The following is a 60,948-nucleotide window of genomic DNA, read 5'->3' as shown; positions in this document are numbered from 1 at the left end:
CACGGAGACAGCACTCTCATACCCTCTCCCTGCTACTCTGAAAATGTGCACCCGCGTAGATCATACATATAACTGGCATTCACAAAACTTCTTCATGGGTGTTCAGGTTTCCGCATCCCCTTTTGGGAGGAACCATAGAGAAGAAAGTTGTAAGAAGGAAGGGCAACCCCCTGGCGTAACGTTACATTGGAACTGGCCCAGAACCGCAATCCGTTCTCCCACCACCTTTCTCTCAGCACAATGCATTCCAGGAGGTTGTTGTAACTATACAGGGCTTTCCAGAAAAAAAGCTCAGGTGGAAATCGGCCACACAATGGCCATACATAACACGAGTGGGCTCCAGCATGGGCTGCCCCCCCTTCACCCGCTGTCTGAAGATGTGTGGGGTGCGGTAGAGGGAGACTTCCGCCGCCGGGTCGGAGTCCATGACGAGCATTCTGAGCTGTTGGAGGCACCGCAAGCCCGCGTCAGGGCCCGCTGCTGTTGACGTATGGCTTGGCTGACAAGGCTGGGCAGGGCGTGTAACGTTAGGCCGAGCATGTCAATCTTGCTCTCCAAGGCGCTAATGCGCTTCTCCAGATCTTCATTGCGGTCCTGCAGTTCGGACACCATATCATACATGACGTTCTGAGTCTGCCAAAGGACAAGAGAAGAGAATTTGAGGTGAACCACGAAAGTGGCAGAAACAAAGCTGCTCCTCCATATTCTGGTGGTGACTGAGGGCCCAGTCCTATCCAACTTCCCAGCACTGGTGCAGATGCAGTGCAGCCCCAAGGTAAGGCAACAAATGTTCCCATATTTTAAGGAGGCCTCTGTGACTACTGCCCCACCACAAGATGCAGTGCATGCCCCATTGGCACACTTGCACCGGCACTGGAAAATTGGATAGGATTGGGCTGTTAGTTGTCTTCTTTTCTGATTGTTGGGTGGAATGCTACACTCCCTAGAAAGAGAGGAAGGAGCCTGTATCTCCCCAGGGATTATTCTGGAGGAGGAAATTAACCCCTAGCTGGCAATGTATGACTCCTTGGTTTTATTTATTTTTGTGTGTGCATTTAGGGCCCAATTACTATCCAACTTCCCTACAACAGTGCAGCCCAGAGGTAAGGGAATAAATGTTCCTATTCCCCTACCATGAAGAGGTCTTTGCCCCACCACCACAGGATGCAGCACGTGGCCCATTGGTATGGCTGCACCAGCACTGGAAAGTTGGATACGATTGGGCCCTTACTCCAAAGGGGAAAAGGGATTTCAGGGCGAAGGAAAAGAGCAGGGGAAAAACAGAGTATAATGTTGTATGTAGAAATTAATATCCCTCCAGACTTGGTTACTCTCTCCTTTGCTCACTTCTGGTCAGAGTGACTTGTAAAGCCTCTCTGGAGCCAATCCTAACGAGGCCATGTGACATCATAAAGGATGGCTTTATGACTTGCAAATAGTGCAGTGCCTGCCAGAAGCCATTTTAGGGACACTGCTGCAAACGGCAGTGGTAGCCGTAGCATGGTGCCCACAGGGGCAATCTATGCTGATCCAGGTAAGCTGTCATGAGAACCAGGAGAAGGGAGAGCAGAATAGAGTGGAGAGGGGAAGGAACAGGGGAGTTTCTAGGTATAGCAGGGGTGGGCAGGGGGTGAAATGGACTAGGAAGGGGGTGGACACTGATGGCACCAGCACGCGCCAGGATCCTATCCCTTCCCCCATTCCCTGTCTTGTACTCTCCTCAGCAAAATGGCTGGTGCAAATCTGAGGAGACCTATTGGGACAGCAGAGGCTTACCCCAAGGTAAGGGAATGAAAGTTCGTTTACCTTGAGGAGGCCTCTAGGACTGCCCTGCCTCCTCCCAGGAGTAGCACCAAAGGAGGGGTATTCTAGCTAGAGTGTTCACCAGACTACGCCTTCCCCTGAATCCTTTTTCCTGGACAGTCCGGGTTGGTGATGGTTACGGCAGCAATAGTAGAGGCAGTGGAGGTGGGGTAAGACAGCCACATAAGCAGTGGAAGGACTGAGGGTGCGGCTCATGGCCATCTGCTGCCACATTGGCTTACTGGTCCTGACTGGATACCTTTGTTCTGCAGGGGAGGGCCAAGGCTTACTCGGATCAAGATGACCACCTGACCCATCTCACCTTTGCTAAATCCACCAGTGTGTTGGCCTGGTCATTGAGTTTCCTCTGCTCCATTTTCACACTTCTCAACCTGGAAAGCAAAAAAAGAGGAAAGTGGCAGCGTGTCGGTGGGATGTAGGTAAAGCAGAGAGAAGAGAACGAGAGACTTCACCAGTACGACAGACAGACATGCACACAATTCCAGATCCCGCCTTGCTGGATCCATACACACACACATGCAGCTGGCCAATGAGTGGAGCCATTGGCATGGGTGAGGAGAGAGCTCTCTTGGTCTAAGTGGCCTCCAGTATGTGTGTAGGTGGGGTTAGGTGACAAGAAAAGACCTTTCTGTTTCCACCAAACTTCACCAACAAATCACTTGGTTTACTCCTGTTGGTTTTGCAGCTCCAGGATATGTTATGGCTGCCTTGGTTTTGTATTGCTTAATCTATTTTCAAATATTGGTTTTAGTCTTTAAGTTACAAAGGGTTCTCTTCTTCGGTGGATTCCAAACTCGCAGGAGGATCCACAGAGGACCTCCCAGATGCAACCTTCCTAGTTGCATCTGGGAAGACTTCTCAGGCCCAGAGATGCCACACTACGGCCTCTACAGACTTCAGAACCCCTCTGGACACACCCAGAAGGCGCTTCTGGTTGTGTCTGGAGGTCTGACTGCAGATTTCATTATCAGCAGTTTTCGGCATCCACAGGAGTTCAGGGAACGGAACACCCACGAATGCCAAGAACCAACCTGTATTTCCTATGCTGCTTTAGCTTGGAAGCTTATATAATATTTAAAAAAATGTTGGTAATGTAACTCATAGCAATGTTAAGATGAATTAGATAAATTAAATTGAGGAGGAGCCAGTCTATCAATGGTTATTAGCCATGATAGCTAACATGGAGCCTCCATGTTCAGAGTCAGCGTACCCCTGAAGACCATTTGCTGGGGACAAACAACAGGAAAAAGCAATGGCCTTTATATCTTGCTTGCAAGTGCCTGACCACTGTTGCAACCAGGATACTGGTCTAGATGGACCTTGGATCCAGCAGGACTTTTCTTATTTTCTTTTTTAAAGTGGTGTGGACAAATGGTGGTAGATAAGTCTACCAGGAGGAATTAGCCATGATAGTTAAATGAAACCACCAGGTACAGAGGCAGTTTATCCCTAGATGCTGGGAACAAACAAGAAAGAGCTATTGCTTTCCTGCACTGCCTATGGGCTCCCCAGAAGCATAAAGTTGGGCATTGTTGGAAAAATGACTCTACGTTGGTTAGACCTACTCATTTTTTTTATAAATGAGAATGGGAAGGGAGGGAAATTGCATCATGTTTGATAATGATTCTGCTGGGCACACAATTAACTTGAGAAGAGGAGGAAGATTTTCTAGAAGGCTGGAGAGTATATGGGTGCGTGTGTGTGTGTGTGTATGCCTTGTGATGCAGAAGAATGGCAGACCCACTTATGGATGTCTTCTCTTAAGCCACGTTGCTAGGCCTCTAATCAGAGCAACGCTGTGACACAGGCAAAAAGCGGCATGGAAAGTTGTGCCGAGATACACCTGAAACACAGAGTTTGCATTTGCAGGTCGACATGCTACAAATCCAAAACGTTGAGCCCCCCCACCCCGCGCTAATGTTCAAATTTCAAACACTGTGAAATTTGGTGGCAAAAGATGACTCATGGGTGTCCCTTGCCAGCATCCGTGGCAAGCAAACCAAAAATGTGGGTGACTGACTGTGGGTGTGGGGGTGTGCGAACATGTTTGGATGGAGTCTGTTTTCACTTTCCAGAGTGTGGAAACCAAATGGACAAACCATGCAGAGAGAGTGCTGGCATTTGAGAAAAAGGCAGCTGCAAGAGAGAAATTAACTTACTTCTGGGCTCTGCAAGAATGATGAGGGGAGGGGGCAAAAAAACAGAGACAAAACAATAGCAGAGGTTTAAATAACACAAGAGAGGGGGACATGCAGCCAACCTGGCCTTCTCTGCTCCCCTCATCCATCAGTTTCCACCCCCTTGGGCAAGGTTGTAGCCCCAGACTCTAGTTAAAACCCATTTCTCCCCAGGGGTGAAAAAAGGTAACAGATCACAATGGCCGGACACTTTGCCTTTGTTCAGCTTAGCTGTAATGAGCCTGTGCTTCTCCTAAATGTCCAAGATAAATGACCTGTGAATGTTTTAGGGCAGCAAGAACAGAGAAAATGCAACCATAGGAAAAACCATTATCTTGATTTGCTGGGCTACTCCCCATGTTGCTTGAACACACCATTATTGTTGACAGCTGATTAGAAGTGCTTGTCTTTCTTTGAAAGGTTTCAATCCAACTGAAGTACAAAAGGTAGACCCAGACCTAAACAAAATGCCCAATTTTCAACTATAATTTTAGTGGGGGGGGGGGGGGCCAGTGGGGAAGTGTAGAACCATGCATGGCAAAAAAACCCAAAAACACCCTGAACCAGTCACTTCTGCCTTTTTTTTTCATTTGAAAGCATGACGCTAACAGTCTGAAAAAAATCAAGTGAAAAGTAGACACTTGGAACTGTTCACAAGCTGAAAATCAAGTTTTAATAAATGATCCCAAGTATCTGGAATTAATTGTCAGAATAATTCAAATTTTGAGTATGTGCATCTTTGGGGAGAAATATTTTGGGGAGAAAATAAAGAGTATAGCCCTGATCCTGGAACATTGTCGGAATAGAAGAACGCATGATATGAATCTAGCACCAAATTGTGGCGCACATGGGGTTCTCTATGGTTGGTAACCTTCAGTCTCGAAAGACTATGGTATAAGCCTACAGCACCCAGTGTTCCCAGGTGGTCTCCCATCCAAGTACTAACCAGGCCTGACCCTGCTTAGCTTCCGAGATCAGATGAGATTGGGCATGTGCAGGGTAACAGTTGCTGTCTCTATGGGGTAGAGATAATAATGGGGTTACCCATATGCATCAACCCAGTGTTGGATGTGGTTGGTTTGCAACCACATGAAGATCTAGAGCTATGACGGTGGTGGGTGGCCTAACATCATAATCAACAATGCTGTTCCCATGAGCACCTAGAATTGCGAGGGTCAGCTTTGTGCCACAAATACACACACACAAAAATGTACAAGGGTAATAACAAGATGATTATTTAATTACATGAGGGGAAATAATGCAAATGGTCTTCTGTGATCCTGAAAGATAGTGTTTCAAAACATGACAACACCAACCCACCTTTTACAAAGCCATTTTTGTAAGTCGCGGGGAATATGTTTGTGTCGCTGACGGGTTCACCAGCCTCATCTAATGATGTGTTTTGTGTTATACAATGTAAAGTGTCCACCAGCTTGTTCTTGCCCACTCCAACAGGTGAGAAAATAAGGCACAAAAATGGCCATTTCCAGTCATCTTGCCCCAGGACACCCCATGGAAGGACATGAAGTCAGAAATAGTATTGCTGGTCAGCCTTGCTCTCACTAGCTAGAAGAGGGCAGCCTGGCAACAGCAAACAAGTAAAAGACTGAGTAAAAGACTACCTTGTAATAAGATTTCTGGCCCAATCCTATCCTGTGCCACGAGCTCCTTTCCCCCCACTAGCTCTTTTCCTGCTGTCTGCCGAAATGAAGATATTTGGGGAAGCTTTACTAATAGTTAACCCAGCCCACAGGCATACACATTTTATCCCTGTTGCATATATGCAACGTTGGGCTGAAATGGCTTAAATAGTTACCGGTTTAACCAACACCCAATTCTTTCACTGATGCTGCGCTCTGGGCTAACTCCATTTGGAGTCACACCCACAGCAGTGAGCTGGCAAATGGAGCTTGCAAACAGGAAAGCTAAGGAGAGCTAATGGCACCCAGGGTAGGGTGACACAGTGACATTATCCTCCTGCATCATTGCATCATCCCCATGCCTGCACCTGACATCCTCCCCTGCATCTGGAATGGCTCCATTTCAGAGCCAATGCGAAGCAAGGGACGGTGGGTGAGCCCAGCATCAGAGCCCAGCATCGTTGTTCTAAGCCAGTGGTGGGCAAACTTTCAGCTTTAGGGATCCTGGACCTTTAACAATTGTATAGAAGAGGGAATTTCAGCAGGTGTGCTGTTGACAAGCTGCACCTGCTGAAATTCTCTCTCCTACACAATTGTTAAAGGTCCAGGATCCCTAAAGCTGAAAGTTTGTCTACTCCAGTTCTAAGCAATGAGCACTGCGCATGCCCCCCAGAAAGCCTGTGAAACACCCAGAGTGACATGGAAGTGCACTGCCCTAGCCCCCCCCACACACACACACACTACTGGCCTCTGGGAAGCCCCCTGTGGCCTGCCGTCTGGATCCCCCCAGCCATCCATTTCGTATACGTATTATTTACTATTACTTCTACTACTACTACTAATCATAAATCCCCTTTCAGTAAAAAAAAAAAAGTTTACAAAGTGGTTTACGGATAAAATTCAATAACTAAATGGTGCCCTTTCCCAAAAGGACTCACATTTTAAAAGGATATTGAAGAGACAAGACTCTGCGCTGGGCTGAAGAGGGACAATTACTGCCTCCCTGCTATAGACAGGAGGAAAACCACTTGAAAAAGGGCTTCTGCCCATTTTGCATTGATGGAAAAATATTAGCCTTCCATTCTGAAGCAACTAGTATATGGGCTGCTAGTAATAAGTGATTAAGCACATGTTACACTCCTCAGATATTTTTGACAGATCACCGAGTATCCAAGGCTGTTTGTTTTTTTTTTAAACCCGATGGATAAAAATGTAAGTAAAGTATTCTGAGGAGTGTTTAAAGAATGCTGGCAAGCTTCACCCCTATGCTCATGTGTTCCCACCAACACACTCCTGAATTTCTGTTCCCAGCCCCCACACGCGTCGTGTGGATTTGCAGTGACAAACACTACATCCAGGGATGTTCTCAGTCATAGGGAGAATTTCTCCCTGAGAACAGCATTTATCTCTGCAAATACTGTACTGGGGTGGGGAGGGGCTGGAGGTCAGTGCTTCAAGAGTTGATGGAAGCACATCAGCACAGGTGTAGGGAATCCCCACACAATTTTCTTCGGCTTGCTTTTAGAAGGCAGAAAGTGAACCAGTGGAGATCGCGTCTACAGCAACTCCCCATACCAGCCACACATCAGAAAGACTGAGAACAAACAAATACTTTTTGCCCAGCCCCCCACAAATAACTTTCCAGAGCCAAAAGGTGATTAACGTCACTCTAATCCTTTATTGTGCGGTACCCTGCATCCTCTTGTTCCTGTACTCTGGTTTACCTAAAATCCTGTTTGGATTTAAAGTAACTGTGCAAGCCGGGTGACATCATGGAGGAGAGTGGTGCCCACTCTGAACCTGTGCTGTCACCGCTCCCCTGGGCACGCGTGACCTCCAAAAACGGCCCTATTTGGAGCCATACAAAGCCAAAGGTGGGAGGGCAGATTTTGCAGTGTTTGCCATGTGCCTCGGGTGAACACTGTCACCCTCCTCAGCAGAGATGGTAGAAAACTACTATTCCATCACGGGGGGGGGGGCATTTACCCCTCCCAGCCCTGCCTCAGCTACGCCACTGAATGGAGATTGGGAATGGCTTTCTGGAGCCAACACTAAGTCTGGAGTACCTCTTGCTCTGGACCACCTACATATGGTCCCCACCTCACAAGCTGCCATAGGACCAAGACACAGTGCTTTTAAGTATTTATATCTATGCCTGAAAGGTGAGTCCACATACAACTATCTTCTCCTCTCCAACCCCCCCCCCCCGACAGTAAGTGATGGGTTTTGCAGTGATTGAGTGGTGGACACCTAGGACAAACTTTATCATTTCTGAAGTGGCCTATGAATAGAGACCAGAACAATGGAGCAGGGAAAGGGTGGGGTGGAGAAGCAGGCACGTGGGGTTGAAGCAGGTAAACGTGTTGGACTTACTGATGAATGGCTTGGAGGAACTTACGCTGGTGTTTCCGCACTTTGGCATGGTCGATCTTCTTCACCAGCTTGGTGTGCTTGTAGATGAGCCAAGTTTCCCTGAGTACATTGGCAGCAGCATTTTTCACCTAGGAAATTGGGTGGGTGGGGTGGAGGAAGGATGAATGGGGGGGAAAAAGGTATCAATTGGGCAGGCAATGATTAGAGTGGGACTCAGACTCTGACCAATCCTACCTTGCCCCATTACTACCTTGACGGGACATGTGCTGCATGCCATGAGGGAGTTTCAGGCCCAAAGGGTTTCAGGTCCCCTCAGCATAAAAGAACATTTGTTCCCTTTCCCCAGGATAAACCCCTTCTGGCCCACCAGGTCTACTTGGACCTGCACTAGTGACCTGACATGGGTCAGAGGATCAAGGTCGGGATGAGGTTTAGGATATGCTACCAGGAAAGCATTCCCAAATATGCACAATAGGACACAATTCAGGTCCTGATGTAAAAGATGGTTGCCGTCAGTGCAATTGCTGAGAAGTGATCAAGTTGCTATGAGCACCACCAAGGTAAGTGCCTGCCAAATCCTTGTGGGGCTTATCTCAGTCACAGGAGTGGCTGTGCCCACCATGTTTTTTTCAAACCTGTAATAGATGGCGTAGTGGCTCAGGAGTTGGACTTAGACCTGGAAGATCCAGGTTCAAATCCCTGCTCAGCCATTAAACTACCTGGGTGACTTTGAGCCAATTCTTCTTATTATTATTTTATTAATTTATACCCCGCCTTTTTGCCCAACGGGCAATCACTCTCAACCTCACCTACCTCACAGGGTTGTTGTGAGGACATAAGGAGGGGAGGACCTACATACACTACCCTGTGCTCCATAGAGGAAGGGCAATATTAAAATGTAATAAAGTTCCCATTGAATCTAGTGAGGCAACAGCGGGGGCTTTGCCTCATAGCTAAGCAAAGATGATGGGTCAGCATAGCTACCCTTTCCCAGCACACTACTGAGCCCCCCACAGTGTCTCTGCTACACTCTGTCTCTGCTGAGGTCAGGAAGGGGCAATGGCTGAGGTCAGAGGGAGCAGCCTCTCTTACCCGCTTTGTTAATTGCGTATCCATCATGAAGTTGTGGACATGTTTTTCAGCTTTGGTGAGTTCCAGCTTTCTGGCGACAACTGCAACCACCAGGGCCGTGCACCCCGCACCCTGCAACACAAAGCAAAGTGAGTGTAAAGGTGAATTCCAGTTTTACTCAGTATGGGGATGAAACAGATGAGAAACCTGTAGTTGCTGGATTTCTCCTGTCATTCAGGGTTTAAAGGCACAAGAGTCTCTGTCAGGAAAAAAAGGTGACAACCCAAAGACTGTATTGAAGAACAGTGGTGTGCATGTGTCTGTGTGTGTTTTGAAGGGACTATTTCAGCTACAGAACTCTGCAATGTCTTAGGCTCGGTGTACCATATACAATGAGATGGTAAGGCCCTTTAGTGATGGAATCAATCACACCACTTCAGGCAGCAGCTCAGAGATCGTGTTTTAAAAGAAATCACTAATTGGTATACATTGTTTAATCAATGTAATGGATTGATTAAATGTTAATCAATCAATTTAATTAAATGTAATTGATTAATTGATTCTAATCAATCTATTAATCAATTAAAATATTTATATTCAAATATTTAATGAAAATATTTATCTCTTGGTCCCAAGCCATTTATGATTTTAAAGGCTCATACCAGAGACAAAGGCTCACCCTGAACCTGGAAACTAAAAGGGAATCAACACAGATGGCACAAGACCAGTATCTGCATTCAATGTCTCCTACTGGCCAACCAAATCCCATTCTTCTCTGTTTTTCTCAGCCTGGGATCAGGGAGGATCAGGTCATGACCCACCGCACATTGGGTTGCGACCCACAGTTTGGGAAATGCTGAGATAATTCCTATGATCACCATAGTGTAATTATTATGAACTGTCTCAAGTGTGATACTGCAGGTTGTGTTATCATGTGCGTTTTAACATCTGTGTGTGTGTAAAAATAACAATTACTATTTTTAAAAGTCTAAGAATGTATTGTTTAAGAAGTTCGGTTTCTTGAGCATTCAGTGGGATGATTTTTTTTTTCATCTTCTTGCTATGCTATTATTGCTGTTAATACTTTTATGCACAATCTTGAGTGTGTTTACTCAAAAGCAAGCTCAGCGGATCTCAGTAGGATTTACTTCTCAGTTAAACATGCTTGGGATTGTTTGGATTAGATTGGAAATAGTTTGAATATGATGGTCAAACAGTTCCGTCTCCTCTTTCATCCCATAAGCTTTGACCCAATCTTGTACAACCTTTATATAAACTCAGCTGTTTGACCATCAAATTCAAAGTGTTTCAAGATTGATCCGAATATACACAATGTTTATTTGGATATGTCACACACGCATGCTGCCTCGAGTCACAGCCGTGGGCTGAAGGTTCTTTTGGATTCCGAGGAAGGAATATACCCAGTCCAAAGTTGGCATGCAAGGAAGTTAATTCATTTAAAGTCTAATAGCATAAAACTTACTAGTGGTGTAGCTGGGGGAGGGCAAAACAGTAAGTACTGCCGGCACCACAATGTGCCATGTTATTGGCCCCTCTCACTCGCTGTCTTAGCCATTCCAGGCAGCAATGGCAACGCACAGGCGCTTGCCAAACAGTGTCTCCTGTGCATTGCCGTTACTGCCCAGTAGTGAGTGGGAGGGGATGCTTGTGCCTGTAGTACTTACTGTTTTGACTCCCCTCCAGCTATGCTACCAAAACTTACAGAAGCATTTCCAGGCGGTTCAACAGACCAGCAAAGTCTGCTGGCATTCACAGCAAGCCCAGAGCGAGATTGAACACATATTTATATAGGCTAAATATTTAGTGCTAGAGTGAATCAGTGTAAACAGGCAAAGTGACAGCAAAGTGATATATGTTTTTTATGTTTATAAACCAAGCGCAGCTACTCCCCAATTCCCATCGCTTGGGGGAGGCTCTATCAAGCAGGTACAGCCAATTGATAAGCAAGGTTGATACAAGTGAAGGGTAAACAGCTCCTTGAGTTTTTGGGGTAGACGCTGAGGACTGCATCTTCATCATCCCACCCTGATAACACTCTGCAGGCTTGCCAGCTGCAGCAGCTGAAGGCATTGTTCTGAGCCCATCTTCTCACGAGAATGGTTCAGTGAGAAAGCAGACAGTTCCTGGAAGATGGGCAACACAGAGGTGATGGCTGATGGGCAGAGAAGATGGCCGATAGGCCTCACACACGCATAGACACAATGTAGCACAATGCTTCAGGCACCCAAAGAAGATTCTGTACATTCAATTGATTCATCTAATAAATTCCTCCAATGAACCAATTCCACAGAACCTTATGCAGAAATAAACGTGTTTATCTTTAAGATGCAAGAAGACTCTTTTGTTTTGCAGCAACAGCGTAACATGGCCTTCAGAGCTGCCCCAATGAGTCTCATTGGATCAGCACCACCCATTTTGCTGGCGCAGTACAGAGGAGAGTAAGGGATAGGGAGTGGGGAGAGAATCCTGGCGCATGCCCCTCCCAGCCCCATTCTGTCTTCTGCCCACCCTGTCTCTGCTCAGACACTTGCCCTCCCCACCCAGATCCTCCCCCCTGCACTTGTTTACCTGCGGTCCTCCACATAGCCAGGTGCAACTGCAGTAGCAATACTGAAACCTTTTGGAGTGGCAATTCCAGAATGTGGCCTATGCTCACAATCACAAGGCCGTTTATGACAGCAGAGCTGCTGTCATGCAGCCCAGTTAGGATTTCCCTGTCACTGCTTCTCCATGCCAGGCAAAAAGCTGCTCTGTGCAAGATTTCTTTCCATCGTGCAGCTCTTAGTCAGCTGCATGTTAGTCTTACTAACTCTTAGTCAGGACGACTAAGTGGATCCTTCGTGTCCAGTGGCAGTCCAACTCAGAACACCAGAGACGCTGGGAGGAATGCAAGCAGAAGAGGAGGGCTGTTACTCTCTTATTTTCTTTGGGTGCTTCCATACGGCATCTGGTTTGGCCAGTGTTGGAAACTGGATGCTGGACTAGACGCTCTGATTCAGCAGGGCTCTTTTGCATTCTTAACACTTTGATTTGTATAATGGAGCCATTCAGATTATACAGTCAGTTCCCGGTATCCATGGGAGTTAGGTGCCTAGAAACCCCAGTGAATACCAAATCTGTGGATAGGGCATCATTTATTCTATGGGGTTAGCGGGAGGGGTAGCTAATCTGGTTGGGAATGCCACCAGCAAATACAGTCCTGTTAGAATGCCATGGATAGCATGAGAATGGCTGCTGAGAATAGCTTCAGGATGGCTGCAGAGAGCTCCTAAATGGCCCCAATAGTGTCCGGATGGCTGCAGAGCGGTCCTACTACCCACCACACACCAGGAAGACCTTTAGAATGGCAGGAATAGGGCTGAAAAATGGCCTCCACAAATAGCTTCAGAAGACTGCAGAGAGCTTTAGAATGCCTGTGGATGCAGCAAACAGCATGTTATGAGAATGCATGTCCTTTGGCATGAGTAGTCAGTATCATCCAAGTCAGTCCTGGGATTATTTCCATGCTGCAAAGAGCTACAACATGAAACTCTTAAGAAAGCAGAATTAAGGCAGCAAAATTGCCTACTAAACATAAAACTTTTGAATAAACCCTAGAGTCCAAGAGCCCTACTGTGTCCCATTACAAATGGTGCTGCTTGGCATCTTACCATAATCCCGGTGAGTAAGCAGACCCCCTTCCCACAATAGGTGTGTGGGACCATGTCACCATAGCCGATAGAGAGAAATGTGATGGAGATCAGCCACATGGCACCCAGGAAGTTGCTAGTGACATCCTGCTTGTCATGGTACCTGTGTGAAAGATTCCAAGAAAAATCTCCGTCAAAATCAATTTTATTTCCCCAGCTTATCCCTTTTCTCCTAACTTCTCCCATCACAAAAGCAAAGCATCAGAGCTTCTGAGCATCCCAACTTCTTTCAGTTCAGCTTGCCACTCAGGATAGAGACCTCTTGTGATCAAAGAGTTGAAATTCTGGAAAACCGGACTCTGTTTCAGTTCATCCAATTTTTTTTTTTAACTCTCGGGTTCAGACACAAACATCAAATAGTAGCGCAGTGAATTGTATGCTGTGTCTGAACATTTTGAACTGGTTCTGAACTGGTTTCGCCCCATTTCAAGATAGCTAATATTTTGCCTGCAATGAAATTCTATAAAATCAATGAATAACTACTTGACTTGAGAAAAAAAAAATACTCATACTTAAACAATATGTTTGAATTTTTGGAAAGATTTTTAAAAATCAGGATAACAGAAAGGCGGGGTGGGAGGCAAGCTTTATTCCTTCAGTTGCAAGCTGAGTGTCTAATTACAGATCCAGCTACTGCTTTTTGTGTTTTTGGGTTTGGTTCCAGTTCAGGTTCCATGAAACAATCAAGAGATTTTACGTTCAGATTTACTTCTAGTTCACTGAAAAATCTATCTCAATGGGGGTGGGGCTTTGGGTTCAATTTGTCTCCTGACTTGTGACTGATCGGACTGTGAATTGACACCATGTATTTAAACAGCCATCCTAATGTGGGTGCTTCCACAAGACTTGCAAATACTGTAATTCCTTTTAGCAAAGCATTGCGAAATCTGTTGTAAAATTATATGGAAGACGATCCTCCCATTTTAAAAAATCAAACGTGCATTCCTGTCCAAATAGCTTTTAAAGTCAATTTGCAGATGTAAGAAATGCAAATGCTTGATTTACAGTGCAATCCTATGCATGTCTACTCAGAAGTAAGCTTCACTGAGTTCAAAGGGAGTTCAAAGGGACGTATTCCCAAGAAAACCCAGATAAGATTGCAGCCTTCACCATACATGCATTCACCTGAATTCCATCCTAGTGGCAACCAGGCACATTCTAAGTGCATTTGTGCACTTACTATAAAAAGAAGAAGCACATTTCCACATTCTCAATGCTGCAGTTGTAGGCTGCTCTTTATAAATGCAGGCGACATCTACGGTAACTGCCATCTCTAAGCTACTGTGAAGCTAGAAGTCAAAAGGGGTTTGCACAATTTCCTTTGGAATTTAAAACAATTCATTGTGCCTCCGTTCTAAACATTCTAAAGCTCAATCCTGTGCATGTTTACTTGAACTACGCTTACTGGGTTCAGCAAGGCTTACTGCCAAGTGCATAGGATTGCAGCCAACACAACATAATCTTATACAAGTCTACTTAGAAGTAAGCCCCACTGACTCCAATGGGACATTCCCCAGAAGGAGAGTGTGCTCCCTGAAGCATCTGATGGGCCACTGTGAGATACAGCAAGCTGGACTAGATGGGTCATTGGCCTGGTCCAGCAGGGCTCTTCGTATGTTTATTTGCAGTGCACTCTTATACATGTCTTATACTCTTATATACTCTTATACTCCCCTGGGGGCTGGGGATAAGAATAGGCTCTCAGTTTGGCTGTACTTGTCGTGAGAGGCGACTAAACAGCCACCGGGTAGATGGGACTCATCAGCCTGGGAAGGCAGCTCATCTGAGAGAAGGAAAACTCTGATCCCAAACCTCCACTGCCTTGTGGCTACACCCAGTTATGGAAAAGGCTTCAGGAGTCAACCTCGAGGCAAAATCCGGAGCCGGAGTCCCTGAGGCAGTTCGTGGCTGAACACAGTCACGTTCTGGCAACTCCTGCGACGCCGCTGGAACCAACCGTATTGGCCTCTGCCTTTCCATTGGACCATTTCAGCCACGTGGAGAGGGGGGATTTGCTGCATGGGTAACAGCCTATCCTCCATACCTACTTTACCCAGGCTTCGCGCACTGGAGAGGACACTCTGTTCCAGAGCCACCATTCAGAGCGTGACACCATAGTCTTCCGAGACTGAAGGATGCCAACAACCTTATACATGTCTACTTGGAAATAAGGCCCACTATGCCCAATTAGCCCTACTCCTAGTGTGTGCACCAGCAACATGTGGTGTGGGGGTTGGAAGGTGAGGCAGCGGACACCCCCCCCCCAGGGTTCTTTGTAAAGCACTGCCTCCGCTGCCAAAGCTGTGAGTGCACAAGCACAACCACAAGCTCTGAGTGGCTGGAGTGTGTGGGTTGTAAGTGTCTGTACGATCATAGCTGTGGGGGTGGTGGCACTTTTCAAAGAACTGTGAGCAGTGAGCGTTGCTGCCTCACCTTCCACCACTAGACCAATACTCTCTGGTGTGCACAGGATTGCAGCCTGGGCTTTGACCCCATTCTTCAAAGGGTTGATGCAGAATGATCAAGATTTGAAATTCTAACCACACATGGTGTTGTGAAGCTGAAAGTTCTGTCGGAAACCTCTCTGACAATTAAAAATACACTGGATTTTTTAAAAGGAAAGAAATAACTCTGACAGAGGGAAAATTCTTAAAAGTTAATGGGGGGGCTGCTGGAGGGGGAGATGGAGCTGTTTCTGGCTTTTATTCCTTCTCTTATTTAGCTTGTTTCTATTTCCCCTTCCCCCAACCCCTTTTTATCTGCATCCTTGTGCTGGCCACAAGGTGCAGAGTGGGTAGCGTTTGCTGCTCAAGACAGTCCTTGATGCAGTGGTTTTTAATCTTTTTGACAACTGACACCATGCTGCTGGTGGGGGGGCTCACATCCCCTAATGGCCCTACTAATAAATGACCCTCCCCCAAACTCCTATGGCACATCTGCAGACTATACGCGGCACACCAGTGTGCCACAGCACAGTGGTGGAAAATGACTGCCTTGGACTTGCTGATCAGCTTAGGGAGAAGCCACATTTTTCAGGTGGGAGGAATTTGCTGTAGCTGCACCCTGGGCCAGCTCTTTCAAGAGTTGCCCTCATAGCTTGTGAACAGGGTGAACTAATAGGCTACAAGGGAGTTTCATGTGGGAGGGTCCAGAGATTGCACGTGCATGTGCGCAGAGCTCTAAGAAGCATGGACAACATGAAGAATGAGTAAACCAAGGTAGTAAGCATAGCAAAATAAGTGCTATGCTTGTTTCAAATGCAAGCTAGTCTCCCTACTGGAGACTAGAAAACAAGATCTTGGCAGTGGACAGTTCGTTACAAAGATGCTATTGTCAGGAATGTTTTGGTTTCTTGGACCATGGCCTTGCTGTGAAGGACTTCTGGCAAGAAATGGGATGCACTTCACCAGGACTGGGAAGAACATGTTTGGCAAAATCTTTGCAAGTCTCATCAGGAGGACTAAATACAAAAGAGACGGGAGAACAAAACATGAACCTAATATAAAGACTAGCACTAGAGACAAGAGGGCGAGAGACAAAGGAAGAAACAGGCTTGGTGAGGGGCTGATCAGGGGTGTGCAAGAAACCATATCGTGAAACCGAATAGGAGAAGATACTTGTGGTCTCTGATATCTATATACTGTATGGGAAGTAGACAGGGCAAACTTGAATCCTAATACAGGAAGGTAAATACAACGAAAGGGAAGGAAACTTGGTGGACCCATGTGTAGAATGTGGGACTGGAAGGTTAAAAGGGGATGCTGTAGTTGCTGCATTGAACAGCAGGTTAGACTGGAAAACCTCTAAGGCAGGGGTGCTCACACTTTTTGGCTCGAGAGCTACTTTGAAACCCAGCAAGGCCCGGAGATCTACCAGAGTTTTTTTACAATGTTTGCACCATCATAACATAAAACATTTACGTGTACAATGTATGTTGGTGTACCTTGCATAACCGAATGAGCCAATATTGCACAACACAACATAATTAATTATAAACATTTTTTGTAATTACTTGAGTTTACTTTGATGACTTGCACTGAAGTGAATCAGCCGAGGATGCATAGTCCGGACAGTAGCTGCTGACAGCCAGCCTCAAGCACACTTCCAAATGTTCATCAGTCATGGTGGAACGGTACTTGGACTTAAAGATCTTCATGTAGGAAAAGGCTGACTCACATAAATAAGTGGAGCCCTTCCTGCCTCCAGTGCTCTTATATCCCTGAGGGCCCTATTGCCTTCAAGTGGCTGCAACTGTGCAGCATACTTGGCTGGATGCCCAGGCCTTACCCTTAAAGGGGCCACTGCTGACACCACATCTACCTCCTCACCAGATCTTCCTCGATTCCAATACAAGTGGGGGGGGGGGAGCAGATCTCTATACAGACCAGTGCAAAAACAGGGGAAAGGTGTGGGGGAGGGAAGATCTCTATATAGACATCACAGCAAGTCTAGTGCAAAACCCCTTGCACACAGAAATCACAGCAAGTCTAGTGCAAAACCCCTTGCACACAGAACCAACAGATGGAAGTGGGGGGGGCAGATCTCCATACATACCAGTGCAAAAACAGGGAAAAGGTGTGGGGGAGGGAATACCTCTATATAGACATCACAGCAAGACCAGTGCAAAACCCCTTGCACACAGAACCAACAGATGGAAGTTGGGGGGGGGGCAGATCTCCATACATACCAGTGCAAAAACAGGGGAAAGGTGTGGGGCAGGGAAGATCTCTATATAGACATCACAGCAAGACCAGTGCAAAACCCCTTGCACACAGAACCAACAGATGGAAGTTGGGGGGGGCAGATCTCCATACATACCAGTGCAAAAACAGGGGAAAGGTAAGTCAGCCCCAGTAGAATCAACGAGGCTCACTCCCAGGGATGCGTGGACGGGAGAGAAGCCTGCCAGTGGCTCCTCTCCAGGTCTACTCATGAGTCAGCCCCAGAAGAGTCAAGGGAGCTCACTCCCAGGGATGCGTGGATGGGAGAGAAGCCTGCGATCGACTCATTTTGCCTCGAGATCGACCAGTAGATCGCGATCAACGTATTGAGCACCCCTGCTCTAAGGTCTCCTCCATCTCTAGTATTCTATTATTCTATGAAATATCAATGTTATGTGCTCATTTAATTCTACTTTTTTGATCCTGTAAAATTTGCAAGCATTTTTTTTAATCTGTGGAGATACTGTAAATAGTATCCTAGTCTTCCCCTCCCCCTCCACAGTGCCATCTCTCTCTCTCTCTCTCTCTCTCTCTCTCTCTCTCTCACACACACACACACACACACACACACACACACACACACACACAAAAGCTACCTTCTCCAGGAGCAGACTTCATTTTACCAGATAGCAATAGCAGAGATGTCTTGCTTAGAGGTAGGGTTAGAATTACATCTTTCCCCCATTCTGTATTACTATTCATAAAACACTAAGAAAAGCATTTTTTATATTTGTATACATGATTACATTCAGATTTGCTTTTTGTAGTGTTTTACTGATGCGTGCATGCAGTCCTTGCCCTCTTGTAAAACACCCTACAGAAAGAAGGTTGAGGCAACCAAAATATACCATCCCATCAAGATTGCTTGTTAGGGTTTTTATCCTGCAGTAATGTAGGGAATGAGCAGACAAAAATTAACTGAACAGACTCAGAGTTGTCAGCAAACTGTGCAGCACACAGTTTTATGTCTGTACAACATTTTGAAATGTGAAAAAACCAGCACTGGAGGATCCCAAATACATCATTTCTTTGGGATACAGCGTCAAGCAGTCTGCAACTTCAAAATCCTGGGGGGAAATCAGTGGGGAGAATTTTGACACCCATTCTAAGGAGAGGTAATAGAAAGATACAAAACTGAGTGTTGTCCTAACACAAACCTAGATCTTCTTGCTAAGCTTTGAGCAAAATTGACCAGTAGTGCCAAGTATGAAACTGGCATCCACCATACATCCACCATCCATCAAGGGTTTTTCTGCTGAATCAGAGCCCAGTCCTGAGTTCGGCGCTCCGGCTTCCCGCCAGCGCGCACTGTCACAAACGTGCTGTAAGGTATGTCTGCGAGGCTTACCACCGGGCCAGTGCCCGTGGTAGCCCAGTGCTGGGCTAGCGCCAGGTGGGCACCCGTCCTCCGCTGCTCAGCGGTTGCACAGACCATGGAGCCATGGCATGGTAAGCAGCAGTGAGGAGGAGGGCGGGGAGGAGGCGTTCCAGGGCAGGGGAGGCAGGCAGAGGGTAGAGAGAGGGCAGGGAGGAGGCAGGGAAACGGGAGGTGGGGAGAGGGCGGGCAGGAGGCATGCCGGGGGAAGGGAGGGAGGTGGGTCCAGTGGAGCTCCGCTCCACCAGATCCAAGGCGCTCGTGTGAGGCTTGGCGCCCTACCTGAACACCTTTACCTTACCGCCGACCTTTTGATCAGTGGTAACGTGAGTAGCCCCATTGCAGGGCTGCTTCCTTTACCCAGGAGAAGGGGACAAAAGTCCCCTTCTCCTGAAGTACCACCTGCAGTAGCCCGGGGCGCACAGGATCCGCTGGCAGCCATTTCCAGCGCCGCTGAAGCTGCACGCCCCGGGCAGCTCAGGATTGGGCTGTCAAGCAGCTCTTCCAAGGCTTCTAGAGATGTGACATGTTGGAACAGTGACATCATGTGAGCAGAGCCATCCTGTCGGCAGGCGTCGGCATATGTGATAATCCCCACCAGTAGAAGAAACTATAACCTATTTTGTTAGTTTAAAGCAGCAATTTTCAACCTTTTTCATCTCACAGCACATGGACAAGGTGCTAAAATTGTCAGGTGCACCATCGGTTTTTGACAACTGGCAAGGCACACTGCACTGCTGGTGGGGGGCTCACATCCCCCAATGGCCCTATTAAAAATGACACCCCCCAAAACTCCCATGGCACACCTGTGGACCATTCGTGGCACACCAATGCACCATTCGTGGCACACCAATGTACCATGGCACACTGGTTGAAAATCGCTGGTTTAAATCGCACCCTCCTACTTGGATAAGACTGCTGTTTAGTTTCTTTGTCCTGTCTTCTTGTTCTGCCTGTGTAACAATGGCTGCAGTTCTTTTGCTGTTGCAGTGATGTTCTTAACAAAACTCAGCTTTGCTGTGTACGGGACTGACTGGTTTCTTCAGCCTTGCCAACAGATTATGGGCCCGAGCCCAGACACAATTCAGACCGGACAAGAAAGAGCTCAAGACAAGCTGTGACCAAATAGAAGAGACCCAAGTAGAAGAGTGTTAGGCACACCTAACAATCCACAGAAGAAAGGTAGCTAACAGTTCAGAGGCCAAGTATGCCATAAACAATGAAAATTGTCAGCTGTGGAAGTTTAAAGTAGAAATGCTTCTTTCCAAAGATGATCCCTGGGATGGGTTGAAACAGCTGATAACCCTGTGGAATGGGACAAATACAGACAGGCAAAAGAAGCTATACCTTTGCTACTGAAAGATCAACTGCTCATTCATGTGAGAAAGCAAGAAAGTGCAAAAGGTGCAAGGAATGCTCTCCAGAAAGTGCATGAAGGCTCGGGCCTTAACAGCAAACTGTTCTTGCTACACAAGCTATAAATCTATATAGGATGAGACCTGGCAAAGGGCAGGAGATGCAGAAACACATAAATGCCACATTAAAAACTGTGGAACAGTTGTGTGGGCTTGGAGAAGAAATGAAAGACCATCATGTAGGGGCACTATTCCTGTGCAGTCTCCCAGACTCCTACAGCACTCTCATCAATGCTCTTGTGACCAGGCTGGGGTCAGAGGTGACAGTGGAGTACGTTAAAAGCAAACTGATGGATCAGGAGCAGAAAGAAAATTTGTATGAAATGGGTTTGACACCCCTGGTCAGTGCTAACCTACCTGGGACTTAGGGACAGACCAGATAGAGCAAAGCAACAGAGATCAGGCAGAGATCAATGCATGTGAACACTGTCCAAGAGGCTGTCCTACAACGCCAAAAGAGAAAATCTACCTGTACCTTCATCCTGCACTAAGCAAGGTCACCTTAAAATTGTTTATCTGAAGAAATGGTTGCAGATGTGCTCACTGAGCCAATACCAAGAAAGGAACATGGCATCTTTTTGAAGCAAAATAAGTTGGGCTGCAATCTTAAGCATACTTTACTGGAAGTAAGTCCCACTGAACAGAATGGGGCTTACTTCTGAGTAGGCGTGCCTAGGATTACACTGTTAGTGGAGTAGCACACATGCTGTCATGAAGGGGTGTTGGAAGAGTGACTGCATGTGAACAGAGCTACTATACCAGTTCCTTTTTGTTGTTCTATTCTGCATGCATAACAATGGCTGTAGTTCTTTCATTGTGGCACTAAAGTTTTTAACAAAACTCAGTTTTGCTGTGCATGGTGTTGATTCCCTCAGCAATGCTAACATGGCAGAGGCAGCCTTTATGGTAGGAGCATTTAAAAGGATGTGAAGTATTTTGGAGTGGCTTAATGACTAACAGTGCTAATTATTATTATTTAGTAGCTAGAGCTCTAACAAATGAGATGGTTGGGGAAGGAAGAAAGCAGAGTAAGGGCGCAACCCTAAAGGGCCCCCGCCGGCCCAGCGCTCAGTGTCACAAACATGCCGTAAGGCATGCCTGTGACACTGCTGGGCGAGTGCCAGTGCGGAGCCAGCATGAGCCCACACTGAACTAGTGCTGGGCAGAGGAAGGTGAACATTGCCTGGAGCTCCGGGTGATGGAGTGGTAAGTTGAGGCAGGGAGGAGGCGTTCCAGGAGAGGAGGAGGGCAAGAGGAAGGTGGGGCGGGGGAGGGAGTGGGGTGGGAGGGGGCAGAGATGATAGCAGGGTCTGCCACTATATCCTAATCCCCCTCCTGGCTTGGGAGACCCAGTATGGGTCTCCTTGAATCTGTGCCCGCTCAATAGCAGGTGCAGATCTGAGCCATCAGGTCCACCTGGGTGTTACATTGGGTAAGGATGCGTAAGCACCCTTACCTTGAGTTGGCCTGGCACTGCTTCCCAGCCTCATGGGATGCAGCAGTTTTGGCACCAGTGCAGTCCTGGACTCTGGGAAGCACAAGACTGGGCTGCCCATCATTGCACAATACACTCTTTGGAATTGGGAAGGCAAAGGGTGGGAATTTCTTCCCCTCCTTGCTAAAGAGTCAGGTAAACTACCTCTGCATTCCTGCTGCTGAAGGCCAATGGCAGAGGAAGTCAGTTACCTACAGGAAGCCCACAAGTAGGGCAGGAAGGCATCTGGCTGGCCTTTGTGTATAATAGGATGTTGGATAACTTGTGAACCTGAACCACTCTTGAGCCACCCCAAGTCATCTTTTTTTCTCAACTGAAAGAAACAAAACACAACCCTTTGGCCTTTTCTCAGAGGGAACCTGCTCCAACCTCTTCATTATATTGATGGCCCCTTTCTTTACCCTTTCCCAGTTCTATCAGTGGTGGCTGAGACACCCACTGTCAAGATCGGAGAGAAATCTTCGCCTTGTAATTACTATGCCTCCAGGTTCAAGTTTGAGCTAAGACAATTATTTTCCATTACACTGAAGGATTAATTAAGTTCACAGAGCTAGAAGGATTGAGCTGAATTCAGTGTCATGGTGTTCCTCTTCTGCGTATTTAAGCTTTACAGAGAATTGTCACAGACCCTGCTTTTTCCATTTCATGGCCTTTTGGCCTTTCTGCTTTTGCTCCCCCCGTTTTCTCTATATCCATGGTGTTACTGTGAGGTTGGATGGACAGTTTCATTGATATACCTGCCAACCTAGGGTAACGCATCATACATTTGATAAAGTGGACTGTAGTCCACAAAAGCTTATGCCACAATAAAAGTTTTACAGCCCAATATTGGGCTGCCTCCTTGGAAGAACTAGTGTTGCCATAAGGCAGCCATAAAGCCCGCTCCGGCAGCACATACTGGCTTAAAGAATGGATATTGTTGCAAAACAAAAAATTGTTGAAGTTAGAAGGATATGATTTAAGATTTGGTTGGCATGGATATCTTTGGTATGATAAGTTGAAAGTGAATATGGAATTCAAGAATCATTATGTTAGACATGCACTGTGGAAGATATGGAATCGTTATAAGAAAAGGTTTACAACAAAATTCCACTCTTAGCTTCACCACAAGAAGCACATTTTGGTTTGGGAACTGTACCAGGAGATAAATGGTTATTGTATAAGAACTTATTGAAATGTAATCAAGGTCAATGTATTTTGAAGTCTAGAGAGGAATTGATTGTAGAGGGTTTTGACTGCCAATGGTTTATGTATTTACAATTATTAGAAAGATTTAAAATTGATAAAAAATTATATGGTTTTGAAGAGGGAGAGACAATATTGGAGAAACAATTAAGATCAGATGAGCAGGTAATATCTAAAATATATAAATTGCTTTTGAAGTTTGAAACAGAAGATGAACAGGTTAAGGAATGCATGATCCAGTGGGCAAAAAATGTGGGCTATGAACTTTCAATGGACAAATGGGAGAAATTATGGATAAAACAGACAAAATTTACTTTGAATGTTAACATTAAGGAAAATATATATAAGATGATTTATCGTTGGTATGTGACACCAAATAAATTAGGCAAAATGTATGAAACTATGTCCAATAGTTGTTGGAAATGTAAGAAACAAGAGGGAACATTTTACCACATGTGGTGGACGTGTTCAAAAGTTAAAAAATATTGGTCACAAATTCACGCACAGATACAGTTGATCTTAAAAACAAATATACAATTGAAGCCAGAAGTATTTTTATTGGGTATGACAGATGAGTATGTGGAAAGAAAAAATGAAGTTTTATTTTTGTATATGATAAGCGCTGCCAGAATACTTTATGCTCAAAATTGGAAGACTATGAATATACCTTCGGTGGAGGAATGGTGGATAAGACTTATGGATTATGTGGAGATGGATAAATTAACAATTTTGCTAAGGGAGAATTCAACAGAAAACTTTTTGAAGAATTGGAGTCCAGTTATTGATTTTTTGAATCAGAGAGAGGATGGGGATTTGAGGTATTTTGGATTTGAAGATTGATTTTGAAGTATTAGTGGTATAGATTAATATTTGTTAATGTTTGGACTGTATGTATTTGGATTATAAGTATGGGAATGTTTTGGCTTCGCTCGTGCTGCTTTATTAGAATTTTGTTTATGTATGTATTTGTTTTTCTATTTTATGTTTATTATAGTTAAATAAATAAATAAACAACCAAAAAAAAAAGTTTTACAGCCCAATATTGGGCTGCCTCCCTGGAAGAACTAGTGTTGCCATAAGGCAGCCATAAAGCCCGCTCCGGCAGCACATACTGCTGGAGCTCCAGCGGAAAAGCCCGAGTCCTCCCATGCATGTCATCGCCATGCTGGCCGCCCGCTGGAGCACGTTAACCAACGCAGGAGGCAGGAGGGATGGGGGAGGGCAGAACTGAGTTGGGAAGGGGGAGGAATGGGGGGGGGAGACTGAAGGGCGGGTGGACCCGGCACGCCAGATCCTGTCCTCCTTTTCTGCAGCCTGCCTGCCTCCTTTCTCTCCTTGGACTTGTACCAGCTAAACCAGGGGTGTCCAAAGTTTTTGGCAGGAGGACCACATCGTCTCTCTGACACTGTGTCGGGGGCTGGGGGAAAAAAAGAATTAATTTACATTTAAAATTTGAATACATTTACATAAGTTTACATAAATGAATATATTAAAGATGAACTTATATGAATGAATGAAGAAGACCTTATGCCACAATAAAAGTCCTATATAAGGCCTTGCACAAAGCAAGGCTGGCCTTTCCTTTGCTGCCGCTACTGCATCACAGACATGAAACAGCAAGAAGTGGAGGGAGCTCTCATCCCACAGCTCATGTAAGAGGTCAAGCAGTCACCCTCACGCTGCGAGCAGTTGCGTTGGGCCAGTGCGGGCTCCAACAAATCTCTGGAGGGCCAGAGGCTCATTGGAGACTGGGGGCTTCTTGAGGGCCGCATTGAGAGGCCTCAAGGGCCACATGTGGCCCCAGGGCCGGGGTTTGGGCACCCCTGAGCTAAACAGCTGGTGCAATTCCAAGGAGATTCATCGCAGGGCAGGAGGCTTACAGAGGACAAAGGGTATTTAAATCTCCCCCCCCCCTTGAAGACTTCCACTCCCCGCCCATGCTGGATATAGCATGTGTCTTTTCAATGCAGCTACACCAGCAGGGGTGGGGAGGATAAGATTGGGCTATTAGTCATTAACCTGCCACAAGATTCTTTGTTGTTGGCTGTCATTTGTCGCTAATGGTGATTGCTTTCAAGCCCTGCTTGTGGGTCACTCATTGAGGCATCTAGTTGGTCACTGCTGGAAACAAAACGATTGACCCAATTTGGTTTGATCTAACAGAGCCTCTCTTGGTGTCCTGAAGTACTTCACTTTCTCCAATGTGTCTCCCCCCCCCCCCAATCGCTGATTTAGCCCTCTCAGATCAAAAGCACCCAGGCACCAATACACTGCGAGGTGAAATCCGCCCCACAGCCTGTAAATATAATACTACCAATAAATAAAACTTACATTTTGAACATTGGAATTTTTCCTTAGAATTAAATTTCCTCATTAGCCCCAGAAAGTTTAAAGACCTTCAGCCTGCCCCCAAATGGAACATGAGTGTGAGGATTGGCTTTAGTTTGGTGACAGAGCACCTGCTTTCTAAGCAGAGGATCCCAGGTTAATCCTTGGTCTCTCCAGTTAAAAGGATCTGGAAAATCCCCCTCCCCCATGATGGCAAAGCTGATTTCTTTCTCTCTCTCTCTCTCTGCCTGAAATCTCAGAGATCCTGCCAGTCAGTGTAGACCGTCTAGGGCCAAATGAACCAAACTCAGTATAATAAGGCAACTTTATGCAGTGGCATTGCTAGGAGGGCGCGGGAGGTGCAGACCACACCGGGTGACACTCATGGGTGTGTGTGTGTGTGTGTGTGAAGCGCACTAGTGACCAAAATTGCTAAACTCGTGGTTTGTAGGACTAATACTATCATGTTGTATACCATTCAATGCATAATTTGCAAAATTTGTAATGAAAAAAACCAGAGTGAAATATCTCCATTCTATCAAAAGTTATGGCCAAAAAACCAGAAAACAAAAATGCAACTGTCTTATATAACAAAACTTATAATAAGAGTTAACGTTTCCTTAACTCAGAATGGATCAATGACACTGATTGTTCGAAGAACCATTGAAATGCTTTTATGACACAGCATGGAACCAATAAGGTGTTAGTAGGTGACACCCTGGGTGGGGGGTGACACCACCAGTGACCAAAATCACAATTTGTAGGACTAATACCATGCTATATACCATTTGATGTGTAATTTACAACAGAATGCAAAGAAAAATTCCACATTGAAATATCTGTATTCTATCAAAAGATAGAGCCAAAAAACCAGCAGGGTGGGGCAATAGTACATCACCACACCCACCACCAGGGTCATTGCCCCGCCCACGACATGGGAGGAGGTCCATCATGGGGGTGACGCACTGGCCTCCCACAGCGAGTGACACAAACCCTAGTCATGCCACTGCTTTATGTTAGGAAGAAGGGTCACTGAGTGTACATCGGGCATGCTAAAAACACTAGATTTAATCTCTGGCAGCAGCATCTCCAGGTAGGCTTGGGAATTTCTAGTATCTCTATAGGGCAGTCTTCCCAAGCTGTGGGTTGCAACCCACCAGTGGGTCGCAATCCAATGTGCAGTGGGTCACAACCTGATGCTCAATTATTCACTGGCAAAGCCTTTCTGGGAGCCTAGGGAAGCTACTTCTAGGTTGCGCTGGGCCAGCAGCCCACTCCATTGTCCTTCATGAGTCCAGAAGCCTCTCAGAAGCAACTGGAAGATGCAGGTGCAAACTGGAAGTAAATCAGAAGTTGTCATGCTCAAAAGATTGGGAACCACTACTCCAGGCGATCAGGGAGGGCTGCCAGGTCAGTGCAGACAATACTGAGCTAGATGGATCAAGGAACCGACTTAGGAAAAGGCCGCTTCTTCCATTCTTCAGTATTTTTTAACAATAATAATAATAATAATAAGCCTCTTGACTTGGGCTGCAATGCTATGCAGAGTGTGACCCACTAGACTCAATGAGACTTACTTCTGAGTAGACATGCATAGGATTGCACTGTTGAGCATCTCCAACATCCCAGTAAGAGCTCAGTTATGACTTAGGAATAACTTCCCCCCTGTTCAGAGATGTATGTTATGTATCACCTTGGGGGACGACAACGACACTCTTATCCATCTCTGTTTCCAGTGCACAGGAACAGATAAACAGTGATGCACTAATTAACATCTGTTTTTATGTCTTAAGTGGGATTTTTGGTATATTGAATTCCAATGTTACCTTTGCAAAGGACAAGTTGGAATACAGCAGCATTCCCTTCCTCCTTGGATTTTCCTGAATTTTTTATCCAGGAGAAAGTGATCCTTAGATATCAAACCGATCGCTGGTGTTTTTGTGGCTTTCCAGCTCATGACTATTTTTTTCTCGTTTTCAAAATTAAAAATTCTGGCACCTGGACAGCAAAGCCCACAGGACAGAGGGTTGAAGCCAGTGTATGGAGTTAGAGAGATCGGATTTCTATTATTTCCTTTTCTGTAGGTCCACAGTAGGGCAATCTAGTGTCAATATGGTGAAGTGGTAAGAGCAGCAGATTGACACTAGAAAGACAGGGTGGGTCCACATCTCTGGTCATGAAGTGCGCTAAGTAAGCTTGCGCTAGTTGCACATGCTTCCAACATAACCTACTTCACAGGGTTGCTGTGAAGACAAAATAGAAGTGGAGGAAACTTGTTTGCTGCCCTGAGCAACTTAGAAGGATGATGGGATAAAATGCAATAAACTGTTTTAAATAAGAAGGAAATAGAAAAGAGGGCACATATAGATCAATGTGAAGAAGCAGAGTGTATTGGGCATAGGGCACCAGTTCGAAGGTGTGAGTTTACTTTTGTTTTTGGTAAATTTAGTTTTATGTTTTAATTATTTTACATTGTATCTTTGTACTCACTTTTTAGTTCTTTTCTCAAAGTGCCTTGGATATCATTTGACAGAAAGAGAGGGGATGAATCTTCGGAATGCATTACATAGTAATCACAGGGAACCATAGATGGAAATAATTCTGGGGTGTTTCACAAATGTCTCACTTTTGACCTTGCCTCTGTAATATGAAGACCTGAAAACCTCCAAAGGCCTGAATCAGGCACCAGTTTCGACATGGTATGCCATACACAAAATGTCTGACCTGCCACCTAATTAAAGGTAATCAATCAATATGAACGATTGCTGATACAGGGAAGAACATCTTTTAGATGACACATGCACATGTCATAGCAGACCCCATCTTAGAAGAGGCATTCCGTTCTGTGTGTGCAGAATGCCTCTTCTATGGCAGGAGGGAATGCCTCTATTTGACGGAAAAGGAGGAATACAGAAGATGGTATCTATCTATATATATCTATATATTGTATATATCTATGTATACATATTGTATATAGATAGTATACAAAAGACATTCTCTCTGATAAGAGGAATGCCTCCTAGGGTGGTACCAGGCACTCACTATTGTTCCATGATAATACATGTATGTGTTCCAGCAGGCACCATCTTAAAAGGGATGGGGTGTGAGCAAGAAAGACACAGGTCAAGGGCATCTGCCAAAATGGCCTCTGATACAGAAAAGCTGGTGCCACAATATAACTATCAATCTTTAGGTGTTGCAAGACTCTTTGTTAATTCAGATTCTCAGCAAAACCCTCCAGTGAAAACCTTTGCAGCCAGGAAAGAAAGTGGTAGATTGTGGCACGGAGAAAAGGGGATATTATCTCCTCTTCAAAGAGCCAACACAGAAAAGGGCCAATTTTGGAAGATGCATCAGAATTCTGTGCAGAGGGTGCTTTTGACGAAGGAAGCATGCAACGAGGACCAAAAGAAGAGGAAGGAATGAGAAACTTAATGAAAAACAGAGTGCGGAAAAAAGACCCAAAGACAAAAAGGTATGGAGAGACCCAAACAATTTAAACTCCAAGCAATGTGAAAAGTGGAATTTAGGATCGCTGCTTCCTTCAAACCAGGAGCTTCTCCTTGCCCAGGCTGGGTCAAAAAACCCATAACCCTCTTCCCCCCTCCATCTGTTTTCCCCTCCACCATATCTTCAGTCTAAAACAGAGTCCTCCTTTCCCAAACAGGGGTGTGTGTGAACCTTTGAAAGTATGGCTTGGAACCTTTCAGGACAACACATAGGGGAAAGAGATGCCACCATGAAACACAAGGGAGGGTGTGGGAGAATGGCATTACAGGTGGAGCCCATTTATCCGCAGCAAGTCATGGAAAGGAAAGTTAGCTCCTTTCCATGACTTGCTGCGATTAACAAAAAACGAGTTGTGCTAAATTCCATATAGTTACGCAAATACACTGCAGCCTGACACTTCCGGATGGAAGGAAACTAAGGCAGCTGTTGTCAGTCCCCTCCCCTCCGCTTCGTACTCAGCCCTCCCCATTGCCAGCTGTCCCGTTGAGCTTTTAAGAGTCCAGCCCTATGCTTTTCTACTCAGAAGTAAGCCCCATTGTAGTCAATGGGGTTTACTCCCAGGAAAGTGTGGAGAGGATTGTAGGCAATATCTCATGCTTTGCTTGGTGGGAAGGCTTGCTTGTGTCGGTGATAGCCTGCACCATGGGAGGGGGGTTTTGTTTGTGTCAATGATTGCCTGCACCATCTCAATGAGAGGGGGGGAATTTGACAAACACTCCCTGGGTTTTTTAAAGCAATCCCCTCTGTTGCTACCACACCTGCCCTGTCTGTGTGAGAGAGAGAGAGACAGAGAAAGAGAGCGCTCCACCTTCCTGCACGTGTTCTGGCTACAGAGATTTTGGGGGGGCCCCTTCCCCTCTTCAGCTGGCTCAGGGGCTCCAGGAGTGTTACTGTTCCTTTGCAAGGAGAGCCTCTTCCAGGGCTCTAGGGCTATTTCCCTGCCTGGGCGAGGCAGCTGCCTGGAAAAGGATCTAGACAACAGCGCAGGGCAAAGGAGGCAAAGGTGTGTGTGACTTTCAGTTCCCCCACCCCATTCTCATTGAGACAAATTGCAGATAAAAAAATCAGTGGATAAATAGGCTGCACCTGTATTTTTGTCCTGGAACAGGAATGCTACAAAATCTGTACCTATCTAGGTTAAATACATACATAAAAAAGATCATGAAGGATTCATTTATTGGCAATGTGCACCCACATGTCGTCCTCTACAAGACTTAAGTGAAATGAATCATGGCTTTACATATTGTAGGAGCTCCAGCTGAAACTCTGAATCTTTGCTCAGAATAATATGGAACAAATTCAGGGAGAAGAAATGATGGACAAATCCACTCCCCCTGCAGTGCAATAGCATAAGCTGTGGGTCTTGATGAGTAGCTTCCTTCTCACCTAGCTCTCAGCCTGAATGGTACAATATGAGATATCACTGTGTGAACAATATTTGTTGAAAAACAGTATATAGATACAGGTGTGTATCACTTCGCAATGTTCCAACCAGTGACGGACTGCATATACAACAGTCCGTTGTTGGTTCATTGTACAGTAGTTGAAAACTCCTTACCTTTGGGGGTTGTCATTAGGAGGCACCAGAGCCCTCTTCTGGGTCATGCCAGGCCTCCACGGTCCTTGGAATGGTAGGCAGAAGCCTCCAAAAGACAATACTTTCACTTTGCTTCTAAAAACCAGAAGTAGCTTTGGACAATTCTGCAGGCTATTCTGAGACCCATGGAGGCCAAGTGTGAGCTGGGAGAGGCCTCTGGGGTCTTCTAATGACAACACCAACACTACCAGTACAACACCACCAACACAAAGGTAAGGATTTTGCATAATGACAAAATCACTTCATGACGGGGTTCGGAGAACATATTCCCATTGTTATGTGATACATACCTGTATTCTTAATAAAAATAAGACCTGCAAATTGAAATACAATGCATTTGGGGAAAGAAAACAGCCACCCCACTTGTCATTGGTGGACCAGGTGCAATCCCCAAGACCAGAGGTTCTCAAACCGGGGCATCACAGTGCCCCAGTCTTAGAAACCCTGCCTCTGGCCCCTTAAGGGGCAGGGAAAGGAAGGGGCAGCAATGTGATCCCCAGGATCACGCAGCTGCTAGGGACAAAGGGAGGTTCCCTACTTACCTACAGCCAGCTCCAGCTTCCTGGAGGGTCCCAGGAGCCTGCAGACCCCTCTGCAGGGCTCCCCAAGCCTCTAAATGTCTGGGGAAAGTTAAAAAGAAAAAAAAAACACTTTCGGTTTTGCAATGAAAACAGGAAGTGGGTGGTTTTTGTTTTTTTTTACTTTTTACAGAATGAATATGGTACTATACAGAAGCTCTTTATCTGGCCGCGTGATAATTGGGGTCTCTTAGTGCCATCCTTTCAGCAATGCTGCTTCTGCTGAGGGAGGGAAAGATGAAGAAGGTCTCAGAAGGCAAGGAATGCCTTGCAGGAAGGGACAGACCAAAAGGGGTGAGAAAGGGAAAAGAGAGGTACTGCCGAGGTTTTAGGAAAGCGCAGTTATCATGTAGGCGGCCCTTTCAGCAGCACCATTTCTGCCAAGACATCACTTAGCAGAGCACCTGAGCTGCAATTGCAAAGCCATCCCTCAGCAGAAGCAGCGCTGCTGAAAGGGCACCCCATGTGACAACTGGGATCTCCCATATCTTGAACATTTCTTGAAAATATGATCAAGATTTGCATATTTTCTCTTCTGTCATTTGCAGCCAATGAGCTTCTGTGTGAGAACCAAGTGCTTATTTCTGGCCATCATCTGCTTAATGATGTCATTTTCTGCTTAATGATGTCACTTCCGTCCCCCCAGCAGGTGCCACGAATGAATGCTATTTGGTCCACTGGATGAAATGAATCTGACACCCCTGGTTTGAACATTTATTTTGTCTCCACCAGCAGACGTGGCCGTGGCCAAACAGGAGAAAATAAGATTGGGACAGGATGAAGTCTAACTGCTGCATCTTCTGCAGTTTGGACACATGTTTGAAAGTCTTATAAATCATCCAGTCGTTCTCTCGCAAAGGGAATGAATGGCAGCTGGCCAAAATCAGCTCCCTCCCACAATCCACAATTCAAAATTTAACTGACCATTGCATGCGTAATCGTGGAGTTAATTCCTGAACATGGGGGATTCCCTGCCCTCCTTGGAGTTTCAGCTCAGCCCCCATTCACTCATTTTGCAGAGAGAAGAAAGAAGTTGCCTAGCAACTGTGCAACATGGTCTGTCCCCCCGTACCTTCAGATGCACAACTGCAGCCAAGATGAATTTCGAGAATATGACCAATCCTACCTAAATCGCCATGTGGCGCCGGCACAGCTTCCAGTAAATCCTGATGGGGATTTTCAGCTGCTTGATGTCTCCTCAGGGCAAGGGGACATTTACTCCTTGCCACAGAGTAAGCCCGCTAAGTGCCAGAAGTGCTATGGGGCAATGTGGATCTGTGCCCGCTCAATAGCTGGTGCAAGTCCACGTTACCGCATGAAGGTGGGACAGGCCCAGGAAGGGGCTGGGGATCTGGCATGTGCCACCGCTGCTGATCCCACCCCCCTCCAATGAACCTGATCCACTGTCCTCAACCCTGTCACTACCCCATTCTGTCCACTTCTTCCCCAGTTCTGCCCACCTTTGCCCCATTCAATCTCTCTCCCTCCCTCCAACCCCCTGCACCGGCTCTCCTCCTCCTTATCTTCTTCCTGCTCCTCCTCACCTCTCGGACCCCATGGCTAAGAGAGGCAGCCACATCTCCAAGGCCACCACTGGCTCCTATAAGGCCTTCTCCAGCCTGGAGCTGGGTTGCATAGGAAACAGCAAACCCAGAAGCAGCCCAGCCCCACCTCCTGCCGCCTAGATGCACATCCTCCCAGGCGTCAGCTGAGCTGGGCAGGGCCACAAGTGCTGCTGCATCCTGGTCACTGGGCCTGATGTGGCCTGGAGAAGCCCCACTGGCACCATTATCCTCACCCCATGGTGAGGACTTGCTGCTGGGTGCTAAGTCCGACCCCAGACAGGTGTATTCACAACAGCTGCAACTGGTGTCAATATAATCTTATTGACTATGCAATGCTAATTTAACAACTGTTGTGAGAGGACAACTCATGGTTCCAATCTAACTGGAGGTTCCTTTCAAACAGCAGGTGTTAAATTAACATAGTGGAATGACCAGCTTGTAAAGTATTATCAATTATTGTAATTTTGAATGGGTCACTCTGCTTTTATGTATTATTTTTCTACATTTCTATCCCATCCTTCTGGCAAGGATGGTCTACCTCAGTGTTTCTCAACCAGTGGTACTTGAGGCAGTGTCCAGTGGTACCCGTGGAACTCCCAGACCCCTGCCGCCTGGCAGTGAGACCAGCAATGTAACATGACAAGTAGCAGTAGAAGCACCAGTATACAGCTCAAATTGGCAGGCAGTGCTCCAGTGTGCGCTTTGTGCATGCTCAAGACATGGTTGGCAACCTTCAGTCTCGAAAGACTATGGTATAAGCCTACAGCACCCGGTATTCCTGAGCAGTCTCCCATCCAAGTGCTAACCAGGCCTGACCCTGCTTAGCTTCCGAGATCAGACGAGATTGCATTGCATCTGGCCTCCTAATCATTGCCAGTTACTTCCAGTGGTATTTCCATGTGAAGGGGTATGGCGGAGGACAAACTTTGAGAAATGCTGGTCTACATGACACCTCATTCTCCTTTTTCCCCTCACAACAACCCTACGAGGTAGGTTAAACTGAGAAATAGTGACTGACCCACGGTTACCAGGTATGCTTCAAGACTGAACAAAGTCTTGAAATTGGGGCGGTCTGGTCAAAGACCAGCTCTCTAATCATTCTTATCTAATCTGGGATGCAAACCAAAAACCAAAAAAAGGACACAAATGTCCGGAGATGCCAATGACCAGTTCACAGTTGTCCAGTATGTAATGGGCCTGTCACTAGATTGCGTGTACTCTTTTGTGGGAAAAAAAAATGGTACAGGTTTAGTAGATCTTTTGCAGTTTGTGGTCTTTGGGCCTCACTGTAGACAATTTTCACCCCTATACCCTTTCTGTATATCTACAAGCTGAGAATGTTACTACGCATGACACAGGAGATCTGCAATTGGAGGCTTCCTTCCTTTGAAGTGGTCATCAGGTGCGCCCTCTGATTCTGAACATGGTGGCAGTAGTGAAGAGGGGGATGTCACCCTTTCCTGCCTGCCATTCCATTTTCTCTATCCTAATTCCCTTCCCCCAAAGGTGTGATTTGTGCTTCTTCAGTATTGTGCCTGTCTTTTCTGGGGAAGCGTTTCAGTCAGAAAAAAAAATGGCGCATAGTTACACACACACAACCAGTACCACTGCCTCAATCCAATTTTGGTTCCCTCATGGCTTTGTTTTGTTTTTGTTGTTAAGGGAGATCTGCTCACAGGTCTCTTGTGTCACATTTGTTCTGAGAGTTACATTTGATATGTTTGGCCAGTGTCCATGTTTCAAATTTCAGCCACAATCAATTGGTTAGCCCAGGACTCTTAGTGGTTTCTGCCCCAACAGACGAACATGGCGGCCATGTCTGCATGGCACAGAGAGATGGATAGACAGATTGCGCATGTGCATATGCACAGAAAGAGATTTTGGAGCTCCCTGATAACCTGGGAAGAAGGTTTTCCCAAGATAGTTTTCTTTGGTCTGATCGCTCTACTTTTGGATGACGGCAGCAAGAACTACATTTTCCCAGTTTGTTGTTCGTTCACCCAGTCAAAAGTGTGGAGCACTAAATTGGTGTTACAAGAAACTTCATTTATGGAGGACAAGCCTACCAGTGGCTACTAGTCATGATGGCTACATGCTACCTCCAGGTGGCTACCTCCAGTTGCTGAAGAGCAATGGCAGAAGAGGGTCTTTCCGGTCTTTCTGTGGGTCAGAACCCAGTAGGTGGGTTGCGACCCACTCTCAGGTGGGACCCTATTCATTTCAATATTTTATTTTTAATATATTAGACTTGATGCTACCATCGTTTGTGACTGCATTTGGAAAAATGTTACAGATCTGTACTTTTAATAGGCTACTATGTATGTGCTTTTAACTATGACAGTAAATGTAACTTACTCCTGGGTAAGTGTGGGTAGGACTGCAGCCTAGGTTTGTAACTCTTCCTGCTTGATGATGTCACTTCTGGTAATGACATCACTACTGATGGGTCCTGACAGATTATCATCCTATAAACTGGGTCCCAGTGCTAAAAGTGTGAGAACCACTGAACTAGGGGAATTTGAAAGTTTATTTTCCGCACATGTATACCACCCTCTAAGGAGCTCAGGGTGGGATACATAGTTCCTCCTCTCCTTTTTTCACAACAACCCAATGAGGTAGGTGAGGCTGAGAGTGACTGGTCCAAGGTCACCCAGGAAACTTCATGGCTGAGCGGGGATTTGAACCTGACTGCTAGATCTAAGTTTACCTCCTGAACCGATCTGAGCATACACAGATTGCCAGAGCTATCTTTTCTTCAGTTCATTTATATCTTTCCCACCACCATCATAACAGATGTACACGCACACATCAGGGATGTGTGACCTGGACTGGACTACTCCTCCCCTGTACCAAGGCCCCAATCAATAACCTGCTTCAACTGCTAGTTAACATTTTTTAAAACAAATATGTGCTTGCAAAGTACATGCTTAAAGTAATGTCAAGTTTATCGCTAATTCTTCAAAAACTGGACAGAAAGTGGAGTGAGAATTTCAGGAGCATCAATTCCATTGCTGGGATCAATTATATGATATGGGAATGCAACACAAAATGGATAGATGGATGGTTGGATAGGTTCCTTCCAAACAAACAGGTTTGGGGATTACTTTCAAGGTTCACATGCCCCTGGGATCTCTCCCTGCCCCTGCGGCCCCACAGCCCACCCACCCTGCCAGCTGCAGCTAATCTTAAATTCTAAGCAAGGATCGGCCTCCGTGCACAGTTTGCATCTACTCCGACGTCTACTAATGGAAAACTCACAGTTTGTCTCTATGAGCAGCACAGCGGTTAGAGAGAAGGGAAAACAACAGCATGTTATTGAGCAGTACAAGCCCAGAAGAAACAAGGGCCAAGAGAAAGCGAATCGACGATGCACACACACACACAGCGACACAAGGACACCCACAGAAATCTGCCGGCACAGTTGGGGGACACCACTAGAGCTGGCACAGCCGTGGGAGAAACCCAGATCCTTCAAAATACGAGTAATCTCTGCTACTGATTTAGCAATACATTGATGACTTTTTTTAGTTTCTTTGAATGTATATAATTTGACCAAATCCATAGTCCTTCAGCATTTCCTAGCACTGGATTTGTTTCTCTAGAGACCATCCCTAGCTGTGTGCCTTCGCTGTATCTCCCAGTACGTGTTCACATTTATGGTGCCAGTCTTATTAAGCCAGTCTAAAAGTTCAAATTGTGGCCGTCAATAATCCAGAAAGACACTTTTTCACACAAACCAAAAGAAACGTATGGAATTCACTGCCACAAGATGTAGTGACACCCACTGACTTTAAAAGGGAGTAGACAAATTCATGGAGAAGAATTGGTTCATCAATATCTACTAGTCATGAGGGCTAAGAAGGGAACTTCCATGCGTGGAGGCAATCTACCTCTGACTATCAGATGCTGAAGTCAAGCAACAGGAGTTCTGTAGGCTCCCCACTGGGGCAACTGGTTGGCCACTGTGCAAAACAGGGTGCTGAATTTGATGAACCTTTGATCTAATCTTGCAAAACTCTGTCCTACTGAAGGAGCCGATTCACAACTCCGAGATGCAGCTGGACATGGCTTTGCTACTTGATTCTCAGGAGACAGCTGTGGCTAAATATGCCTTTTGCTTGCCTTCCTTGAATGCCGGCTGTGCCTTCTGTGGGGAAGACAGAAACTTCCAGCTGTTGCAATGGCACGTAAAGAAGATCTCTACAGTGATGGTTACTAGGCAGAGAGATCATAGAACATTTGTTCCTAAATAACTGCAGGTTACCAGTAAGTCTCCTTGGCTGCAATCCTATACACACTTTCCTGGAAGCAAACCCCATTGAACATAATGAGACTGACTTCTGAGTAGACAAGAATAGACTTGCACTGTTCAGACACAATGAAAAGGACTGTTGTGCGCAGTTTAGTTTTAAAGCCTCAAATGTTATGGGTGTATATGAAAGGAATACCTCTTCCTATATGCTACCCGTTGCAATCTAAAATCTTTGGATGAGGCCCAGCCCTTGCAGTACCTTCCTTGGTGGGGGAGAGGGGATAATTAAAGAGACTCACACTAAGACATTCTCCTGCATGTTTTCCTTGTATTCAATGTTTGGCAGTACAGCCTCTTCTCAAGGACTTTGAATACAACCATTGGTTCTATTCTTTTCGGTCATCTCTCTCATCCTCTTAGGGTCAGGATTTTACAGGGAATGTCTTTGCCCCCACCAGTCCGGATTTGGTCTCAGGATCCCCTGCACTCAGCTATATAGTCCTGAACCTGCCTTAGCTGCCTTGAAGGCCTGGGGGTAGATAGGAATTCCAGGGGCTACCAGATGGGCTATTGCTTTATAACCTCACCCCCAAAGGCCAGCCATGATTTGGGGGAAGCCTTTCCTTGTTTCTTGAGATGGAAGGAGCCATATGGCTCCGTTTTGCTACCCCCGCCAGGAATGGCTCTGAAAGGAGGGGCTGCTTGCCTGCCCTGCTGAGCCTCCCTGCTGGATTGAGTGCTCCGCACCCCTCCAGCTATGCCACTGAGTAAAAATATATTTATTTTAAAGCCTGCTGCCTAATGAATTGGGGGCATTAGTTTAATGTTAAAAGATAATCTCACTGATAAATAGATTAAAATATTTTAGCCCTAACACAGACAGTTACGAAGTGAAAGAAGGAGCATTCATACTATTGCCAGCTATTGTTAGTGATTGGGGGCCCAATCCTATCCAATTTTCCTGGGCTGGTGCAGTGGTGCCAATGGGGCATGCGTTGCATCCTTTGGTGGGGTGGCAGTCACAGAGGCTTCCTCAAGGTCAGGGAATATTTGTTCCCTGACCTTGGGGCTGCATTGTAGCTGCAGCGGTGCTGAAAAGTTGGATAGGATCAGGCCCTGGGTCATTTTAAAAGGTAGAGAGTCAAGTTCACCCCACACAGTAACTGTCCTGTGTGGGGTGCAGTGAGGAGAAACTGGAAACAGCATCAAGACAAGATATAAGGGTGGCTCCTTTCCTTGGCTCAGCCTGGTTTGAATTTCCTTTTCTTTCTTCCAAAGAAAGGACAGCAGGAAAGAGCACTGACACAGAATTCCTCTTATTCCTCATAGATTTAACTTTCCGTTTTTCCCTCCCTCCAAGGTTTAATTCTTATAGACGTAATCAATCTGTACATAAGTTGTGCCACCTCAGATTGTGGGTGACGGCTTCCCTATTGGAATATTGTTCCATACAAAATAATGCCTGCACATTGAAAACTAGCATGTTAGGCAAAAAGCAGAACCATTCTCCCAAATGCCTTGCTTTCTAGATGCAGGGAATTTTTTTTTTATTTTTATTTTTTTGGTATGGAAGAGCATCCACACTGAAAACATGCATGTTGGAGAGAATTCTAGGCTAGCCTATACCTTGACCTACTACATTTTTATATGTAGGAATTTTTTTTTAATGGAACAGCAATGTGAACTCCTACCAGCAGTATGATGTGGTACAGCCCATATAGCAGATGTGACCAAACTGCAGCTTGTGAGCCACATGCGGCTCTTTGACATATAATGTGTGGCTCTCAGAAATATGTTGGCTTAGCTCCTTTTTGCATCATGGTTAATATAAAAGAAAAAAAATTTTCAAGCTTTATAATTATTTGCTGCTTATACTGTGTGTCCCCGAAAATAAGACAAAGTCTTGTCTTTTTTTTTCTTTCTTTCTTTTTTTTTTTTTTTTTGCTCAAAAAAATACACTAGGTCTTATTTTCAGGGTCAGTCTTATTTTTTTCAGAAGTCAGTCCCTTTATAGTTAATGGGACATTCCCTGGAAGGTATGGAGAGGGTGTCCCCTCAGCGCCCAGGAGGATGCCTGCCTGCCTGTCTACTCAGAAGTCAGTCCCTTTATAGTTAATGGGACTTACTCCCTGGAAAGTGTGGAGAGCCTCAGAGCCCGGTAGGCAGGGTTGCCTCACTTGCTGTTTCCTATCTCAGCTCCTCCTCAGCATCCTCTGCCCAAGGCAGCACAGCAGGCGCTTTCTAGGTGGCGGGCTCGGGAGTGCAGCGTTCCCGGTCACATTGTCACCCGCCCCCACCTGAGGACCCCTTCCGCCCCCCGCCCCCCGTCCTGGCCCTGATCACAACTAGGTCTTATATTTCAGCAATTCTCAAAAAACACACTAGGCCTTATTTTCGGGGTAGGTCTTATTTTTGGGGAAACAGGGTAAATGGATTGTCCACTGGATTAAAATATAAATTTAGTGTTCATGGTGAATAAATATATCTAAGAATTTAAATGCTTCTTGAAAATTGTGGCTCTTAAACATCTGAAGTTTATGGTATGTGGATCTTACATTAAGTAAGTTTGGCCACCCCTGCCAACTCAGTGAAAAAGAGAGAGGTGTTAGTGATTGGAGGGGAAGAATAGGTTTTTTTTTCAGCGAATAGGTTTCCTTTCCAGGCTACAGTTGATCCAACACAAGCAGGAAAGGGTGAAAAAAAAGTTAGCAAAGCCTAGCCTTAATTTATCTGAAGGAACATGGTTTCTTTACGGCTGCACCTGGGTGCTAAGGACCCCAAAGACCACGCACATTCCCCACTGCCCTTCCTTCTTGGAATGAGAAGAAGCCTACCTCTCGCAGACACGTACTGTCCAGGCAGCAATAATCCAGGAGGAAATGCTGAAGACCAGCAAGACAGTCCCAGGGCAGATGGTCATGAGGGTCTTCATGACAAACCGGGTGTTGAAGTTGATCTTGTTCAGGGCACCAATGCTGCGGGAAGATGCGTCAGTGAAGAGCTTGCTGTGTAGGAGCATCACCCGCCCGATCAGGTAGAGCCGGAGAAACATGGGGATGGAGAGAATGATGTCCACATCCGTGCTGGCCTCTGAGGTGGCATAGGTGAATGCCAAGCGGGTCGTCCATGTAAAGAAGTACTGTCCTGGGATGGGGTGAATGGCACAGATGATCAGCTCCAGAGTAATGAAGAAGATTCGTTCATAAGTCATTGCAATTCTCCAGTCATCAGCGCCGTTGTCCACCATGAACAGCTATGCAGAGAAGACAGAAGCAGGTTATAAGATAGGGAAGTCAGATCTATCACAACTTCTTTCAGTCAATCGAACTGCAGGGGCTGTTTAACTGTGGAAACAGATAACCTGAAATCAGGACCTGTGTCGGTCCAGTAAAAGTATCCCCCCATATCCATGAATCCAGTATCTGTGAATCCAGCCCTCTGAGGTTCTCTGCTCCACGCCCCTGCACTCATTAACATTGCTTAGGTGCTTACCGCTGGCTCCAAGCTAAAATGTTGCTTCCTTTTACAGGATGCTATAAGCATGCAAGCTTATAGCGCAACATTCAGACAGGCTGCAGGCAGCCTGAATGCTTGAAGAGACTAGATTGAACATTAACAGAAAGCAGTTTAATTCCTGTTTCCTGTTAATGTTCAAGCTAGTCTCTTCAAGCATTCAGGCTTCCTGCAGCAGCATGCATGTCGTGCTATAAGCTTGTGTGCTTATAGCATCCTGTAAAAGGAAGCAACATTTTTGCAGAGGTAAGTATCTAAATAATGTTAATGAGTGCTGGGGGTCACGGAGATAGGGTTCCCTCTTATCTGTATCCTTGAAAGTGCCCTGGAATGGATCCCCCGCAGAAATGGAGGAATGCCTGTGGCGTTATCTTGCTCTTTCAGCAAAAATTGTTTTCTTGCACATTTTTCTCTTTCCCTCAGCTGAATTACAGATAGTCATCCCCTTAGGGCAAGAACATATCACCTTTTTCTTTATACAATGTCATGCATATAGAATGACTCAGATTTTGTCTTTTCTGGGCTTTCCATCAAAGCAAATCATTTCCTATCATGCTTTTAGAAGTTCAATTTCTACACTATTCAAGGCCCCCTGGAGGACAATCTTTATAGCGCATGTCTACTCAGAAGGAAGTTCCATTGTGTTCAATAAGGCTTCCTCCCAGGAAAGTGTGTATAGAGAACAGCTGAAAACAGCCAGCATGGGGCAGTACTGTAGTTAAAAATTTGGTCTGAAATGTAGGCTTAAGTCTCTACACAGCCACGAAGTTGACTGACAGTGCAATCCTATGCATGTCTACTCAGAAGTAAGCCCCACTTATTTCAATGCGACTTATGTGTGCAGGACTGCAGGCTATAGGACTCTGAAGCAACAACTTTGCTCTCCTTCTTTTTGGTCCCAACTTATTACACAGGATTGCTGTGAGGGTCAAATTGCTTGTGACCTACATCTCCTTGGACTCTTTGGAAGACAGGTGGGATAAAATGTGATAAAGAAAATTAGCTGGTGGTTAATTTGGGGAGAAAGGACAGATGATTCCCATCAATTAATAATCTGTTAATGGATTATCAGGACCGTTAGAGAGAATTTGCAAGCTAAGACGAATGGAAATACAGTATAGGAATGTCAAAATCAGTAAACTGAAAATATGCAAAATTAGATTTGTATATTTGCAAGATCTGTTTGGTAAACAACATTTTAATTTTCATGGGAGCATAATTTTATGGCGGCTCCAGCAATGGGCTCCCAAATCCTCCCTAGCACATTTATGTCTATTTCTCAAGGACACCTCAAGGTTATAATCTTTAAGAACTTGACTATTCAGAACCATTCATACATTATCTTTTACAAGAAACCTTTATTGGCATATTTAAAATCCAAGCACTATAAAACAAAAGATTGGATGGAGGGATGCATGAATCAGACAGTTCACCTCCAACATACATTATATCAAGTTGCACCTGTTTCCCATTGAAAATAGCCATTACCATGCATTCCCCAATAAATACAGCCGACAACAGGTATGGGATTAAATGGGCCACTTTATTAAATTACAACAAGAGCAACAAGGCAATATAGGTAAACAACACCCATCCTAAGTGCGGGGTTCTAAGTGGGGGAAATGGCCCTAGCCGTCTAGGTCCCCCACTCTCATAGGGCGTGCACCCGACTCCAGGCGTAGCTCAATAGTTATTAAGCCCACCTTTCAATAGTTATTAAGCCCACCAGTCTGAGGAAGGCGAAAACAAACACCATCATGTGCCAATCAGATGTTGCTCAAAAAATTCCAGAGAGCGACCAGCTAATCCCAGACAAGCTACAGGGTGGGCGGGCGGGGGACGCTTCCAGGAACGGAACTGAGCCAGGTCTAGCGCCTGCGCGCCAGATCAGGCTCAGTTGTCCCGCCCCCTAAGGCCAGCCAGCCAATCAGCTGGCAGCAAAGCCCTGCTGCCAGCTGATAGGGGGGTCAAGCCTGGCAGTCATTGCTAGCGTGCCATACAGGCAATCATACGCTAGCTGCTTTTTCTTCCATTGTGACATCTCCAGGTATTGCAGTAGATTTCTCTGTGTTCAACTGCAGTCCATAACAATGTTTTAATGAGCAAACTCTCTTTGCCATTTAGCCCCTCACCAAGCTGGGAGCAGATGCCAACGAAGCTCGACAAACGGTCCCCACAGCTTGGTGATAGATACCTTAGATGGGACCCACCTACAAAAAAGTTTCACTTTACCATCCACTCAAGTCTCTGTGGCTATAATGGTGATTGGGCAGCAGTGCTCCCCACAGCCCCAGCTCAATTAGCAGGTTGTTTAATCCTTGATGTGCATAGCCTAATCTCCACTGTCACAAAACACCAAAAATAGAGTCATGACTCACTGGTGGGCCACAGACCTACAGTTCCTGCATTCAACTCCATGGAATCATGACTGCAGGCTCCAACAGACCATACTCATGGCAGTCCCATCTGCTCCCCTATCTACTTCACCCATCTTTGGTTTAAAAAAAAAAAATCACTCTCAGACCACCATACTTCTCTGGTGCTTTCCTCTCAGACCACCATACTTCTCTGGTGCTTTCCTCTAATAGCCCAGTCCTATTTCCCAACAGGCCATAGCATGCAGCCATACCAACAGAGCATGTGCAGCCTGTTATGGGGGAGTAAGCCAGCAAGAGATGAGTAAAAAATTTCTATACCTATCTCCTGGGAGGCTGCTTGGTCACCTATATGCTATTTTGCTGGCATAAGTCCGAGGAGAGGAAGGGTGTGTGTTGGGCTGCAAAAAAAGAGGGGGCTGTGCTGTACTGCCAGGATCCACCCCCTCAAGTCCCCAAACCACTCCTGCCCCTGCCTTCCCAGGCCTGAACCTTCACCAGATTACCCACAGCCTGTCCCTGCCATCACTTTACCTGCTTTGGCACAAGCCAGGTCAGTCAGTGGTGGGTGCATGGAGAGGCCAGCTCTTTGCTCCAGCAGCTCTGAAGGGCTCAGCAGCAATGTGCCATTTATGTCAGTGGAATGGGAGTAGGTTGGAGGAGTCAAAATATGAAAAAAAATCCCCCCCCCCACAAAAAAGCAGGGTGGCTGCCGGCTGGGGGGGGAGGGGAGAGGCAAGTTGTTATCTCACCTGGATCTCTCTTGCGTGGTACATAATGATGAGCCCCAGAAGGATCATGGTGGACAGGCTGATAAGGCATTTCAAGGCAAAGGAATATGAAGACTCCTAGACAGGGAGGATAAGAATAAGCGTCAAACTGGAGAGGGGGGGGAACACCTTGTCCACCCAATTGCAGGCTTCAGTCATGCAGAAATCAAGGATGCAGCTTCTGTAAGGAAAACTTAGGGATACGGTTGTCAGGTGAAGGAGCAGGGAGTTCCCCCTTGCTCTCTTCTCTCCCCCCCCCCCTCCATGTTTCCCTTAAGGTAGTGACGTCACTAGGCAGGTGCAAAGGGTGCAGGCTGTACCGAATGACGTGCATGGGCCCAAATTTTCAAGCTTTTGGTTTTTACCAAAAACCAATACCATCCTGTTATATATCATTCGATGTGGAATAGTATGCAGAATGCAATGCAACAAACCGCATTGAAATATCTCTATTCTATCAAAAGTTATAGCCAAAAGACCAACGGGCAGAGCAATGATACATCACCACACCCACCACCTTGGGCACTGCCCTGCCCACTGCATGGGAGGAAGTCCATTCTGGGGGTGATGCACTGGCCTCTCACACCAGGTGACACAAACCCCAGTGGCTCAACTGCCTTAAGGAAATCCTCGTCCTCCAATCCATGCCACTGCTGCCAATACTGCCCCCAGCCCAGCTCCAATCTGCCCTCGTCCTTGCGCCCAACATCGCCCTGTCCCGGTGGCGTAGCTGGAGTGGGGGTGGAGCACTCAGCCTGGCAGGGAGGTGGGTGAGTGGCCCCTCCCTTTGGAGCCATTCCCGGCAGGGGGGGAATTGAGCAGTACGTTTTGCCCCCCCTGCTGAGAATGGCTCCGAAGGGAGGGGCCGTTCGTCCACCTCCCTGCGAGGCTGTGTGTTCCACCGCCCCTCCAGCTACGCCACCGCCCTATTCCTCCCCTTCTTTGCCTCATTCCACTCCTTCCCTGCCTAACTCCAATCCCCTGTGCTGACTGACTGGCTACCAGCAGTCTTCCCCAGTCCACTGGCTCATGGACCCGGCTGCTTGTGGTCGCAGCCAGGCCACACCAAATGGCTTCTCACATATTCTGACAGCCTTAAAAGGCCTTGCACGGACAAAACAGTGCCATAACAGGACTGAGCCATTAATCAGTTAGACTAAAATGTTAACAGCCCAATCCTAAAAAGGTGGTCCGAAACTAGTGTTCTGGCAGCAGAACACAATCTATATAATTGCAAACACCATTACAGAAGTGTGTGTATAGCATGTTTCCAAGGCGCTGCCACAAACAGTGCACAACACCAGCAAGGAGAGACCCCACTAAACTTACCTTGGTGAGTTCACAGGATGGGCAGAACAGGGCAGAACAGGGGGAAGGCTGGAGGCATTTTGGAGGGGTGGCACCCAGTGTGGGGAACTTGCACCAGATGAATTTTCCCAGAGACTGCGGGCACACCCCCTTTTTCTCCTCAGACTTGTGCCAGCTAAAAAGCTGGTGCAGGTTCAAGGAGACCCATTGGCAATCCCTTACCTCTCCCTTCCGATTGGCCCCCTCATACCAAAGCATAGAGCACAGCTACAGGAGTGGGGGGGGGGGGAGATAAGATTCAGCTTTTAACCAATTAATCAATCAGTCATCCAAAACCATGAGGTTAATTGACTATGATGTATTCAATCTGACGATCGGCCTAATTCATTGCTATGATCAGGCACTCAGGTATCCAAATGATGGCAAGGATGATGTGCTTACTTTTGTGTAGACGCCCCAAGAAAGCTCGGTCTCCGTCACCATGACCACAATCCCAAACATCCCAAAGATCAAGGCGTAGTCACTGAGCCGCTTCCGCTTCTCAAAGAGGGCCCGTCGATGGCCCAGTCGGTAGCCCACGTTCTGGTTCTTCTTCTGGCGGTGGGAAAGCCCCTCTGCCTCCACTTCTTCATCTAGGTGGGTGTCCAAAGTCTTGCTGTGCTCAGACTTGGAGACCACCACTTCCAGACCAGAGTCGTTGAAGGTCTGCAAGGGCTGAGTCTCCGCGTCCAGCTCATGCAGGTTCCGGTGGGAGGTGCTCAGACTGCTGAGTGGACGGATGACGCCTCCGTTGTATTTGCAGCTGTTCATGGCTATCTCAGCGAAAGGGCTGCTCTCGCCAACCGCGTTCTTGGATCCAGCATGGCTCAAAAGGTGGGAGTCACCATTTACCTGAGAGGAGAGAGCAAAAGAAGAGACCTACGGGGTCAGAAGAAGGCCACTCATGAGGGAGGGTGAAGCAGCCGGTGCAGGTGCTGGGTTTGGGGAGCAACACCAGCATGTGGTGGGTGGGTGTCACGTCACCCCCCATGTAGTGTACTCACCCAGAGCAATACGCGGCACCCAGAAGTGGTTCAGCAGTGATGCGATGACATCATTGCATTATCACGCACACCGCTGAATTGCTCCCAGGGCAGCCATTTACAGATGTTCAGAGTCTGGGGGGGCTGAAGAACACATCAGCCACCAAATGCAGCATGGGCCTCCGCTTGGTAGGGACGAATGGTACACCCATCACCCCTCAAGGAGCATCACCCCCAGAGTATGTCACCCAGGGTGGACCGCCCCCCCCCCCACTTGCTAGCTACTGAGAAGGTGGCAGATGAATGGGGCCCTGGAAGAGAAACCCTTCACTTGGGGGCGAGGCAGGAGAGTCTGGGGAGACCGATTTGAGGAAAGGAATTCTCCAATAGAGACCCTGATAGCTCTTACTCCAGAAACTCTACACAGGAGGAAACACCAGAATTGGATTCAACACACCCTCTGTGGTCAGAGAAAACGGCTCTACCCTCTTCCTCCAAATTTCAAAGACTCTCCTGGAAAGAACGCAAGGGAACCCCATTGCCCTCAGTGCCACCCAAGTCAGTGACTACAGAAGTAGTCATCTTACACCTCCCAGTGGGGGGCCCTGCAACTTCTAAGACCAGCCCTAGTAACTGGCCTAGACTTGGAGCCATCTGTGGGTCTGACGTCCTGAAAAATTTGCAACTCCTACCTCCCATATACACCGTATTAGAAACCTGGCTCCCGGGACTAAACTTGTGCCATGGTCTGGACTCCTTGTGCTACCAGCATGCCTATGAACATGTCTTGAACAGTGCAGGACTGTCCTATGCCTGTCCATCATCTCCCCATCCAGCTGTTCACCTGGCCTCAACCTGGGCTGCCCCCACCTGCCAGATTGCTCTCCAGGGTCCAGAGAACAGTCAGGAAGGGAAAAGGATGGCAGTGGCAGCAGCCAAAACTCCAGTCAACCATTATAATAGCCATGGAACATGGCAGTCAAGTCCAAGACACCGGAGTACCATGTCTAAGGGACATGAGCACCTGATGAAATGTACATTGGCCCCTGTTGAAATATTTGTCAACGGCTAACTATGTAGAGGGAGATTAGCTCAGTTTCATTGCTCACAGAGCTCTTGTTATGGTTATGGTATTTATAAAACTCTTTTCAGCCCCCCCCCCAAATAAGGTCACAAATGGTTACATGCAAAATAAATAAATGGTTCCCTGTCTTAAAAAGCTTCACAATCTTAAAAAAAAAAATGTGTACAAGAAACAGCTGCTGGAAAAGATGCTATGCTGGGGTGAAGAGGGACAATATGCAATACAGTAGAGTTACCCAAGAAGTTCATGCCCTGCCTCTCCACTTTCTAGACCTCAGATAGCTGTGGAACATGGAACACAATCTCATCCAATGACCACAGTGCGCGGTTGGATTCATGAGGGAAGATGGGCTGATTTCATGGGGCAAGGGGGTGAAATTTGTTTCTGAAATAGTAGCAAACAAATCTAGACAGTAGATTTGTTCCCCCTGCCCGGAATGGCTCTAGAGGAGAGGGAGAGGGGCCGCTTGCACACTACGGTGAGGCTCCTTGCAAAACTTAGTGCTATGCATGCCCTCTAGCTAAGCTACTGCACTGGATAAAATTTTTTTTAAAAGCATTTTTTCCCCTACAAGTTCTAGACCGACACATAATGTTGGCTGTGCTGCCTCCTATTCACTTCTTCAGCTGCCCTTCCAAATATCTAGTTTATTTGTTTCATTTATTTTTCACTTTTTTATACCAAGAGAAACCAAACACACAAAACAGCGAAACACCAGACAGGAGCAACATTCACAGTGCAAAATCCCACCGATCAAGAGAAAAGCACCCACCCATTTCAATGGATTGGAGAGTCTGCCTGAAATCAATTTCCCTCCCACCACTGCAGCCATGCCAATGGAGTGCATGCTGCATCTGGGGTGGGGGGCAGTTCAGAGGTCTCCTCAAGGTAAGGGATCTTCACGCTGTCACAGAGCTTTTGTGCCAGGGAGATAAGTCACAGAACCATCACTCTCAACCTGTAGAGCTCACAAGCACCCAGCTCAAATCCCACTGGTTGGTTGGTTGGCAACCTTCAGTCTCGAAAGACTATGGTATATGCCTAAAGCACCCAGTATTCCCAGGCAGTCTCCCATCCAAGTGCTAACCCCACTATTGTGAGGACATCACAGACCCACTCCAGCTCTAAGACAGACAACCATTTACTCACCCATGGGCGCTCTTCTTTCCCCTGAGTTGGGAAATTGCATAAACATGACAGACTTCTGGGAGGGGCCCAGCTGCCAATCAAGCCTCTCACCAGTTCTGCCAGGCTGCAATTGTACCTGCTGCGCACCACCCTGTGGCTCCCCCCCTCCCAAATGGATGCCTTTGTTCTGCCGCCATGAGGTTCCTTACAGCCATGCTGAAATGAGTGGCTAATTATACCTTTGGGGGCTCAAAGCTTTGGCACCAATATTTTCCTCACCCCAACAGTCACCGTGTTGTTCCCACCCAAGAACCCTGGTGCTGTCAAAGTAAATTATAGGGCAAGGTGACTCAACCATTTCCAAGGAGAAGAAAGTGAGACATTACAAAGCCCCCAAAACTCAGCAGGGAATTAGAAGCTATAAACTTCTATAAAGCTATTAGAAGCGGGGGACAGAGAGAGAGGGGGGGAGGTCTGCATGTGGGAGAGAACTTGTGAGACATGACTTTGGGCTTCCTCTTAAAGCCCACTCAATGAAGTCATTGGTCCTTCAAGCCCAGAAATATCTGCACTGACCAGCCAGTAGCGTAGCTAGAGGGGGATGGTTTGGTACGTTTTGCAAGTACCGCAAGCTCCATGTAAGCAGCCCCTCCTGCTTGCCATCAGAGCCACCCTGGGCAGTGACAGCAATATGTTGCCACTGCTGTCCAAAGGCAAGTGGGAGTAGCCACTTACATGGCATATTGTGGCGCCTGCAATTCTTACCGCGCTGCCCCCCCATAGTTATGCTACTGTGACCTGCCGCAGCTCTGCAAAGTCTGGCAGAGAGGCCCTTCCTAACTTTGCTACCACTGAGAGCCTCTTAATTGAAAAATAATATATCCTGAGACCTTCAGCAAGCAAAGCAAGAGCTGCTTGCTGACCATGCTGTGGAATTAACCTGTGGAACTCCTTGACACAGGATATGGTGATGGCACCTGGCCTAGATGCCTTTAAAAGGGGATCGGACAGATTTCTAAAAGAAAAGTCCATCACAGGTCACATGCCGTCTGACCTGTGATGTGCAACATGTATGTGCAACTTTATGGTTTTAGGGTGCAGTCCTAACCAACTTTCCAGCACTGGCATCCTGCAGTTGGGTGGCAGTCATGGACGCCTCCTCAAGGTAAGGCAATATTTGTTCCCTTACCTCGGAGCTGCATTGCCCTTACCTCGGTGCTGGAAAGTTGGTTAGGATTGCACCCTTAGAAGTAGGTTACCTCAGAATGCCAGCAGCAAGGGAGTAGCAACAGGATGCAGGTGCCTTGTTTTGTGTGCTCCCTGAGCATCTGGTGGGCCACTGTGAGATACAGGAAGCTGGACTAGATGGGACTTTGGCCTGATCCAGAGGGGATGTTCTTATGCTGACTAAAGGCATAAGTAGTGACCTCATGCTGAGTCAGACTGCTTGTCCACCTCGCCCAGCACTATCTGCTCTGACTGGTAACATTTCTGCAGAGTGTGAGGTCCATTCCTGCCATGCTGCTAGAGATGATTTTTAAACTGCAGGTGCTATGAACAGAACCAGGAAAATTCTGGAGAGTCTCTCCTCACTGGCAGCAGCAATGCAGGGTCTCTTGTGGGGGGGGGGGGTCTTTCCCAGTCCTTAATTGCATTCCAATTGGATAAAAAAGCCAGGATGGTGTAGTGCAGGAGCGTCCAAACGTTTTGGCCAGAGGGCCACATCATCTCTCTGACATCATCTCTGACATCATCTCTCTGTCTCTCTTGGGGGCAGGGGGGGGAAAAGAATTAATTTACATTTAAAATTTGAATAAATTTGCATAAATGAATTTATTAGAGATGGCACTTATATGAATGAATGAAGGTCTTGCAGTAACTCAAGGCCTATAAAAGGCCTTGCACAAAGCAAGGCCAGCCTTTCCTACTCTGCCACTGTTGCATCACAGACGTGAAACAGCAAGTAGTGGAGGGAGCCCTCATCCCACAGCTCAGTTGGAAGGTTGAACAGTCGTCCTCATGCCGAAAGCAGTTGTGTTGTGCCAGCATGGGCTCCAGCAAGTCTCTGGAGGGCCAGAGGCTCATTGGAGACTGGGGGCTCCCTGAGGGCCTGATTGGGAGCCCCCGAGGGTTGTAAGTGGCCCCCGGGCCGGGGTTTGGGCACCCCTGGTGTCGTGGTTTGGGAACTGAACTTCAACCTGGAAGATCCAGTTTCAAATCCCCACTCAGTCATGAAGCTTCCTGGGTGACCTTGAGCCAGTCATTCTCTTTCAGCCTTACCTACGTTACAGGGTTGTTGTAAGCACAAAAGCAGAGTTGGAACTACGCACACCACTCTGAGCTCCTTGGAGGAATGGCGGTATAAAAACAAATAAATACCAAACATTTGAGCTGTGCTGTTCTGCCTACAATTCTGTTCTGTATACAGTGCTGTACTGCTTTACAATTGAATTACAGCCAGTGGCAAAGTTAGATCATTTAACACCAGGGGCCCATACATTTTTGACACACACACACACACACACACACACACACCCTGCCCCCATGCAACAAAATTAATTAATCTGGGCTCTTCAGGTCTGGCAGGAGCCTGCCCAGTAAGCCTCAGCCACATAGGCCAAAGTTCAACTTGGCAACCCAGGTCTACCCACCTGGAAGAGATGGCTCCAGAGTGGTCAGAATGGGAGCCCAGGTCTACCCACCCAGCAAACCTCAGCCACAGAGGCCAAAGTTCAACTGGGAACCCGGGTCTACCTGCCTGATTGACAGGGCTCTGGAGTGCTCATGCCCCCCCCCCCAACACAAGCACTGGATCTGTCCCTGACTCAGTGACATACTTCCCCTGCATCTGGAGGTACAATGTAGCCATCATGGTTAATAACCACTGGTACACTATAGTCCACCATGAATGTTTAGAATCCACTTGAAAAGTCATCTAAGCCAGTGACCAACAGCACCCAGTCTTCCCTCCAATAGGGTTGGTGTCATCCCCATTTATTTATTTATTTATTTATTTTACTATAGAACAGTACAGATTACCAAACCAATTTGTAACCGACAAAAAAACAGTGACCAACTTGATGACACACAACTGAATAGGAGTATTAGCGCTGATACATGGAAAAGGGAGCTGACTCATGATAACATCTTATTGATTCCATGCTGTGTCATAATAACATCTTATTGGCTCTTCGAATAATCAGTCTCATTGGTTCATTTTGAGTTAAAGGAATCTACTTTTTGTTACATAAGACAGTTGTATTTTTGTTTCCTAGTTTTTTTACCATAACTTTTGATAGAATGGAGATATTTCACTCCAGTTTGTTTCATTGCATTTTGCTGTAAATTACATATATACATAAGGTATATAACCTTATGGTATTATTCCTAATAACAGCAAATTTAGTGATTTTGGTCACTAGTTGTGTCACCTCCCCCCCCCCAGTTTAGCACCTGGGTACATCCTGGAACCCCCCCCCCCCCGCAGTTACGTGATACCACAAATAACACCTGTCGTCCCCCCCCAAAGCCTGGCAATTTTTAAAAGCACAGTTTCTGGTTTCTCTGTGCCCTCCGACATTATGCACTGACTGGAAGCAGATCTCTGAGGCCTTGTACAGAGAGAGGAATTTCCTATCATCTGCTACCTCAGATCCATTTAATTGTGGCCTGAACCTACCTTCTCTTGGAATCATAACTTCAGTTCAATGGAATTGCAGAAAGATACATTCCATGCATTCAAATGTTTGCTATTATCCCCCCTTTTAAAAAAAAAAAAAACACAACTCACTGATGTTAGTTGTAAGCAGTGCTTTTTTTGTAAATAAAAAGGTGCAGGAACTCACAACTTGTTGATTTATTTATTTATTTATTTATTTTTAAACCATTTTTTATTGGAGAAATAAAATATTTTTTATGTGCTTCCACCCTAAAGATGAACTTACTTCTGAGTAGACATGCATAGGATTGGGCTGTCAGTCTCCACATCCCCTTCCCCCTAGCTTCTTCTTCTACACATGGGGAAAAATACTGTACAGGTGCACTTGTAGCGTGTAGTATGTAGTATGGCACTACTTCGAGGAGAGGAAGCAGTGAATGGATTCCGAAAAATGGCTTGCGTGAGTTCCATGTAGTAAAATTACTCTAAGCAACTGTGGGAGTAAGAACAAAAAAAGAATTCTTACACGAGAGGGGTCCTTAGGTGCACATAGAAACAGCTACGTTTGCAAACAAGCGATTAAATATGCTTTAATTCAGGTATCAGAATACTCTGTGGCTTTGGGAAGGTGCTTGGCATGCAATTGTATGTTCTCTGCTGCCCTGAGCAGCTGCTGTGCATTACTGGAGAGGAGCTGCAAATGCTGGCTGGCGGAGGGCATGCTTGTGGGGAAGGATGAGGAGGATCTCTGGCAAGGCTGGACAGCACGTTGTACACAGGTAGAATCCCTTTTCACCTGCCCTTAGCATGTGAAAATGGGTGCAGATATTTATCTCTGCCAGGATTAAGAGCCCAATCCTAGGTATGTCTACTCTGAAGTAAGTCTTGTTCTAGTCAATGGAGCTTACTCCCAGGAAAGTGCCTAGGATTGCAGCCTAAGAGCCCAATCCTATGCATGTCTACTCAAAAGTCCACTTTAGTGAATGGGGCTTACTGTGGATAGGATGGCAGCCTTAGAGTCCAATCCTGTGCCTGTCTACTCAGAAGTAAGTTCCATTATAGTGAATGGGGCTTACTGTGGATAGGATGGCAGCCTCAGGGCCCAATCCTGTGCCTGTCTCCTCAGAAGTCAGTCCCACTAGAGGTAGTGGGGCTTCCTCCCAGGAAAGTGTGGAGAGGACTGCAGCCACAGAGCCCTTCCTCTGCCTGTCTACTCAGGCTGCAAGGCTATGACACTTTCCCAGGAGTAAGCCCCATTGAACACAGTGGAACTTACTTCTGAGTAGACATGCTTGGGCTCTCAGGCTGCAAGGCTATCCACCCTTTCCCAGGAGCAAGCCCCATTGAGCACAATGAGACATACTTCTGAGTAGACATGCCTAGGGTTGTGCTGCAGATTGGCACAGGGCTGCACCAGCCAGTTTCCTCCCCCTCCTCCTCCGCCAAGCCAGTACCTGGGCGTTCCGTGGGTGCCGCAGCCTGTCTCTCTGGCTGGCTGGCTGGCTGTTTGTCCTCTTCCTCGGTGTCGGCACGTGTCCCCCACGCCCTCCACCAGCTTGGAAGCTGCTCTGGGAAGCAGAGCGTGGGGGGAGGGGAGGCGGGCTGGGCTTAGGCGAGAGCTTGGAGATGGGGGCAGGAGGGGGTCGTTGTGCGGTCAGGCAGGGGTCAGGCGCCCACCCATCCTGCACCCCCCAGCACCCACCCATCTAATGCCTCTATTTTGCTCCCCCCCGGAATGCCTCCAAAGGGGAGGGGCCCCTGCAAAAAGGTGTCGGAACTCCGTCCCCCCGCGTTCCATTAGAGAAAAAGCCCTGGTTGTAAGAGAAGAGACAGAGAGAGAGACAGAGAGAGAAATGGAGTTCAAGGATGAAAGACCTGGACATATGGACCCTGTAAATTGACTTTATGTTTGCTGGAAATGGGTTGACTGTTTGACGTAATGGGGTGCAAGAAGAGGTTAATCAAAATAACCCAAAGAGGACCAAGTTATTTTCAGTTTGGCCTGACGACAGTTCTTAGTATTAGCTGTTGCCTGACCATATATTTGTTTTATTTTCTTTTTATTTGAAGTCTGCAGGAAGCCACACTTGTGCACAGGTGTATGTCGGCTCCTGCTAAGAAAGCATAACCCATGGCAGTCATGTGATTCAATAGCAGGACTGATGGCAAGAGGCCTTTGATCCACCTGCCAAGAGGAAGTCCACACTTTTTATGGTCCACATCATCACCCCTCCCCACTCTGTCAGGCTGGCTTGGATGGGGCCCTGCCTGCTCCAAAGAAAACTCCAAGTGCAACTGCACGCTCCTTGCCTAGCACATTTGGCCCTGACTGTGTTTGATTTTTGGCTTGAAAATAGCTGGAAATGAAGTTGCTAGCATGCTTCTAGCATGCTAGAAGCATGATTCAAAAACAAACTACACAGAAAATGGCATCCAATTCAAAAGTATTCAGTCCAATTTATGGGGACTTTACTATAGAGATGCAGTGGGTAGAAAGCAGCATCACCCTGTCCCCCATACAGAATCAGTACAATGAAGGCAGACATGCCTTCTAGCACCAAGCTCGCAGGAAAGATTGCTGGCATGGTGAGTGGGCTAGAAAGTGAAAACGAATGCAACCCTAACGTGCTAGAAGGAGAAAAAAACCCAGCTCTCTAGTGCTCCTAACTTTGGGAGCTGAAAAAGAACACAGCCCCTGTTAACAAAAGCCAGCTCCCAGGACAGGGATGCCCAAACCCCAGCCCTGGGCCACTTGTGGCCCTCGAGGCCTCTGAATGTGGCCCTCAGGGAGTCCCCAGTCTCCAATGAGCCTCTGGCCCTCCAGAGATTTTTTGGAGCCCACACTGGCCCGACGCAACTGCTCTCAGTGTGAGGGCGATTGTTTGACCTCTCACGTGAGGTGTGGGATAAGGGCTTCCTCCACTACTTGCTGTTTCACATCTGTGATGCAGTAGCGGCAGCAAAGGAAAGGACAGCCTTGCTTTGTGCCAGGCCTTTTATAGGCCTTGAGCTATTGCAAGACCTTCATTCATTCATATAAGTTCATCTTTAATATATTCATTTATGCAAATTTATTCAAATTTTAAATGTAAATTAATTCTTTTTTCCCCCCAGCCCCTGACACAGTGTCAGAGAGATGATGTGGCCCTCCTGCCAAAAACTTTGAACATCCCTGTCCCAGGAGATTCTTGGGGAAAAATAAGTTGTTAGTAACACAAAAGAAGGCTCTCCAACCCTAGCTATCCTTACCAACAACATGGCCAAGCTCAATCAAGGAGCCATGCTAACAGAGCAGACTCCTGATTTTCCTGCCACACCCTCTCCCATGTGCAAGAACAAAGGAAATACCCTCTAGGACCAGGGAGAAGGGCCAACATGTCACAAAATAAGGTTCCTTTGAAGAACCACAAAGGTCTTGTTCTGTGAGTTTGCTAATCTCTGTGTTCATCTGCTGTTTCAAGGAGAAGAGCCTGGAACCTGGACTATGTCACCAACTGTCAGGAGTCAGAAAAGCCTGCAGACCTTTATTAAAATCTCTACAGACTCTATCCCTAATTATATTGCACATATTTTTATGACAAGGTGCTTTGGGAGCCAATCTGGGCTGATGTGGGGCATAAATGGATTCATTCGATGAACAGATGTGAGAGGAAGGCAAAGGAACCGGAAGCTTTCCACCATGCCCCCCAGGAGGCTCTGGGATGTCAGATCTAAAAAGGAATCACAATGAAATCGAAACCGTTTGCATTCTAAACCATCTTGAGATCCTTTATGGATGACAGGTAGTCTGTACATACAGTACAAATATAATAATGATAATAATAAAGTCATTAAATCATGGAGGAAAGAGCTATAGAACTTCCAGTGTGTTCATCCAGTGGCCTTGAATCAGTTATTCACTTGTTTAGGCTAACCTACCTCACAGGATTTTTAATGAAGAATAAAATTAGTTGAATTTCTACTACTCTCAGCTCCTAGGAAGTAAGGTGGGGAAAGGGGACAATAAAGAAACAATTTGTGTCCATTCTTTGGTTGGCAATTGAAAAGACATTTAATACTGAAAATATGGGAGGCGGGGTTGTTGTAATAATGCTCTAGAACAGCCATTTTCAACCACTGTGCCATGGCACATTGTTGTGCAGTGAATTGTCCCCAGGTGTGCTGCAAGAATTTGGGAGAGGGTCATTTATTAGCAGGGCCATTAGGGGAAGTGAGCCCCCCATTGGCAGAACAGTGTGCCTTGTCAACTGTCAAAAAACAGATGGTGTGCCTTGACACTTTTGGTTTCTTGCCAGTGTGCCATGAGATGAAAAAGGCTGAAAATCACTGCCCTAGAAGTGTGGACTCAAAAGATCTCAGAAGAAAGAGGTAAGAACAGGAAGCAAAGGAATAATGCAGAGAGACAACCAGGAAGTTGAAATGTGCACCTGCCCCTGACATTCTCAAAGGGCAACACTAATAGACGGTTTATGGGAAGGCAGCCACCTTTGAATGCCTGCATCGTCATTGGAGAAATGTCCACTTGAAAATGGAGGAAGGAGAGAAAAATGCATCCCAACACAGAGCCTCATGTGTGTACAGACACAAAGGAAGGCCCTGCTCATTTGGTTCAATGGAGTGGATAGAGGGTCACAGCCAGCCTTCCTCGCTAGGTAGGGCTGCGACAACTGCAGGTGGGGCCGTGGCCAGCCTGCAAATCAGCCATGGCAAGATGATGGTCTCAGGCAGATAATTAGCACTCTGCTCTTGACACCCGGCTCTCCCCTTATCCTATTGGCCCTTTGTCTTCCCCTTTTCCAGGTGGCATCGCTATTATATAACCCTTCCCCTGCTGCTCCCGCCTCCCTGGCTTTTGAAAAGGAAGAGGGCAGGAGAACAGTGGAGATGGAGTAGAACTGTGGGCTAGAACAGAGTTATTTTTCAAGATCACTTTGCTTCTCAATCTTAACCCCCTTTTAAAAAGAACCCTGCTGGATTCAGTAGCATAATGGCTAACACAGGCAGGAGCAGCAGCAGAGATCAGGCAGGGCAGGCATAGACTGGAGGTCCAAGCCCATGAAAAGGCCCACCTAGCTGGTTCATGAACACTCTCAGTACCAGTCAGACTGGTGATAGCTCCTCTGACCTACTGAGGATGGCAGGAGAAGCTGCTGCTGCCAAACATTCCCCTTGTTCACCTATTGGGTGGATGAAAGGAGCGCATCTACCAGTAAGCTAGGGGGATACGGGCAGGGGCATATTGAAGGTAGGGCAGGTAGGGCATGTGCCCTGGGTGTTACCTGAAGTGGGGCACCATTGAGCAGCAGATTCCTGGCTGACCCTTGGCTTCCGCTGTGCCCTATGAGAGGGTGTGGGGACAAAGGAGCAAATAAGCAGCCCATCCTGGGGCATTCTGTGTATAAATGCTTTTATGCGAATGCCCGAAGTCTACGCTATGCTATCTATGCTATCGTCCTCCAGACCAGAAATCTGATGGGGACCTTGAAATGAGGAAACAGATCAGGGAGGTGACAAGGAGGGACAGGGTTGTAATCATGGGGGACTTCAATTATCCTCATATTGACTGGGTCAATTTGTGTTCTGGTCACGATAAGGAAACCGGATTTCTTGACATGCTAAATGACTGGCTTAGATCAGCTAGTCACGGAGCCCACCAGAGGACAGGTGACTCTGGATTTAATATTGTGTGGTACGCAGGACCTGGTTAGAGATGTAAACGTTACTGAGCCATTGGGGAACAGTGATCATGCTGCGATCCGTTTTGACGTGCACGTTGGGGGAAGAATACCAGGCAAATCTCTAACAAAAACCCTTGACTTCCGACGGGCGGACTTCCCTCAAATGAGGAGGCTGGTTAGAAGGAGGTTGAAAGGGAGGGTAAAAAGAGTCCAATCTCTCCAGAGTGCATGGAGGCTGCTTAAAACAACAGTAATAGAGGCCCAGCAGAGGTGTATACCGCAAAGAAAGAAGGGTTCCACTAAATCCAGGAGAGTGCCCGCATGGCTAACCAGCCAAGTTAGAGAGGCTGTGAAGGGCAAGGAAGCTTCCTTCCGTAAATGGAAGTCTTGCCCTAATGAAGAGAATAAAAAGGAACATAAACTGTGGCAAAAGAAATGTAAGAAGGTGATATGGGAGGCCAAGAGAGACTATGAGGAACGCATGGCCAGCAACATTAAGGGGAATAATAAAAGCTTCTTCAAATATGTTAGAAGCAGGAAACCCGCCAGAGAAGCGGTTGGCCCTCTGGATGGTGAGGGAGGGAAAGGGGAGATAAAAGGAGACTTAGAGAAGGCAGAGAAATTAAATGAGTTCTTTGCATCTGTCTTCACGGCAGAAGACCTCGGGCAGATACCGCTGCCCGAACGGCCCCTCCTGACCAAGGAGTTAAGTCAGATAGAGGTTAAAAGAGAAGATGTTTCAGACCTCATTGATAAATTAAAGGTGTGTATCAGGAAGTTGAACAGGGAGCAGTGGTGAGGCAGACGGGATGCAGGGGGGAGGGGCAGGAGAGGGGTTTCCATCTAAGAGAAGGAAAACTCTGATTCCAAACCTCCACTGCCTTGTGGCTACATCCAGTGGTGGAAAAGGCTTCAGGAGTCAACCTCGAGGCAAAATCAGGAGCCGGAGTCCCTCAGGCGGTTCATGGCTGAACACAGTCACGTTCTGGCAACTCCTGCGACGCCGCTGGAACCAACCGTATTGGTTTCTGCCTTTCCATTGGATCATTCCAGCGACGTGGAGAGGGGGGATTTGCTGCATGGGTAACAGCCTATCCTCCATACCTTCTTTACCCAGGCTTCGCACACTGGAGAGGACACTCCAACTTCGCCATACGGCGTCGGCACAACACGGGAAGGAGCAGTTACCGGTTATAAGTCTTTGCTCGATTGGCGTAGGGCATGACGCCAGGGGCTGCTTCCGACGGTGGGAGAGATCATTGCATCTCATTGGGCAGCTACCGCCCGCCTTAAGCTGGGCAGTCCCCAGCCAGTAAGGTGTTGCCTCGCCACGGTCCGTTAACCTCACGGGGTGCGTGGGGTTTAGGGTGAAAACCGACAAGCGGATCGACAACTCTGCACCATGCAATAGAAAACAGAAAACTCCTGCCCTAAAGCTGGGCACCTGGAATGTAAGGACAATGACACCTGGCTTCTCTGATGACCTGCAAGAAATAGATGATGCACGAAAAACAGCTGTCATCGACATGGAGCTGAGCAGACTGCAGATGGACATTGTCGCCCTTCAAGAGACGAGGCTGCCAGATTCCGGATCTGTCAAGGAGCGAAATTTCTCATTCTTCTGGCAGGGAAAACCACCAAACGAAACCAGGGAACATGGTGTTGGCTTTGCGGTCAGAAATACCCTGCTGAAATCCATCATCCCACCTACTGTGGGAAGTGAAAGACTTTTGTCCCTGCAGCTCCAGTCATCAGCAGGACCTGTCACTCTCATCAGTGCTTATGCACCGACTCTGTCGCCTCCAGCAGAAGCCAAAGACAAATTTTATGATGACCTGGCCACCACTATCAAGAAGATCCCCGTAAAAGAGCCATTGTTCATCCTCGGCGATTTCAACGCTAGAGTTGGTGCTGATAACAGTTCGTGGCCCACTTGCTTAGGTCAGTTCGGCACTGGGAAGATGAACGAAAATGGCCAACGCCTGCTAGAGTTTTGCTGTCATCACGGTCTCTGTGTCAGCAACACGTTCTTCAACACGAAGCCCCAACATAGAGTCTCTTGGAGACACCCAAGATCAAAGCACTGGCACCAGCTCGACCTGATCCTCACCAGACGCTCCAGCCTTCCCAGCATCAAGATCACACGCAGCTATCAGGGTGCTGCCTGTGACACCGACCACTCGCTGGTGTGCAGCAGAGTGAAACTGCAAACAAAGCGACTGTATCACACGAAAAGGGAAGGAAGACCTCGCATTGATACCAGCAAGACCCGGGATCAGAGAAAAGTGGAGGAATTTGCACAAGCGCTTGAGGAATCTCTTCCAGGCCCGGCCGACGCAAACGCATCCAACAGATGGGAACATTTCAAGAATGCCGTTTACAACACCGCCTTGTCCATATTTGGCAAGAAGACCAACAAGACAGCAGACTGGTTTGAAGCCCACTCTGAGGAGTTGACACCAGTCATTGAGGAAAAGAGGAGAGCTCAAGCAGCATACAAGGCCTGTCCCAGTGAGCGCAACCTGCAGGTCCTCCGAGGTGCTCGCAGCAAAGTCCAACAGACTGCCAGGAGATGTGCTAACGACTACTGGCTCCAGCTCTGTTCCGAGATACAGATAGCAGCTGACACGGGCAACATCAAGGGGATGTATGATGGTATCAAGCAGGCCCTAGGTCCAACACAGAAGAAAATTGCCCCTCTGAAGTCTTCAGCAGGCGAGGTCATCCAGGATCGGGCGCAGCAGATGGAACGCTGGGTGCAGCACTACTCTGAGCTATATTCCAGAGAAAATGTAGTCACCGAAGAAGCGCTGAACAACATTGAGTGCCTGCCTGTGTTGGAGGAGCTTGACAGTGAACCAACCCTAGAAGAACTTCACGTGGCCCTGGACTCCCTTGCCTTTGGCAAGGCACCAGGAAAAGACAGCATCCCTGCTGAAGTCCTAAAGTGCTGCAAAGAGATCATCGTCACTGAGCTGCATGAAATCCTCTGTCTTTGCTGGAGAGAAGGTGGAGTACCCCAAGACATGAGGGATGCAAACATCATCACGCTGTACAAGAACAAAGGCGACAGGGGTGACTGCAACAACTACTGCGGCATCTCTCTCCTTAGCATAGTAGGAAAGCTGTTTGCCCGAGTTGCACTAAAGAGGCTCCAGGTACTTGCAGAGAGCGTTTATCCAGAATCGCAGTGCGGATTCCGAGCCAACAGGTCCACCACCGATATGGTATTCTCCCTTAGACAACTGCAGGAGAAATGCAGGGATCAACGACAGCCACTCTTTATAGCCTTCATAGATCTCACAAAGGCTTTCGACCTGGTCAGCAGGGATGGCCTCTTCAAGATTCTCCCCAAGATTGGATGTCCACCCAGGCTCCTCAGCATCATCAGATCCTTCCACAAGGACATGAAGGGCACTGTCTTTGATGGCTCCACATCACACCCCTTTGACATCCGAAGCGGCGTGAAGCAGGGCTGTGTTCTTGCACCAACCTTGTTTGGGATCTTCTTCGCTGTCCTGCTGAAGCATGCCTTTGGAACTGCAACAGAAGGCATCTATCTCCGGACCAGATCAGATGGAAAGCTCTTCAACCTC

General features: G+C 46.9%; 1 protein-coding gene and 1 pseudogene across 1 annotated transcript; both read right to left on the bottom strand.

Annotated features, from left to right (window-relative positions):
- Positions 1 to 360: 360 nt before the first annotated feature.
- KCNN1 (potassium calcium-activated channel subfamily N member 1) lies at positions 361 to 45,613 on the bottom strand. The gene is made up of 8 exons (XM_066635701.1): positions 45,224 to 45,613; positions 43,457 to 43,552; positions 39,651 to 40,069; positions 12,757 to 12,898; positions 9,107 to 9,217; positions 8,015 to 8,142; positions 2,126 to 2,195; positions 361 to 633 (listed from the first exon to the last, which is right to left on the bottom strand). Exons 1-8 carry the CDS (start codon positions 45,590 to 45,592, stop codon positions 361 to 363), a joined length of 1,608 nt encoding a protein of 535 aa, XP_066491798.1. The 5' UTR covers positions 45,593 to 45,613.
- Positions 4,899 to 5,015, bottom strand: LOC136659632 (5S ribosomal RNA; annotated as a pseudogene).
- Positions 45,614 to 60,948: the final 15,335 nt, after the last annotated feature.

This window comes from Tiliqua scincoides, chromosome 8, assembly GCF_035046505.1.
Source record: "Tiliqua scincoides isolate rTilSci1 chromosome 8, rTilSci1.hap2, whole genome shotgun sequence".
Taxonomy (NCBI): domain Eukaryota; kingdom Metazoa; phylum Chordata; class Lepidosauria; order Squamata; family Scincidae; genus Tiliqua; species Tiliqua scincoides.
This window is presented reverse-complemented; position numbering and strand designations above follow the sequence as displayed.

Excerpts from the sequence above, each read along its gene's own strand:
- KCNN1 (XM_066635701.1), bottom strand. The coding sequence starts at position 45,592 with ATGAACAGCTGCAAATACAACGGAGGCGTCATCCGTCCACTCAGCAGT. Across the intron at positions 40,070-43,456 it reads ACCACGCAAGAGAGATCCAG|CTGTTCATGGTGGACAACGG; the intron begins GTGAGATAACAA and ends TTCTCTGCATAG. Across the intron at positions 9,218-12,756 it reads GCTTACTCACCGGGATTATG|GGTGCGGGGTGCACGGCCCT; the intron begins GTAAGATGCCAA and ends TTTGTGTTGCAG.